This window comes from Dermacentor variabilis, chromosome 11, assembly GCF_050947875.1.
Source record: "Dermacentor variabilis isolate Ectoservices chromosome 11, ASM5094787v1, whole genome shotgun sequence".
In the NCBI taxonomy this organism is placed as follows: domain Eukaryota; kingdom Metazoa; phylum Arthropoda; class Arachnida; order Ixodida; family Ixodidae; genus Dermacentor; species Dermacentor variabilis.
Window position 1 is genome coordinate 124,669,110 of NC_134578.1, and position 72,089 is coordinate 124,741,198.

Genomic DNA, 72,089 nt, shown 5'->3' on the forward strand with positions numbered 1-72,089 from the left:
TCGAAGAAGTGCTGAAATTGTGTAAAATAGTCAACTCTCAGATGTCTGAAGATGACAAAGTGGGACATTTGTTGAAAGGAATAGCCGAAGACGTCTACAATTTTTTGATCGGCAAGGAAAGCTTGGACTCCGTGTCTGACGTCATTCGCCACTGCAGGACCTTTGAGACGTTGAAGATGCGACGGATAATACCGAAGTTTGGTCGCCTGGCTAATGTCACGACGGTGGCGAGTGTAGAACCGAGCTCGTGTGTTGACCTTCCATCCACTATACGGCAGATTGTTCGCGAAGAGTTGCTCCATCAGGAAGAGATGTACCGTTGCACACCCGGCATCACTGGCGCGTACTCACCACACGAGATGAGAAACACGGCCGTTTCGACCACATGGCAACCCACGGTTCACTCAGCGACCATGGAGTATAGGTCTACCCCACAAACGAGAGGGACCATGAGCTATCAAGGTCATGACTACGGCCAACACCCACACCGCACGCAGGCCTCCTGGCGGCCGATGCCTAGCCATGATGAATGTCACCCACCTGCTGTCTATGCAGTCAACAGCAACATGCGCGACTACATGGAAGAACATCGCAATTCGAGGCATCTGCCGGTGTGTTTCCAATGCGGTGTCGCGGGCCACATAGCGAGGTTTTGCAATCGTCGCCCAACAACGTGGAATGGTCGATCCGGATTTTCAACAAGGCCCACAGCTCCTACGAGGACAACTCAACAGCCGTACACCACCTCTTGGTCAGCTGGCGTCCCTCCTGGCAACGATTACTGGCAGAGAAGTTTCAGGAGCCGCTCGCCGGCATCTGACAGGAGTTTGACGCCACCGCCAACTTCTCGTGCACCGCGTTTACGTCAATCGCCATCGCCAGTGCGCCGCTCCTCCTCGCCTTCAAAACCGGAAAACTAGCTAGCGCGGCCGATGGGGGTGAGGTCGCTCGACACGTGCTATCGACAGAAATGCCCCCCGCAGTTGCTATGATTAAGAACAAAGTGCATGTACTTGTTGATGGTGTTCCTACAATGGCTTTAGTGGATACCGGAGCAACTGTATCCGTAATGAGTCTCGGTTTTAAAGGTCGGTTGGGGCGTAAAGTTGTATTTCGGTGGGACCAGGCTGCAACGTTTTGTGGAGTGAGCGGCGAGTCGTTGCGCCCTGTTTGTGTGTGCACTGCTGACGTATCCTTGGCTGGTGGAATTTTCGCGACGGAGTTTGTAGTTATTCCCCGATCGACGCACGAAGTGATTTTGGGCATCGACTTTTTGCGACAGTGTGGTGCGACCGTCGATTGTCGCACGGGGGAAGTCTGCGTCGATGGCCATGTTTCGTCCGGGCTCTTAGAGGAGACTTGCCGTCAAGGTGAACTTTGTGTGTCTGCAGATACTGTTGTGCCTGCGTCCACCTCTGTGTGCGTGCCGGTTGTGTGTTGCGGTGAAGTCCCAGACAGTTTTGATGCCTCCGTAGAGCCAATGCATCTCAACTGTATGAAGAAGAACGTTTTTGTCCCTCATTGTGTGGTATCCATCGGCAACGGGCGTGCTGGCTTGTGGACGGCCAACTGCTCGGCAGAACCCATCCTGCTTCCAGACGGCTTGAAACTCGCCTACTTTACAGAATACACGTCTTCGTCCGTAGCCGTACTAACAGATCGGCCGTGTGAACCTGCTGACCTTCGCCACGTCTCAGACAAAAAGCTTCTGTCTATGATAAACAAGTCACTCAGCACAAGGGAGCGCCATACCTTGGTGGATACGCTTTCTAAGCATCTGTCAGTGTTTGACTTTGCGCAGCCGGACAAAGCGTTCTCGATCCCCGAGTCACGAACACGCCATACTATCGATACGGGATCTGCGCGCCCGATCAGGCAAAAGCCTTATCGCGTGTCGCCTAACGAGCGGAAGATAATCGGGGAACAAGTGAATGACATGACGAAAAATGGAATATTACAAGAGTCCTCGAGTCCTTGGGCAGCTCCGGTCATACTTGTCAGAAAGAAAGACGGTAACTGGAGATTTTGCGTCGATTATCGAAGATTAAACGCCGTGACTAAGAAGGATGTCTACCCCCTGCCCCGGATTGATGATGCAATTGATTGCCTGCATTCGGCCTCTTATTTTTCTTCAGTGGACCTGCGCTCAGGATATTGGCAAATCCCGATACACCCGGCAGACAAGGAGAAAACAGCCTTCATAACCCCGGATGGATTATTCGAATTCAATGTGATGCCATTTGGGTTGTGCAACGCTCCAGCAACCTTTGAAAGGTTCATGGACACCATTCTACGTGGGTTAAAGTGGAACATCTGTATGTGCTATCTTGACGACGTTGTTATATTTGGGCGCACATTCAATGAGCACAATACGCGCCTGGATATTGTCCTCGACTGCATCAAAAACGCTGGCCTGGTTGTGAACTCCAAGAAATGTAACTTTGGTGACCGTCAAACACTTGTGCTGGGTCATCTTGTTGACAAAGACGGTATCCGGCCTGATCCCCTCAAGACGGCAGCTGTCGAGGCATTCAGTGCACCGCAGTCAGTGAAGCAACTTCGTAGTTTTCTCGGTCTTTGCTCTTACTTTCGCCGATTTATTCCTGGTTTTGCTGACGTCGCTTATCCTCTGACAAATCTGCTACATAAAGACGCACGGTTTGAGTGGACACCCGAGTGCGATTCTGCATTTCGTCAGCTGAAGTTCCTGTTAACCTCCCGACCTATCCTTCGCCACTTTAATCCTACTGCGCCAACAGAAATCCACACAGATGCTAGTGGCGTTGGTCTGGGTGCCGTCTTGGTCCAACGCTATGACGACCGTCAGCACGTGATTGCTTATGCAAGTCGCTCATTAAGCAAACCTGAACGCAACTACACGGTGACAGAACAAGAATGCCTCGCTGTAATCTTTGCGGTTCAGCGATTTCGCTCGTACTTGTAAGGACGCCCATTCCAAGTCGTCACAGACCACCATTCCCTGTGCTGGCTCGTGAACCTTCGCGACCCTTGTGGTCGCCTTGCGCGCTGGGCTTTGAGGTTGCAGGAATATAACTTCACTGTTTCCTACAAGAGTGGCCGAAAACACGCTGACGCAGACTGCCTTTCCCGTATGCTGCTTGCCACGATGGACTGCGACGCAGACGATTTTGATCATCTCGTCGCTTCTGTGACACCCGCTTTTCCAGATATCGATGCATTCAAAGCAGAACAACGGACAGACACTAAATTGGAGCCACTCTTTACTTCTGCCCATTCAAGTGCAACAAGCAGCTACTGTGTACGTGACGGGCTCCTGTGCAAAAAGAACTACTCAAGCACGGGTGCACGCTTCCTTCTAGTGGTGCCGGAGCGTCTCCGGCCAGCAATCCTTCAGGCTATGCACGATGACCCTACCTCCGGTCACTTAGGCACTGTGCGCACACTTTATCGCATTCAAGGACGCTTTTACTGGCCCCGGATGCGACATTCGGTTGAGTTTTATGTCGCCAGCTGCATACAGTGCCAACGTCGGAAACGCCCAACCACTGCCCCATCTGGTCTCCTTCAACCTGTGCCGCCTTCCAGCTCACCCTTTCGGCAAGTTGGAATTGATCTGTTAGGCCCTTTTCCAAAGTCATCTAAGGGGAACCGCTGGATCATTGTCTGCGCCGACTATTTCACACGCTATTGCGAGACGGCGGCTATAACATCAGCAACTGCCACCGAAGTGTCGCTTTTCTTACTTCACGCTATTGTTCTACGACATGGACCGCCTGGTGTTATCATAAGCGACCGGGGACGTCAATTCACGGCGGATATCGTGGAAGAGCTTGTGCGTTTATGTAACTCGCACCTCCGGCACTCGACGCCGTATCATCCGCAAACGTACGGCCTCACTGAGCGCACTAATCGAACAATCACCAATATGCTTTCCATGTATGTTGCGTCCGATCACAAGAATTGGGATGAAGTTTTACCGTTTATTACTTACGCCTACAACACCGCCAAGCACGAGACAACCGGCTACAGCCCCTTCTTCCTTCTATATGCTCGGCCGCCCCAGTATACGCTCGACACTGTCCTCCCCTCTTACCACCACGAAAATACGCTATGCCTCGCTGAAGAGGCTCGGCGACTTGCGCGTCTGCGGACTTTGGCATCACAAGAAAACTCCAAAGCCCGCTACGACGCACGACATCGGCCTGTTACATATCACCCTGGTGATCTCGTTTGGCTTTGGACTCCCACAAGGAAGCGCGGTTTGTGTCAAAAGCTGCTGGCAAACTACGATGGACCGTATGTTGTCATCGACAAAGTCAGCGAAGTGAACTATACTCTCTCGCGCCTCACGAACACTGGTAGACGTTCTGCTAGGACACAAGTCGCGCATGTCGCACGGTTGAAATCATGTACGCCACGACAAGCTAGTTGACTCGCCCAGGGGGCTTGTCTGCGAGGGGAGGTATGTTACGTCCAAGCGCGTCAAACGGACGCGGGGATCAAGAAGAGAGGGGAAGAGGAGAACGAAGACTGTGCAGCGGCCATTCCTGTTCTTCGTAGCCTGCCGTTCCTGCCCTCGCACGCCTAAATAAACCCCTTTTCTCCGTGCTTGTAACAATATATATATATATATATATATATATATATATATATATATATATATATATATATATATATATATATATATATATATTGTAACAGATACGAAATGCACGGAGAAGAAGAAAAGAAAGAGAATACGGAAAGGACGAGGAGTTTGAGAGGCCGGGCTGCGCTGCGATCACGCTACGATTATCGTCCAGCTCCTGTAAATAAAACCATTTCTTCGCAACTCTTCGTAATAGTTGTGGTGGAAGGTGCGGGGTAATCGATACCCGAAGACGCAGGCTGAACCACAAGTTCTTCGACGGAGCCGTCACCTTGCTGGACTCCCACCGAATCCACCGGAGTTTAATATGTCCCACTACGTAAACGAACAACGGCCCATTCCAACTACTGCGCCTTCCAGTTGCGTTCTACAACTGAGAGATGCGCGTCCCTTTGCCGGAAGATCGGTCGAAGACGTCGAGGAATGGCTCATCCATTAAAACCGGGTGAGTGCCGCCGACAAGTGGAACAGCGCTTCTCAGCTTTCGAACGTCGTGTTCTTGCTAAAGGATAATGCGTTGTTGTGGTTCGATATTCACGGGGAAACCTTCACAACATGGGGAGGATTTGTTTCAGAAATCAAAGAGCGACTCGGCGACTCCGAAACGAAAAAGAAAAGGGCAGAACAGACGCTACTGCAACGTGCGCAAGTGCCAGGTGAAACCTGCACGACCTACATTGAGGCAATAATAAAACTGCGTAGAATGGTGGACCCTGGAATGTCCGAGGAAGACAAAGTCGGGCACATCCTAAAAGGCATTGCCGGGATGTTTATAATTTCCTCATCGCGAAAGACAACCTGGCTTCCGTCGCTGACATCATTCGGCACTGCCGTACTTTCGAGCAACTGAAGACAAGGCGCCTCACGCCGAAGTTTGGCAGGCTAGCCAATGTGACGACAGTTGCAAGCGTGGACAGCAACCGGCCCCTCGATCTGGCATGAACGATCCGACAAATAATTCGGGAAGAGCTCAGCCTACACGCGCAAGTGACACATCCAGGCACTCATGGCTTCCGCCTATCACCAGATTTCGAGCCAAGCGTGGCATCCCTCTCCCCGTATCTAGCGGCGAGAGGCACTGACGATTATGAACTAGCGCCCCGACAGCAACCACGTCTCTACGATAGGCCCTCCTTATGACGCTCCGCCACAACGACAGCAGCCGAGTTTTCACCCTCGAGGCCCTGTGACTTCTGCCAGGCCGCGACAAGAACAGCAGCGACCCTCTTACAACGACGCGACTTACGAACGATATAACGGATTTCAGCAAGCAGCAGAGACATGTTATCCACATGACAACGAACTTTCTCGCCACCGCAGCCGCCTAACATTCGTTTCGAAGAAGACGCTGTGAACCGCGACCCTCCCGTGTGCTACAACTGCGGTTCCACAGGCCATATAGCTCGGTATTGTCGACAAGGCCGTCAATCACGTAGGACACCACCGATGTTCTCGCCACCCAGAACCCGTACTTCATATTACTTGCGGACGACCGATTTGCTCCCACTGGACCACTTCACACACGAGACCAGACGCAGCGATTCGCCAGCATGTGAGCGGAGTTTGACGCCACCAAATAACCGTCCCCGTCGCTCTCCGTCCCTTCGGCGCCGTTCTTCTTCACCGCCGCCGGGAAACTAGCATCCGCGGATAATGGAGGTGTGGTCGCCGGACGGTCTTTGCAAGAAATACCTCTACCTATTGTGATGTTCAAAAACAAAGTGAATGTCTCGATTGATGGAATACCGACCGTCGCGTTAGTTGATACTGGGGCGACTGTGTCTATGATGAGCCTCGCTTTCAAAAACCGGCTAGGCCACAAAGTTATGTTTTCTGGGAACGACGGTATTAGCTTTTTTGGAGTAGGCGGCGAGCGGCTTCATCCCCTTGGTGTTTGTGCTGTGAGAGTTCTGTTGGATGAGAAAGTGTTTGTGTCGCAATTCCTTGTTCTTTCTCGTTGATCGCACGACGTTATTCTTGGTATAGATTTTCTTGAACAGTGCGGCGCTTCCGTGCACTGTTTGATGTGGCGAAATATCATTGAACAAGTCATTTATATCAGCACATTCCGAACAAAGCTCGGGTGGTGAAGACAGGGACACAGACACACTCAGTGTTCTTGATGAAGTGATTGCACCATCGTGGTGTTTGAAGCCTGTTCGCGTTTCTGCAACTAGTGTTGATGCTGACTGTGTTGACCTTGTAGTTAGGCCTCTCCGCATAAACTGTCCTAAAAAAGATATACTTGTGCCCTGCTCTGTCGTGTTCATGACGAAAGGAGTCGCCATATTGTGGGCGCAGAACTGCTTCGCCACGCCGGTTGTCCTTCCTCGCGGTATGAAAATCGCTCTCTTCGATGAAGCCGCATGTAGCTCAATAGCGGCACTAACTACGCACGTCTCTACAGCTAGCTCTCTTTGCGATAATCGCCATTCTGAAGAGCTAATGCTTGGCAGGATCAGCAAGGCTTTCGGTACATCGGAACAGCAAGCACTGGTACAAGTCCTTGCCAGACTTGAGGCTACATTCGACTTCACGCATGGAGATGCACTCGTTCATTCACCGTAGTCCCGCGCTCGTCACAGAATAGAGGCCAGCTCAGCACACCCCATCCGCCAGAAGCCCTACCGAGTGTCATCGTACGAGCTCAAAGTTATTGCGGAGCAAGTCAAGGAGATGATGAACAAAGGTGTCGTTTAAGAGTCATCTTGTCCATGGGCAGCTCCACTAATCCTAGTGCGAAAAAAAGTTGGCTCCTGGAGATTCTCCGTGGATTACAGACACCTAAACGCAGTGACGAAGAAGGATGTCTATCCACTACTGCGAATCGATGACGTCATTGATTGCTTACACGCTGCTTCTTACTTCTCGACACTTGATTTGCGATCGGAGTATTGGCAAATACTTACGGACCCTGCCGACAAGGAAAAGACTGCTTTCGTGACTCCAGATTGCCTATTCGAATTTAATGTTATGCCTTTTGGCCTTTGCAATTCTCCTGCCACCTTTGAAAGATTCATGGACACAGTATTACGTGGTCTAAAGTGGGAGATATGCACGTGTTACCTCGATGATGTTGTAATCTTTGGCCGCACGTTTGAAGAACATAACGAACGCCTCAGTCTCGTTCTCGACTGCATTGAGAAAGCTGCACTGGTCCTAAACTCAAAAAAGTGTCGGTTCGGCGAACGTCAAACACTGGTCCTCAGACACTGAGTCGACAAGGAAGGCGTCAGACCCGATCCTCGCAAGATTGAAGCGGTGAGCTCCTTCAAGCCACCGCAGTCAGCACGAGAACTCCGCTCATTCATTGGCCTATGTTCGTATGTTCGTCGTTTTGTTCCCCGCCTTGCCGACATCGTTTACCCGTTGACAAGTATTTTGCGAGAACATGCATCCTTCAATTGGACGCCACAGTCTGACGCATCATTCTCTCTACTGAAGTTTATACTAACGTGAGCACCCCTCTTGCGTCACTTCGATTGATCTTGCCCGACTGACACTCACACTGATGCTAGTAGAATCGGGATAGGAGCGGTGCTTGTACAACGTCACAGTGGCGCAGAACATGTTGTCGCACATGCCAGCCGTTGCCTGAGCAAGTCTGAACGCAATTATACGGTTACGGAACAGGAATGCCTGGCAGCTGTTTTCGCCATACAAAAGTTTCGATGTTATCTTTACGGTAGACCAATCAAGATTATCACCGACCATCATTCTTTATGCTGGCTGGTCGGTTTTCTTGATCCCTCTGGTCGCCTGGCACATTGGGCGTTGCGCCTCCAGGAATACGACTTTGTGGTATCGTACAAGAGTGGCCGTCGTCACGCTGACGCATACTGCCTCTCTCGGATTCCTCTTGCGACTACCGACAGCGATGCTGAGAATTTTGACGATTGTCTCACTGCTGTTACTTCTACGTTTCCTGACGCGGCAGACTTTCAATGAGAACAACGGGATGATGTTACCGTCGATCCGCTTTTTGCCGCCGCCCGTACTTTACTGTCTGTGATAAATTGCTCTACAAAACTAATTACCACGGGCATGGAGCCCGTTTTCTGCTTGTTGTCCCCGAGAGTCTCCGCTCCGACGTTCTACGCGCCATGCATGACGATGTGACATCCGGTCATTTCAGCTTCGTACGAACGCTGCACCGCACGCAGGAGCGCTTTTACTGGCCCAAGATGTACCAAACAACAAAGCGCTATGCCGCTAGTTGTGCAACGTGCCAACGTCACAAGCGAACAACCACCCCAGCCCCGGGTCCCCTTCGGCCATTGACACCGCCCAGTACGCCGTTCGAGCAAGTAGGCATTGACCTTTTGGGTCCATTGCCGTTATCTAACAATAGCCGTTGGATAATTTACTGCGTAGACCATCTTACAGGGTTTGCAGAAACTGCAGCCATAGCGTCTTCCACCACTGCTTGCATGGCGGTCTTCCTGCTGCGTTCCGTGGTCCTTCGTCATGGCCCACCACGTGTCATCATCAGCGACCGTGGTCGCCAGTTCACGGCTGATGCCATTGAAGAGTTACTTCATTTGTACACTTTACAGTTCCGTCATTCCACGCCGATTGGTCCACAGACCAATGGCCTCGTTGAAAGGACAAACAGAACGCTGACCAAAATGCTTGCCATGTACGTCTCCTCCAATCATAAGAATTGGGACGACGTGCTGCCCTTCATCACTTACGCATACAACAGGGCGAAGCACGAAACCACAAACTATAGCCCATTTGATCTCCTGTATGCAAGGTTACCGCGAAGCCCTCTGGACACTTTCTAACCTTCGTTCTGCACAGTGATGATTCTGTATCGAAGACTTTGTGTCACGCTGAAGAAGCGCGTCGAATAGCTCGTCTTCGTACTCTGGCCTAGCAAAGTAGTTCGAAAGAGCGATACGAAGACCGTCACGTACAAGTATCGCTGGAAAAAGGTGACTTAGCCCTTCTTTGGACACCGCAATGCAAGCGTGGATTGTGCCAAAAGTTCTTATCACAATATTCAGGCCCATTTGTAGTTGTGGACCGCCTGAGCGAACTCACTTACGTCATAGCTCGCCTCCTGTACAATGGTCGGCGATCAAGCAGAACTCAGCTGACTCATATTGCTCGCCTGAAGCCTTTCTACACTGTTTGTCCATCCTGACTCGCCCCACGGGCTTCGTGTGCTTGCTGGAAAATGTAACAGATACGAAAGGCACGGAGAAGACGAATAGAACGAGGAGTTTGAGAGGCCGGGCTGCGCTGCGATCACGCTACGCTCATCGTCCATCTCCTGTGAATAAAACCATTGCTTCGCAACTTTTCCTAACAATATATATATATATATATTGCTACGGAACAGCCGCCACAGTCAGGCTGCACTGAGGAGGAAGAAGACGACGTGGGCCCGCTTGATATAGCGCCGCCATTTTGGCCTTCCGTTAGCTTCCCTGTAAATGAATTGTATATAGTATTGGGCTCCAGCTACACGTAACATTAATTTGGTGGAGGTGGACGTTGCCCGTACCCGTCATGCAGCTTCGCAGTGGTCGCAACGGCGACACTGTAACTTCGGCTCCGGCCGGCGGCACTTCATCTACGTAACCGTCTCCGCCTGCAGCCCCGACCCACGTCGCCATCTCCCCCCTTCGGGATCCTGGTGTTTTCAACGGAGTCAGCAGTCCTGATGTTCACGACTGGCTCCGCTTATACGAACGTGTCAGTACCAATCACAGGTGGGATCCGACCGTTATCCTTGCGAACGTTCTTTTCTACCTCGACGGAACTCCACTTGCATGGTTCGAGACTCACGAAGAGGAGATCTCGAGCTGGGATCTCTTCAAAGAGAAGCTCCGCGACCTCTTTGGCAATCAGTTCAGTCGCCAAGTCAATGCCAAGAAAGCCCTTGCCACACGTGTACAGACGTCGACCGAGTCCTACGTGTCGTACATTCTCGACGTCTTGGCCCTTTGTGCCGAGGCCACGGAGTAAGACATTTAGGAGGTGAAACTCCCGTTAGCGCGAGCGAGCGCGGGCGACTAGAAAAGGTCACTATTGTTGCATGCGCCGACGGGGCGGCATACAGTGGCGGCGCCATGCGGCGCGTCGTAGAAGCCGCAGAGAAAAAAAATGCAGTGCCCGGGCAGGCGGCTCCCTCGCGCTCTCAACGGCGGAAATTTCTTTCCAGGCCGCCAGGCGGCTCCCTCGCGCTCTCAACGGCGGAAATTTCTTTCCAGGCCGCCAGGCGCCGCCAGCACGATAACGGCTCCGCGGGCTTGTGACATTTTCTGGTCGCCGCAAACACGGAGTTTCCACTCCTAAATGTTTCTTGCTCTGTGGCCAAGGCTGACCCGACCATGTCTGAGGACGATAAGGTTAATGACGTCCTCAGAGGCATTGCTGACGACGCCTTCAATTTACTGGTGTTTACGAATGTCACCAGTATCGATGCGATCCTCAAGGAGTACCGCCGTCTCGAGCATGCTAAAAGCCACCGGGTATCCCAGCACATCACGCGACTTCCCAACACAGCTGCTACCTCATCCTCTGACGACCTCTTCCACCAGCCGTCACGATGTGACAACTTGACCCGCATCATTCGTCGTGAGGTCGAAGCGGCACAACCGGCGGCCCCTTCATTCACGTCGCCTGATCATTCTGTGGTGACAATCTCCTTGATGCAGGCCGTCGTCCGTGAAGAGTTGTCCAAGGTCGGCCTGCAATCCATTCGTTCCATATGCTCGGAACCTCATTCTCCGCGCACATCCCCACCGCGTTCTTCTTACTCCTCTTACGGCCAGCGCAACCCCTCCGAATGGCGAGCCATGGACGACAAGCCGATCTGTTTTAACTGCCGACGCATTGGACATGTCGCTCGCCACTGCCGCAGCCGCTGGACTTCTCCGATACGCTATTCTACTGATTACCACCCTCGCCCTTCTAGCGCGTCCTTTTCCTTCGCGCCTTATATGCACGCTCCATCATCTGACCCTGCGACACCTTTGACACGACCCCGCTACTCCCGCTCGCCTTCTCCATCCCGTCGTCAATCTGGTTCGGCCCCGTCACGCCGTGCTCCTTCTCCGACCTACTCGCCGCACCCCCGACCGGAAAAATAGACAGTGCAGCTTCTGGAGGTGAAGCTGCAAAGCCGACATTGGCTCAAAAACCTCGCTTCACCTTACCCACGAACAAGAATCTTTTGGACTTTCTCGTCGACAATGTTCCTGTGTTCGCGTTGATTGACACCGGGGCACATGTGTCAATTACGAGTGGTGCTCTTCGCCGTCGGCTCAAGAAAGTTCTCACGCCCGCCCCTAACCGATTTGTAGAAGTCGGCGACAGAGGGACTGTCGCTATTGTTGGCATGTGCTCTGCCCGACACACCATTGCTGAGAGACACACCGTCGTTCTCTTCACCGTCATCGAGCATTGCCCTCACGAACTCATTCTCGCTCTGGATTGACTTGCCAATCATTCGGCCCTGATTGACTGTTCGGCCGGCTCACTTCGCCTTGACTTGCCTCTTCTGGCCGACCTTGTGGACCCGCCTCCAAGCCGTGTGAGCTGCATGGATTTTCTTCGCCTACCGCCTCAATCTGTGACGCACGTCAACTTGTTGTCCTCACCAGCTGTACCTGACGGTAATTACGTGGTCCCACCAATTCCGGCAGTTATACTTACACATGATGTTACCGTGCCGCACACTGTGCTGACAATTACTGGCAACCGCAACTGCCTTCCCCTTGTCAATTTCGTGCTAACCGCGCAAGTTCTGCCTCAGGGGATTTCATTGCCTCTAATTAGCGCTTTGCAGGATGATGAGACCGAGCCATTCACAGTGGAAGATCGTCACGCCTGAGCCCATACCGTGACGTCATCACACAGTACTGACGTCAACATTGAGAAGATGGTTTCATCTGACCTTACATCTGAAGCCCTTTGCCGCGTTCTTGACGGCTATCGCGACATTTTTTACTTTGACAATCAGCCCTTAGATCAAACGTCCGTCGTGACCCATCGCATAAACACTGGCGATGCGAACCCTATTCACCCACGTCCATATCGAGTTTCTGCGTCCGAACGAGCTGTTATCCAACAGGAAGTCAAAAAGATGTTTGCATAGGACATTATCAAGCCTTCCTGTAGTCCCTGGGATTCTCCCGACGTACTTGTCAAAAAGAAGGATGGAACGTGGCGTTTTTGTGTAGATTATCGCCACCTGAGCAAAATCACAAAAAAGCACGTCTCCCTTTGGCCACGTATTGATGTCGCTCTAGACTGCTTGTACGGTGCCGCCGATTTTTCTTCTATCGACTTACGGTTCGGCTACTGGCAGATATCCGTCGACGACGTGGACCGAGAGAAGACTGCATTTATTACCCCTGACGGCCTTTATCAGTTCAAGGGGATGCCTTTCGGTCCCTGTAACACGCCCGCCACCTTCGAACGAATTTGCTCTTTGCTTCAGGGGTTCAAGTGGTCCACCTGTTTGTGCTATCTGGACGACCGTCATCGTTTATTCGACCACATTTGACACGCATCTAGACCGTCTTTCAGCGATTCTTGACGTGTTCCGCCGCGCCGGTCTCCAGTTGAATTCGTCAAAATGTCACTTCGCTCGCCGCCAGATCACCATCCTTGGACACCTCGTGGACGCCAGAGGTGTGCGACCTGATCCGGACAAAATTCGCGCCGTTACAAACTTTCCTGTTCCGAAATCTACCAAGGACGTTCGTAGTTTCATAGGGCTGTGCTCTTATTTTCGACGCTTTGTGAAGGATTTTGCGACCATCTCACGTCCTCTTACCGACCTCTTGAAGAAAGACACACCGTTTTCTTGGGGACCTGACCATGCCGCATCTTTTTTTGCTTCTCACTACTCTCCTTACCACGCCTCCAATTCTGGCCCACTTTGACCCGTCTGCCTCAACGGAAGTTCGAACTGATGCCAGTGGTCACGGCATAGGAGCAGTGTTAGCACAATGCTAGCGTGGACATGATCGCGCTATAGACTATGCCAGCCGACATCTATCACCCGCTGAGTGCAATTATTCAATCGCAGAGCGCGAGTGCCTCGTTCTTTTGTGGGATGTTGCGAAGTTTCGTCCATACTTGTACGTACGCCCCTTCTGTGTCATCATTGATCACCACGCGCTCTGCTGGCTATCCTCGCTCAAGGACCCCACGGGACGACTCGCTCGCTGGGCGTTACGCCTGCAAGAATATACCTTCTCCGTGGTATATGAGACGGGACGCTTGCAACAGGATGCCGATTGTTTGTCCCGCTAACCCGTCGACGAACCGGCTGATGCGGACGCCAACGCTTGCGTTTTCTGTGTATCCCAGTTGCTTTAAATCGGCAACGAGCAGCGCCGCGATCCTTCATTACGAGCCCTCATCGAGCATCTGGAGTCAACGCCTGGCGACGCCTTTCTCGGTATGTTTCTCTTTACGGAGGGGACATTGTACCGCCGCAATCTCCATCCACACGGCCATGACCTTTTGCTCGTTATTCCATCACACATACGTTTGACTGTCCTCGAACAACTTCACGACGCTCCCTTGGCTGGACACTTGGGCATCTCGCGCACATACGACCGTGTACGCCGTCGATTCTTTTGGCCGAGTCTCACCCGCTCTGTGCGACGCTACGTTGCCGCTTGTGAGCCCTCCAGCTGGATGTCTCCAGCCGATCGACATCCCACCGGGACCCTTTTCCCGTGTTGGTCTAGACCTTCTTGGACCATTTCCTCTCTCGGGCTCCGGAAATAAATGGGTCGCCGTCGCTACTGATTATTCTACGCGGTACGCAATCACCAAAGCCCTTCCGACAAGTTGTGCTACTGAAGTTGCTGACTTTCTCCTCTATGACACCATTTTAGTGGACGGTGCTCCGCGCCAATTACTCACTGACCGCGGCCGCAGCTTTCTGTCGGCACTCGTCGAGGACATCCTCCGCTCCTGCTCGACAAATCACAAGTTCAGCACGCCCTACCACCCACAGACCAACGGCTCCACGGAGCGCCTCAACCGGACCATCACCGACATGCTTTCAAAGTACGTTGCGACCAACCACCACGACTGGGATCTTCACTTACCATATATGTGACGTTCGCGTTTAATTCATCGCGTCACGACACCGCCTGTTATTCACCATTCTATCTCCTATATGGCCGAGAATCCGCGTTGCCCTTGGACACTTCGTTGCCCTCGGCCACACGTTCAACCACTGAATACGCACGCGACACGATCGCACACGCCGACCACGCGCGCCAGCTCGCCCGCACCCGTCTCGACGCTTCACTGGAGCATCAGAGACGCCTCTATGATTGCCACCATCGCGACGTGCACTTTACTCCGGGTTCTCTGGTGCTTCTCTGGTCACCCATTCGACGTGTGGGCCTTTCCGAAAAGCTGCTGTCGCGCTACACTGGCCCATACCGTGTGGTGCGACAAGTGACCGATGTCACGTATGAAGTCATCCCTGTCGAGCTGTCAGCTTCATCGTCGGCTGCAAGTGACATCGCTCACGTGGCGAGACTAAAGCCATACCAGACACCTTTCACCGCGGTTGTGTAGATTAAGCACCGGGACGTTGCTTCTACTGCCGGGAGTGATGCTACGGAACAGCCGCCACAGTGAGGCTGCACTGAGGAGGAAGAAGACGACGTGGGCCCGCTTGATATAGCGTCGCCATTTTGGCCTTCGTATAAATAAACTGTATATACCACTGGGCTACAGCTACACGTAACAATATACATCTATATATATATATATATATGTGCTTGGGGGGGGGGCACATGCGTTCAGGGATTTAATGATTTGAGGTGCCTGCAGTACTTAATTTATCCGAAGTTTAGACCAGGGTCCGCCTTCCATCAAAGAATATATATATATATATCTATATATATATATATATATATATATATATATATATATATATATATATATATATATATATATATATATATATATATTATGGGGTTTTGCGTGCCAAAAGCTCTTATTATAAGGCACGCCGTAGTGGAGGGCTCCGGTAATTTCGACCACCTGGAGTTCTTAAACGTGCACCTCAATCTAAGTACGCGGGTCTTTTCGCATTTCGCCCCCATCGAAATGCGTGTGCCTGCAGGGCAAAGGCCTCTCCCATAGTTCTCCAACTGCGCCGGTCATGTACTCATTGTGGCCAAGTTGTCCCTGCAAACTTCTTAATCTCATCCGCCCACCTAAGTTTCTGCCGCCCCCTGCTACGATTCCGTTCACTAGGAATCCAGTCCGTAACCCTTAGTGACCATCGGTTATCTTCCCTCCTCATTACATGTCCAGCCCATGCACATTTCTTTTTCGTGATTTCAGCTAAGATGTGACTAAGTCGCGTTCGTTCCCTCACCAAATCTGCCCTTTTCTTATCCCTTAACGTTACACCCATCATTCTTCTTTCCATAGCTCGCTGCGTCGTCCACATTTTAAGTGCGCACACACACACACACACACACACACACACACACACACACACACACACACATATATATATGTGTGTGTGTGTGTGTGTGTGTGTGTGTGTGTGTGTGTGTGTGTGTGTGTGTGTGTGTGTGTGTGTGTGTGTGTGTGTGTGTGTGTGTGTGTGTGTGTGTGTGTGTGTGTGTAATGTGTTTGTGCTGCAGCCGCCAGAAAAAGAACTTGTGGGGTTTCTAGGCCCTCTAGGAATCGGTTTATTTATTTTATTTATTACACTACCTTCAAGGCCCAGGGGGCGTTACAGAAATGATTGGAACAAAAATAAAAGAAAGGGCGGTCATGATTGAACAAAAAAAAAATATGGTATACAGCAACACTGGTGCACCAGTGTTGTTGAGTAAATTGTCGCTCGTGTTTGTGAAAAACGTTGTTCGTGCTCGTAAAATACATGCAACTAGACACCATATGAACCAGTTGGACATATTTCACCAGAAAACCGCCCCGCTAAATAAAACACGTCGAGTACGATCATGCAGTTACCACTGATGATGACGAAAGTATGACTGTCATAGAATGACGACAATGTCATGACGAGGCTGAAATCTCTATAACAATATTATTATGATGACATCGCCAAGATGACATGACGACGACATAATAAAGACAATGGCAGCACGACGACAGAATGAAGACTTCATAACGACGACGAAATTATCCAATGACGGAACTAGATTGACGACGAGGTTATGACGACAACGGGATCACGGTGGTAAAATAATTACAATAGTTTGACGACGATGGAATGACGACAGCGAATGACGAGGCTGCGTTGACAATGAGTTTAAAATATGACGGTGAGTCGGGGTCGGCATGACGACAATGGGGTGAGGAATACAGAATGATCACGCAATGGCGACGACAACATGAGGATAAACGCGCGACGGCAAAGGAATGACGACAGTGAATCACTACCCCACCATGACGACGATTGGGCAACCACAGCGGCATGGCCGCGACTCTCTGACAAAGGCGCAATGACGGTCATAGCACAAAACGATGGAATTACGATGACAGCACGGTGACATTTCGAACATACCGCCGCAATGACGCCGCAGGGGCGGCGACGGGGTGAAGACGGCGTTACGGTGGTCGGATTACGACAAAGGTATTACGGCTGTGCCGCTGCTCTAGCTGTAAGAGCTGGCTAAAGTTATGTCAATATACTGCATAGCCGTGTAATGAGGTACCAGTATCAACAAGCACAAGATATACGGTGCAATGCCGGGGGACCGTATTGTTGATGAAGAGAAAACACCACACCAGCTGTACGCTCACATATATTCTTTACCGCTGGTCCGCACAGAAAATCGCTCATAGGGACTCACTAAAAAGCATTCCTGTGCTTTTGCGAGAAAGACACGAAGACGGAAATGCAGGTGCGTTAACGGAAGGCGTGCCCAGTTGGCTACCGCACACTTGAGGAAAATTCATGTATTTAGAGTTGCATACAGGTAGAACTCGAGCATTTCTATTACACCGATTTCTACTCAGTGCCTGAGCAACGATTCCTTTATTCAAAATATGCCCTTTCTTGATTGCGTAGCTCGCTTATACACCAGGGGCCGTATAACGCAAAACTATTCCAATATGTTTTTATTCCAATCTCCTGACGTCAAAATTGCGTAAGCGCCAACGCAAGCATCGGGCGGTCACCCGCAGGGATGTCTGAACTAGCCAATCAAATACTCCCCTCGTTCATAGGAAGTCACTTTTCTTTGCTTGAGAAACGAATAACATTACCTGCACTGAGCGGCTTGTCTTATCTTATTGGCAGACTAGAGGCGAGGAGCACGCTCAAGTGGAGAGGGATTCGACAGGACCGAGCCGCTGCACTGAAAATCTATAATCGGATGACGAGGGTGGCGCCGGCGTCTGCGATCCGTCCGCTTTTCCTTACTTTGCTTGCGGTGGCTCGTCGACAATCGCGGCGGCAGGCAACGGAAACTTATGAACGACGCTATAACGGATCCTCAGCAAAGAAGAGTCGGCACAATGAGTTTGTAAACGTGTCGAAAGTTCTCGAAAACGTTGCACGGCTACGGAAAAATATTTATTACACGCAAATAACCCCATGCTCTAGGGCAGGGGCGAGTAGGCAGTGTCGGAGCGATCCGCGGCAGCCATCTTTTATTCCTTTCGGAACGGGGCAACCTGCGGCTATTCAGAAGAAAATTCAGTTTTGTTCGGCATATTAATGCATCTTTAATGTATAAACGTCACTTTGATGCGATGAGTTTTCGCGGTTTTGTGACGTCGCCTGCGAGGCAGGTGACGTTGGTGCAGCCCGAAAACGTTTGACCAATAGCCGGGGGCTAATGACGAAAAGGCATCGAATCAGAAATAACTGTGTTTTTTTTCTTTTTTCGGTCAAATCATGTATAATCAGTGTGCACACATATGGGGAGGTATCGCGGTTTTCGTGACGTGGCGTGAGAGACATGTGAAGTGGGAGTGGTCAAAAAAGTTTTTGACCGATCGCGGTGGGCTGATTGCAGAATTAGAATAGAAAAATTTTGAATAGTTTTACGATATAGCGCCCTAGAACACTTAAAGAATGTCAAATGCGCCAATGAGCCACACGGACTGAAAGATGCAAAGGTTACCCACGGCACTTCAACAAGCAGTCGGTTATTCAAGCTACCGGGTGTACACGAACAAGTTGTCAACAAGTTGCCAGATTTGGCTCATCCTAGCGTTCAGCGTACGCATTCGGGCAACATACGCAACCAGTTTTTCCCAACCATAGCCGTTTTAGGTTTTAAAACACACATTAGAAACACACGAGTTCTGAATATAGCACATAAAAGAGAAAAAAATGTACGAGGACTAACGAGGGAGTGCTGTGTAGCAGCCAAAAGTAAGTTGCAAGAACAGTGTCGCTGCTGAGAACGCCAATCCAAGCCACAGTTTCCGGTTCATGTGGGCAGAGTGAGGCGACGTCATTCCAAGAAATCTCCTCTGAAAATGATGCTCCTGCGCGACGAAGAGACCAAAAAAAATGTGCATCACTCAACTGCACTTGACGCCACCTGCAAACTTTGTCTGGCGCGAGCCAAACAATAAAACAATAAAAGATGGTTTATTGTGAAACGGCATAATTTCTGAAATAATGATTGTAATAACTTGTAGCCGCTAGAATGATATTTCAGTCGCTCGCTTAACCAGTTTGTTAGGACCTAAATGAAAAGTGCTGATGTATTCATTTTATAGAATCATCAGTTATGTGACAATGATGTAATTCATGTTTACAAATAAAACATTACGCAGCTCACACGCACTGTGGCAATCGTCAATATGCGGGGTACTTTCTAGGTTGCTGGCTATCTAACATTGCTTGTTACCGCAATGCGATACCAGGTGGACCAACGTGTTTCGGTAAATTGAGCAGTTGCGTGCGCGGGGGTCGCGAGCGTACCTGTATGTGATGAAAGCGTCACGACGACGACCACGATGAAAAATATCAAATGGCGGTAACGGCCTCATTTCTACGCTGGCCGTTCGACGCGATCCTACAGGGCATGGGAGGATTGTAGCAGCGGAACTTGTAGAACACGGACACAGAAGGAACGACTACACGCGGACATTGTCAACTGATTTCTTTATTGATATTCCCGGGCATTTTATTTCGTCGCCACATCTCGTCTTTTATGTGCCTGAAGCTTCTCTCAAAACGGTGACTTCTTGTCAAGGCCACTGACGGTGTGCCTACCCATTCCACTCCAGTTTGACTCATCTCAAACGCCTCAAGAATCTCCAGAGATGGCCTATCGTCGTCCCTTTTCAGGACCCACACATCATAAAATTTGGGGGTCCACGTGCGTACTTGGGAGTATTTTCCCTTGATCGTTTCGAAATGTTTGCAGTGCAAGGCTGCATTGCTGCCAGGAGTCCGTGAAAGTGATGATGCGTGCTGTCTTGTTTGGCCATTAAGGCATCCTCCTGTTTGCCCTACGCATTGTTTTCCAGAGGAGTAGTGTACACCATCCCCCTGTCCTGTTTTTAGAATGTTCCTTACAAGACAAGATAACAAGACCTACATCACACACACATAGACAAGTATATTTATGCATTTGAACTGTATTTTTGCAGTTCAAATTTGACAATGTAGAAGTGTACGTCCCCAGTGGTTACGTCAATAATAACATTACTAAATCAGGGATATCTGGGAGAAAGTTGGAGTAAATACAGCCCCACGGACTCAAATGTTCGTGCTACTCAGGAAATGTTACCTTGAAAGTCTGTAGCCCTGTTAAAAATTTGTTTCACGGGGATTTCTACAGCCCAATGCATCTCGTCCTACCTCATTTTTCTCTTTTTTTTAGCCGGCCTTAGGCATCGCTTCAAGACTTTATATGCAACTGATCGGCGATGTCCGGCTCACCATGGCACGCTTTCACTCCCACAAAGAGCATACGTCGCGCTGCGACGGCGTTATCGCCCTTGGACTTGATACAGAAGCACATGGCGACGCGGGTGCCTACGGAGAAAATACGCCTGGTGTGTCCATATAATTTCTATCGCAACAATTATATCAGCAAAAAAGATGGGCTTGTCACGTGTCTTGTTACTTAGTGGTATGAGTACAAGGAAGAGCTGAAAGAGCATCACGAAAGTGTAATGCGCAGTATGAAAATATTCACCAATGATTCCGATAATTCATAATGCGAAACTTGAGCGCAGCCCTATAGGTGTTTTCATTTTGTGATATAGTAAGGCAAAGAATTTGAGAGAGACATGTAGCAGAGTCCGCAGTCGTCAAAAATGTTATATGCAGGTCAAGCGCGTCGGCTTTTATACATAAATCATCGAATGTTCCAGTGTAATGGTTGGTGCTTCGGGGATTCCAGAAAGTTCTACAGAATTCTTGTCCCGCATACTATCAAAATACAAAACAATCGGAAGCCACGACAATCGAAACAAGCGCGAACGAGACCAAACCAAGCAAACCCAACAAGAGCCAGGGAGAGCTAAAGCGAACAGACGATAGTGTCAAACGAGCGGTCCGGTTGAGAACAGATACGAGTACGCAACGAGTGGTCGCGCAGATCCGCAAGACACCAGTTTCCCGCGCGCCCGTCACTGAAGGGGCCGCTCTCATTGGTCTCCGCCGTATGCGGCTCGCGTCTTTCATCGCTCGCTCCACGTTCCCTCTTTCATATTTTGCTTTGCTCGTTCGCTCGGTTACGCTGTCGACGCTCGCCGCAAGAACGGGCGCCTAAGAGCTGCGCTCTAAAAGCTTTCTTGAATAATCGGAATAGTATGGGGGACGTTGCCGCGCTTCGCTTGACGTGGGAGCTGTGCTCCAAATCTCTGACGCTTTATTTTTTTCTCAATACGCTTCTTGCGCTTTAGTATGGGACACAACTAAAGCTAACATAACTAGGGTTTTCGCTCTGCAGAATAAAAACTATATTTGCCCTATTCAAAATGTGCATTGACTATCCACAACAAGACGTCCCGGCGAATACCCACCAACTGAGCAGCCGCTGGATTGACCGCGCTGTACTGAGACGAACATCTCGCTGGGCGCCACGAAACGTCACACCGGCGAACTACACCGACACTCAAAACAGTAACATAGCATTGATCTGCAAGGGCACCAATGCACAGCGACACTCGCAGTTCAGCGCAACCGCCGCCGTCACAGGGCGTCCCACGACACCGACTTCGTTGTTGTAAGCGCCGTTCGCCTCAATGGCCTCTTCACTCTGTCAGCGGTAAGAACCGGTTAATAAGCCTTAATCCTGCTTGTCAAGTTGCGCCATTCTGGGCGGGCTGACGGCCGCACGGCAAGCCGAAGTACTCAGCCCAGAAACCAATGCGTCTCATTTACAGACTTCGTCAGCCTGCGGCCCTGTCCGGACGCCGGCGCGACGCTAAAAGATACATCTTCGTTCTTCCACAGCTACCATCCCGACGCAGCCTTCTGTCAAGCATTGGTATACATCTAACCTATGAGAGAGGAGGCCGTCTCCTTTCCGCTCGTTGTGGCACTTTTTCGAGCAACACTAGTCCCCTGCCACATTCCCAGCTACGACTACCAGAGTGCCCTTTGTCCCCTCCGTCTGAACGGGGACTTTGCCTGCACTTCTTAACTGACGCTATGAACTGCCGCTCATGCCTGTAATATCCCGTCTTTTTGTTTGCGCGCCTTTTGTATACCTTTCAGACGCGCTACTCTTTAAGAGCCGAGCCCTGCAGCGTTGCGTCTATGGCATCCAGAGCCGGTGAAGAAGACAGCTCACGTGCATGTGCCGCGAGAGTAGAACAAGCTGACGCGCTCTCAGAGCGGCCGCATCGCTCTCCCGGCCTCTAGAAACGTTGGTGACCTGGCTGGCCGGCATAAATAAGCCAAGGCCGCGGCTCCCACTTTTCGCGCCGCCTGCCTCAAAAGTTGACAGGAGCCACTTCGTGGGTGCTTTCAGATAATCTTTGTGCATATCATCATCATCATCATCATCATCATAATCAGCCTGGTTACGCCGCCCACTGCAGGGCACAGACCTCTCCCATACTTCTCCAACTACCCCGGCCATGTACTAAGTGTGGCCATGTCGTCCCTGCAAACGTCTTAATCTCATCCGCCCACCTAACTTGCTGCCGCCCCTGCTACGTTTCCCTTCTCTTGGAATCCACTCCGTTACCCTTAATGACCATTGGTTATCTTCCCTCCTTATTACATGTCCTGCCCATGCCCCTCCCCCCCATTTCTTTTCTTGATTTCAACTAAGATGGCATTAACTCGCGTTTGTTCCCTCACCCAATCTGCTCTTTTCTTATGCCTTAACGTTACACCCATCATTCTTCTTTCCATAACTCGTTGCGTCGTCCTCAACTTCAGTAGAACCCTTCTCGTAAGCCTCCAGGATTTTGCCCCATACGTGAGTACTTGTAAAACACAGCTGTTACACACTTTTCGCTTGAGGGATAATGGCAACCTGCTGTCCATGATCTGAGAATGCCTGCTAAACGCACCCCAGCCCATTCTTATTCTTCTGATTATTTCAGTCTCATGATCCGGATCCGCGGTCACTACCTGCCCTAAGTAGATGCATTCCCTTACGATTTCCAGTGCCTCGCTTCCTATCGTAAACTGCTGTTCTCTACCGAGACTGTTAAACATTACTTTAGTTTTCTGCAGATTAATTTTTGTACCCACGTTTTTGCTTTGCCTCTCCAGATCAGTGAGCACGCGTTGCAGTTGGTCCCCTGATTTACTAAGCAAGGCAATATCATCAGCGAATCGCAAGTTACTAAGGTATTCTCCATTAACTCTGATCCCCAATTCTTCCCAATCCAGGTCTCTGAATACCCCCTGTAAACACGCTGTGAATAGCAGTGGAGAGATCGTATCTCCCTGCCTGACTCTTTTCTTTATTGGGATTTTGTTGCTTTCTTTTTGGAGGACTACGGTGGCTGTGGAGCCGCTATATATATCTTTCAGTATTTTTACATACGGCTCGTCTACACCCTGATTCCGTAATGCCTCCATGACTGCTAAGGTTTCGACTGATTCAAACGCTTTCTCGTAATCAATGAAAGCTATATATAACGGTTGGTCATATTCCGCACATTTCTCTATCACCTGATTGATAGTGTGAATATGGTCTATTGTTGAGTAGCCTTTACGGAATCCTGCCTGGTCTTTTGGTTGAGAGAATTCGAAGGTGTTTCTGATTCTATTTGCGATTACCTTAGGAAATACTTTGTAGGCAACGGAGAGTAAGCTGATCGGTTTATAATTGTTCAGGTCCTTAGCGTCCCCTTTCTTATGGATTAAGATTATGTTAGCGTTCTTACAAGATTCCGGAAAGCTTGAGGTCATGAGGCATTGCGTATACAGGGTGGCCAGTTTTTCTAGAACAATCTGCCCACCATCCTTCAACAAATCTGCTGTTACCTGATCCTCCCCAGCTCCCTTGCCCCATTGCATAGCTCCCAAGGCTTTCATTACTTCTTCCGGCGATAGTTGTGGGATTTCAAATTCCTGTAGTCTATTCTCTCTTCCATTACCGTCGTGGGTGCCACCGCTACTGTATAAATGTCTATAGAACTCCTCAGCCACTTGGACTATCTCATCCATATTAGTAATTGTATTGCCGGATTTGTCTCTTAGCGGATACACCTGATTCTTGGCAATTCCTAGTTTCTTCTTTACTGCTTTCAGGCTTCTTCCGTTCCTGAGAGCATGTTCAATTCTATCCATATTATAGTTCCTTATGTCAGCTGTCTTACGCTTGTTGATTAACTTGGAAAGTTCTGCCAGTTCTATTCTAGCTGTAGGGTTAGAGGCTTTCATACATTGGCGTTTCTTGATCAGATATTCTCTCCTGGGATAGCTTACTGGTATCCTGTCTAACGGAGTTACCACCGACATATATAGCGCACTCCTTAATGAAGCCCATAATATTGTCGTTCATTGCTTTAACACTAAAGTCCTCTTCCTGAGTTAAGGCCGAATACCTGTTCTGTAGCTTGATCCGGAATTTTTCTGATTTCCCTCTTACCGCTAACTCATGATTGGCTTCTTATGTACCTGTTTATTCCGTTGCCTGCTCAAGTCTAGGCTAATTCGGCTTCTTACCCTCCTATGGTCACTGGAGCGCACCTTGCCGAGCACGTCCACATTTTGCATGATGCCAGGGTTAGCGCATACTATAAGATGTATTTAATTTCTAGTCTCGCCATTCGGGCTCCTCCACGTCCACTTTCTGCTATCCCGCTTGCGGAATAACGTATTCATTATCCGCATATTATTGCGTTCTGCAATGTCTACTAATAGCTCTCCCCTGCAATTCCTAGCGCCTATCCCATACTCCTCCACTGACTTGTCTCCAGCCTGCTTCTTGCCTACCTTGGCACTGATGTCGCCCATCAGTATAGTGTATTTTGTCTTCACTTTACCCATCGCCGATACCACGTCTTCATAGAAGCTTTCGACTTCCTGGTCATAATGACTGGATGCAGGGGCGTAGATCTGTCCGACCTTCAATTTGTACGTCTTATTAAGTTTCACAAAAGACCTGCCACCCTCTCGTTAATGCTATGGAATTCCTGTAAGTTACCCGCTATATTCTGATTAATCAGGAATCCGACTCTTAGTTATCGTCTCTCCTAAACCCCGGTAGCACAGGAGGTGCCCGCTTTTTAGCACTGTATATGCTTCTTTTGGGAATACATCTACTTAGGGCAGGTAGTGACGGCGGATCCGGATCATGAGACGGAAATAATCAGAAGAATAAGAATGGGCTGGAGTGCGTTTGGCAAGCATTCCCAAATCATGAACAGCAGGTTGCCGTTATCCCTGAAGAGAAAAGTATATAATAGCTGTGTCTTACCAGTACTCACCTACGGGGCAGAAACCTGGAGGCTTACGAAAAGGGTTCTACTCAAATTGAGGACGACACAACGAGCTACGGAAAGAAGAATGATAGGTGTAACGTTAAGGGATAAGAAAAGAGCAGATTGGGTGAGAGAACAAACGCGAGTTAATGACATCTTAGTTGAAATCAAGAAAAAGAAATGGGCATGGGCAGGACATGTAATGAGGAGGGAAGATAACCGATGGTCATTAAGGGTTACGGACTGGATCCCAAGGGAAGGGAAGCGTAGCTGGGGGCGGCAGAAAGTTAGGTGGGCGGATGAGATTAAGAAGTTTGCAGGGACGGCATGGCCACAATTAGTACATGACCGGGGTTGTTGGAGAAGTATGGGAGAGGCCTTTGCCCTGCATTGGGCGTAACCAGGCTGATGCTGATGATGCTTCTTTTGTCCTCCTAACTTCACTGAGCCCTATTATATCCCATTTACTGCCCTCTAATTCCTCCAACAGCACTGCTAGACTCGCCTCACTAGATAACGTTCTAGCGTTAAACGTTGCCAGGTTCAGATTCCTATGGCGGCCTGTCCGGATCCAAGGAGTCTTAGCACCCTCTGCTGCGTCGCAGGTCTGACCGCCGCCGTGGTCAATTGCTTCGCAGCTGCTGGGGACTGAGGACCCGCGTTTGATTGTTGTATTCATATAGAAGGTTGTGGCCAAGTACTGCACAAGGGTGGCGAATTTCGCTCCGGTGAGCGAGTGCCTTACCGGTTCTGGTCACTGGGATCAGGCCGCACTCCAGGCCTGTTTATGCAATTTTATCAACACGCGGATTTTTTTTAATACGGTGGAAAATTGCGCGGCACTGGGATTCGAACAACGGTCCTCTTGCACGCGAGCCGGATGCTCTACCTCTACGCCACCGCTGCACCTTTTTGTGCATATTTACACAAATATATTTGGCAGACAGCGGCCGCGGCAAGACAAATCTTTCAAGGTTTCACTAAGAAAGCTTCCATTCAATATGTTTAATCACTTTTTACCATAATGCGGTTCTGAGTAGAATCGATTAAAAAAAACTTAATAAAATATGGAAAAGACCTCTGAAGTTCACCAGAACACATACAAAATTATACAGAAAGCAGACAGAACAGAACTTCCGAAATGCGTTGTTGCACCTGTTTTACTCCTGTACCTTCCTGTACTGCAATTTCCTGTACTGTAATTCATGTACTGTAATTACCTGTACTGTAGATTTCGACGCACGGAAGCGCTATCCTATCCTGTGTTCTGTAAAATTCTGCATGCGTTCCAGTACACTGGAAGATGTGTTCAACGTGAACTTTAACCATCTAGCCGGACTCGCCAACTTCATCACTAAAATACTTGCGTAATTTATGGGGCCTTCAATGCTGGATCTTTTCACGGGCACATCAGTACTTGGAGGCACAATGATAATGTTTCTTGAGCCCTTCGCTGAGGACTAGTGCTTTTATGCACGCTGTTGCTGAGCCTACGGCCATTCGACAGCTTCTGTGAAAAATGGCTCGTTCATTTGCGCAGTATATGGCCATTCCCTGCGTTCTCTGACAAATGGAACGACTGTTTTTGCAGAGTTTGAAACATTGTAAGTCTCTTCATAGGGCCCTCTTATGGCCCAGCTTAAATAAATGCACGACGCTCATACTTTGGATCAAAGGAGCAGTGAACGGGGGTCTAGGCAATTTGTCACGCGCAACATTTCGACTTCCTGAAACAGAGGTGCGACCGTCAAATCTTGTTTGCCAAAGCAAGCAAGCGCGGAAGCTTGCTTTAAGCCACAGCCGCTGGGATACAGCGTGAGCGTGAGAATAATAGTGTCCCTCAGCACTTTTCTTTGCGCATGTGATGTCAACAAGTTCCATTTGAAAGCAAGAGCGCGACAGCTCACATCAACGCTCCCTGAAACAGCTAGCGCTTCTAGGCACTCTAGCATCATCATTCACATATGAGCATTTTAATGCCATCTGCAGGGCGACTGCTTCTCCCAGCGATCTCCAGTTACGCTTGCCTCTCTCCAGCTGTTTCCAAGTTGTGCCTACCAATTTACTTACTTCAGTTCCCCAACTAATTTCCTGCCGTAACAGAGTGCGCAGCCCTACCCTTGGTACCTATACTGTAAATATAATGGACCACCGGTTATCTTCCCTAGGCATCACAGGGCCTTCCCAGGTCCATTATTTACTCCCAATATGGAGAAGAGGAACAATATTATTCTTTTTTCACAATACAAAAGAAAGTGAAGCAAGAACAAAAGGCATATAGCCTCAGAAGGCCTCTTGCTGGACTCAGCATTTCAAGCGGAGAAGGCGCACATAGAAGAAATGAGGTGTGGTGAAATTACATTGAATATGTAGGCACAAATAACATAATTTTCAACAAACTAGCAATGTAAATAAAAGTGGCTAATTATTTTTCGCGAAAACATACAAATATAAAGCAACATGCATGTACGCGGCCCACACTGATACATAAGAATACTGGTGAAATTCATTTTCGCGCAAGACATCACAGACAATTATATGAAAGACAGTTTTTCAGTTATAATGCATTCACCCACACATTTAAAGTATTCAAAACGCACAAAAATCTATAAAACTAATATATACATGAAAGCAGAAGAAAACCTCCATTTTGCAGAGTACCATATTCTAGCACTAATCTAATAGTTTTTATTGATTCGGTAATTAAGCTTAATTTCCTGCCCTACTACATTAAATATGGCAATTTGATACCCTATATGCTGTTTACTATAATTAGTTCTAATTTGCGGTACCCTTATAATCTTTCTCCTCAAACAATACTGTGGTGAAGGTTTAATTAACGCAATTCTGTATGATCGGTTTTTATATGCTGTATTAGTTTATAAGTGAATACCTGGGTTACGTTTAGTACTTCATGCTTAAAAAACAGTTGATGAGTACGCAAGCCGTGCTGTCGTCCATGCAAGTTTTCAAAAGTTTGCAGAACCCGTTTCTGTAATACAGTTACTTCAGATAAATTATGATTAGATAAGTTATGATTGCTTGTGGCATTCCATACTCAGCAGCAATATGATAATCTGGAATTAAACAGCGTATAATAATGCACCTTCCTTAACCGCAATACCAGCCACTCACTAAGGTTATATAGTATGCCAACAGCCTTACATAGTTCTACCGTTAACTTTTCAACATGTGTATTCCAACCTAGGCCTTTCTCAAACCACCCTATTGAGACAAATGGGAACGACAATCTACGAGAAATGTTGTACGCTATTATTCCTCCATAGACTGTACGATTTCTCGCAGATTGAACGATTTCTCGCCGACTGAACGATTTATTACACGAGTATGAGATTGCGTTCTTGCCAATGAACGAGATTCTCATACATCATGGGCGAGATTGTACGAGCTGAATGTATACAAGATGAACGACCCTGTACGGCCTGCAAGAGTATGAACCCTAAAACATATTGGCACTTCCTTTACATATTTGCTATAATAATTAGAATAGAATTCTTGTAAGTGGTACTACATGCATGATCACTTGTGCTGACCTTACTGGAGTGTTGTCTTGCTCTAATGGTTTGTGCACAATTCTACGGTAAGGAGTAAATTTGAGGTGAAAATGCGAGATGCAGTAAAGGCTTGCATTCGTAAATAAAAAAGTATACTTTACGCAGGTTCTTTTGCACAGCCATTCAAGTTTTAATTAAGAGTGATGTCCTCTGAATTTAAGCAACAGCATGTCATACATCTCACTAGTGTTGTTTATTCGAGCTTCCAATGGTACTTTGATAAACCCTAGTCTGCTGACAGGTGACCATTGGAATGTGTTCCTTGAGTGAGAGCTTGCAGGGCACCTGAATAGGTAAAGAAAAGACAACAATTTATTTTCACTTACGCAATAAGATAGCGCATATACAAAAGCAGTTTTGCCTACATTTACATAGGCAAGTGCTTCAGCGTTCAGAACATATAGAATACTGAACAAAGTTTAGTAAAAAGAAGTGGTTTTCTGCAATGCTTATGACTTCTAAAGGAACATGCATTAGAATAACCTGTTGCAATAGCAGGCCACTGGAACAAGTTATCACCGTAAAAAAAAGAAAAACACTGATCAACAACAATTACTAGCGTTGAAGCAACAAAAGTACCAAGCCTAAAATGCAATCTTAAAAAGCAGCAAAAACAGGTCAAGCAAACTAAGTTACTTTGAAACTACCCCTCTGCCAGCAACGTAAAAACCATGGTGGCTTAACGTAGTAGCTTTCACATTGCACTGCTAAGCCAAATGGCACAGGATAAAATTCTGGTGATATTGCCCGCATTGCGGTGCTGGCAAAATGCAAAAACATGAGGTGCATTGGCTACACATTGAAGAACCCCCAGTGTTCCAATTGATCTGGAATCTCCCACTAAAGAATCCCTCAATGATATTGTCGTTTTGACAGATAAAACTCCAGAATTTATTTTACTTAGTGCAAATGGTATATGCATAAGGACAACTGCTTATGCAGAATCATCTCACTGCAGCTACCCTTTATTGAAATTTCATACTTTATAAAATGAGCAATTGTCGGATGATTTGAGCGAATATCTATTTATGCGAAAATTATTGCCGTTAGTTTTATATGGCCGATTTTGCCTTACTTTCGTTTTAACTAAATTACGTGCAGTTCAGGTGCTCACTACACCTAAAAAATTTGGCACCACTCCTTAATTGCATGGAATTGTTTCAAGAGGCAGCACAACTTTCCTTTACGATTGTTAATCTATTCAAATGATTTTCACACTTCTTTTAAGCACTTTTTTGCCCTTTATCAAGCTGTATCTTCGCATTTGTATATTCCGTTGTATCTTAGCATTTCTAATGCATGAGGGCGAGTAAAATGAAAGTGAGCCAACCCACCCCGCGCAATAATGGTTCGGTTCATTTTCTGCGAGGCATGCACATAGCACACAGGCATCGCTCCTTTACAAAAGTGACATGCAGGTGTGATGATAAACATTCTTTAATGCTCTCATGCAGTGGGTTCCACATGCTGGCGCGACATAATGGACGCTCCAGAAGTTGACCAGCATGGTGTCGTGTGGTGTTTGACAGCTGAAGGTCTTTCTCAAAAAGAAATTAGTCGACGTATGACTGCCGTGTACGTTGAACATTGCATTTCATTGGCCATTGTGAAGCACTGAAGCAAACTGTTCAAAGGACATGAAAGTTGCAAGATGATCCAAGACCGGGCCAAAGCCATCGTGCAGTCACCCTCAACACAATCGCATAAGTTAATTGATGAGCTGGTCAGAAAAGAATGAAGGATAAGCATCGGCGAACTGGCAGAACGTATAAATATCAATCATGGTTCGGTTCACCCCAAAATTCATGAACCTCTCAGTTATCGGTTCTTGTGTGCGCAATAGATGCCCAAGATTCTAAACCACCGCCAGTAGACGGAGAGTTTCGGCGCTGCCTTGACTCATCTGCTCTGGTATCACGAAGAGGGTGATGACCTTTTGTATGTAGTGGTGTCCGGGGCCGAATCATGCTGCCACTACTAGGAGCCTAAAGCAGGGTGGCACAGCTCACAGTGAAAGCATTTTAATTCACCACACCCAAAGAAAGCAAAGGACGTCATTTCCACCGGAAAGGTGCTATTGACTTTTTGCTACTGTTAGGGGCCATTACTGATTGAATCTGACAAACCAGGAGAGTCTATCTATCGTTTGTGAGGCGCCGGATCGGCTGCATGCCTCAATCAAAAACAAACAACGTGAAAAATTGACGAATGGGGTCATCTTGCTCCACGACAATGCCCGTCCCCACGTCGCTGATGTGGTTAGCACAAAACTGGAAGTTTAAGTGGCAAATGCTGCAACATCCACCATACTGTCCAAACCTGCTGCCTTGTGACGTCCACATTTTGGGACAATTGAAAGAACAGCTCAAGGGAACCAGATTCGTGACAGACGATGACGTGAAAAAGGAGTTTTATGAGACGAGAATCAGGCGACTCTATAATCAGGACAAATGACTGAAAGCTCATGGAGAATACGTTTAAACAAAGTACCTCATTTGTCATATATTCGCATTTGCTCACTTTCATTTGACTTGCCGTCGTATATTTTGCAGAACTGCTTTTTATATGTGCTCTCTGTTGCGACTAATTTCATTAAAATTACGATAGACGACCAGTGAAAGCAGCTCCTGCGCAATACATTGGCACAAAAATCAGCGCAACTGACATTTTTTCCCTGGCCGTTGCATATGTACAAAAATGTAAAAGGTTGTTGAATGACAAAGTTCATTCAAATCGAGTCTGTTTGAAGGAAAGGTGAACATAGCTTGTTTTTAATGTTTTTGAATGTCTAGCTCAGGAGAAAGCTTGCAAAAGATTCATCCCAGTGCTTTAAAACTTGCTGCACTGCATGCCTTGTCACGGAACTCTTTTCCAGCTGCAAAGCTAGCTTTTCTGCGTGGTACGGTGGCAGCATAACGGTGGTGCGAAAGATACGTACGCACTGGAGCTACATTTCTATTCTGTTCTGTTCCGCTATTCTGTTCTGTTTCTGTTCTGTTCCGCTATTCTGTTTTTGAACTCACGACGCATTCACGGACAACTTTTAAGAGGTAAAATGAGTTTAATAGTTATGTCGCCGAACGCTAGGGTGGTTTCCACTTTCAAAAGAGCGCGGAAGCAAACTTCACAACGTACACAATGAAACTGTTGTGGACTTTAGGAACTCTATAAACAATGTGACTTATAATAATCTGCAAGATCTCTGCGGTTTGCTACTGCCTCAAAAAGGCAACAGGAGCGGCCATTTAACGCTATTTTAGAGAGCAGCGGAGTGCACGCACCGACATTTTTCATGCCCGGGCCGTCAACTTTCGCAGCCAAGGGACTTATCAAAGCCTTGTGAGGTCACTGTCACTGTGTTCACAAGAATCATCAACTGGGCAAGGAGTTCGTCATAACACAGCGGTTCCCGTGCTTATTGCAACGCTGCAGCAGTGAACCGTAGAGTAGCAGATGGATGGATGGATGGATCGATGGATGGATGGATGTTATGAGCGTCCCCTTTGGAACGGGGCGGTGGGTTGCGCCACCAAGCTCTTGCTATTATAACGCCTAATGTACTACCTAGGTTAAAAAAGGAACAAGGAAAAAAACGCTATGTACTACCACAACCAAACTTTCTGACCACCTATTGCGAACTTTGCTATTGTACGTCTCCGTTTTCTGTCGTTTCCCTACTTTTCTTCCACCAATCTTCCAATCGCCTCTTACTAATCTCTGTAGCGGGCATGTTTACATTTTCTCTGCTCTCGCTGAACCCAAGAGCTTCAAGGAGGCCAGTGGTGCCTAAATCGACCGCTCGGCAGATGTCTTCACATTCTAATAAAACATGCTCCATCGTTTCTCTAGCTTTACCGCAGCGAGCACATGATTCTTCTTCCTTCTTATATCTCGTTTTATAGGTGCAAGTTCTAAGGCATCCCGATCTCGCTTCGAAAAGTAATAAGCTTCCTTTTAAATTATCACAAATTGTTTCTTTCCTGATTTCGTTTTTTCCTCTTAAGCACTTACTCATGGCCGATCTCTTTTCCATTGCCGCCACCCATGAGATTATTTCAGCCTCTCTGACTTTCCTATGGACTTTCTTTTGCTGTGTTGCCCACCCTACAGACCGCATACTTGCTGGTAAGTTTCCTCATTGTTTTCCTCCACTGTGAATCAATGTTTTTTCCTGTACAGATACCTTAGCTCTCTGTGCTTCATTATGGCTGTATTTCTCTTCCCCTTTACTGTAATTCTTTTTTCCTGTGTTTCCATATATCTATTGCCTTCGTTTATCCATATACTACCAAGGTATTTATGTTGTCTTACCCGAGGCATTTCCTGGCACTGTATTGCAGCTGTCTGCTCGCTGTTTTCATAGAATACCATGACACCTCATTTTCTACGCAGAATATTATGCCTAAATTCAAGCCTTCCTGTCCACAGATATTAACCAGACGATGCAAATCACTTTGCTTGTTAGCTAGCAACACAATGTCCGCCGCATAAAATAAACATGGAAGCTGCTGCTCTACTACTGTACCCGCCTGTTTGTATGAGAGATTATACGCGATATTACTTCCTTCTAGCACCCTCTCCATCCTCACCATGTACATCATAAACAGCAGTGGGGATAAAGGGCACCCCTGCCTCAGTCCCTTGTTGATATCAACTTTCTCCTCGCTCCTCATCCCTTCCCATTCAACGCAAACGGTATTTTCTAGGTAAATATCTCTCAAAAGCTCTAGACAATCGTCACCTAGGCCTTCCCCTTCCAATATATCCCCACAAAATGTTGCGGTTTACGTTGTCATGTGCTCCTGTAATGTCTAAAGAGGCTACATATAACGATCTGCTTTGTACTCTTGATATTTCAATACAATGAGTAAGAACAAATAACTTATAATCCATACGCCTACCTATTCTGAAGCCATTCTGAAGTTCTCCCAAAATGCCATTATTATCGGCCCATGCTTTAATGTTTAATTTAATTGCCTGAATCGCTAGCCTGTAGATTACCGACGTAATGGTCAACAGTCTATACGAGTGAATTCTATCTTTCTCCTCTTTACCTTTATAAATTAAATTCATTCTACTTTGTCACGAACTATCTGGTATTCGTGTATCTTTTAAAAATTTTCCACTGCTTTCACCAAAGCTTCCTTACTTTTTGGTCCTAGTTCATTAATCAGTCTAATGGGAACCTCGTCTAGCCCTGTGGATGTACACTTAGGACTTTTCTCTTCGGCTTTCTCCCAGTTAAAATTTGTCAGCCCAGCTCCTTTTCCATCTGGTTTTCTTTCGTGCACTTTTTTTGCTCATATACAACCTCGTCATTGCCTAGGAGAGATTCGGCTGTTACTTTTCGGATGTAATTTAATGCCGCTTCCCCTTCCAGTTTGTTTCCATCTTCGTCTAGGATATGTTGTTTTACTCTTATTGACTTCCTGCCTAATAATTTATGTGGTTCCGAAATATTCTACGTACGGCGTTCTTTTTCTCACGTATTTCTCACAACCAACGTTCACTTTCACCGTTTATCTTGGCTTGCACCAGCATAGCGAACAGGTTATAAAAGCGACCCCAACGGCGAACAGTTGAACGAGAGTAGGCGCAAGTGGCTCCCATAGATGCGGGATATCTGTGCAGGTCTGGAGTCCCAGCAGGTCGTGGTTCAGCCCATTCCATCTCTCGCGCTGTTGGAATTGTCCGCGCGAGTTAACCGGCTAATATCGACGCGCAGTCTTCGCCCAGACGGTGCATTCATGCTGTGCGCTCTAAGCATGATCTACCACCGTTTCAGTGCACGACGTTTAAACCACGAATAGTTCGTTGCCAAAACCAGAGAAGGTGAAACGCTGCCCTCGCCGGGCGGGTGGTGCTGCCCTCGCAAGGCGCGTCGCGAGTAACGATCGCATTTTCCTACGATTTCAAGCACAAAGGCGCGTTCCTGGCCGCTTACATTGTCGCGATCCTCGCTGCGTTTGAGTGTGCGGACATGCGGAGGCACATTTGAGCCCTTTCCAACCCCTCATCCTCCCTATTCCTATATCCACTTTCACTTACTTTCACTTCCTACTCCCTCTCCGCTGACGACGCTTCGCCGTGCTCCCTCGGGAGTTGAACAAAGAATCACCATTTCCTTCTCTAGATCACTATGTTAATTTTTAACTCGTGGGTGTTGGCGCGAATTCCTGCCATTCCAGGGGAGTGTACGCCGAAGCTGTTGCAAATGCTCAAAATCGTTATATGTGTCTTTTCACGGTGTTCTGTCTGAGGAGACGTATATAGAAAAAAAATTCCTGCAAAGCCCGTCTGACAATTATAGTATAATTTATTACTAAAGCACTGGGTCTCTACTCCTCCTTCCTGTTGTAGCCCGTAGTCACGTTCTTCAGCTGTTTGCCTTGGTCTCGTTGGCGATTTGCTTCTGGCATGTGCTGTAACGTGCACTCAGGTGCTTGAGAAAGAATAAACGTTTACTGTTGGTCCCAAATGTCTGGGCCCTGTGTCGTTACTGTTTTAATACTTTCCAGGATGAACTCGACCAAGGGTTGGGACAACTGTGGCTCGTAACCCCGCCAGACAGCGATCCACTCTTACAGGAAACTGGTTGTAGGGGTGCGGGTATTTTGTTGGTACAAGGTGTCCCAACTATCATGCACCAAGATTTAAAAATATGCAAATGCCACGTAACTGCATAGAATCAAGGTAATGTTTTTGCGATCGCTTGTAGATACTGAGATTATCTTTTGCATTCCGCCTGATTAGATAATTAGTTCCATTTAATGAACTTCTCAAATATTATAATTAGATCGAAAGTGTCAATGAGGAAATGGAGGGCCCCATGAAAAATTCTCGAGGCAGCTTTCCGTTGCTAAATACGTGCTACATAAAAGCCTTTTCCGAACCTGGAAGAATCCCGCAAATACACGCCTAGCGCCTTGAGCGATTAATTGCGCGGCAATATTGCGTAAATTCCACGGATTCTTTCATACTCGGAGGGAGAGTGAGTGAATAAAGACTTTATTGGAGAGCAAGGTTCTTACGGGTGACCTTGTGGCTCGGAAAAGGAGGAGGAGGAGGAATAAACATTTATTGATGAGGAAAAAAAATAAAAAAAAATGGCGGAAGGGAGCGGTGCAGGGTGGGTCCCTATTCCAAGACTCCAGTGGCCATCGCGACCCGCCCAGCTTGGTCCAAGAGGCCCTTCTGGGCCTCGAGGTCAGCAAGAGCGAGGATGGCCTCCCAGGGCTCCCTTAGCAAGGTGAGTACCAAAGGTGAATTAATGGTATGAGGTCTTTTGGCGCACTCCCATGTTACGTGAGGCAATGAAGGCCATGACCCGCACCACGGGCAAGAGTTAGTGTACAAGGTTGGGTTTATTTTATGGTATCTACCCAAATGTGGGTAGGTATCCGTCTGTATTCTTCTATATTTTTGCGCCTCCTCTACATTGAGTAGCCTGTGTGGTGGGGCGTACTGTTGCCGGGTTCTTCGCTGGTGCTCCAGTATATCGCGGACCAGTAGGTGATCGTCTTTTTCATCATTGTGCGTATCTCCAGCTCGGTTGGTAAAGCCTCGAGCTAGAGCGTGTGCCTGTTCGTTTCCCGAGATACCTTTGTGGCCAGGACACCATAAAATTGCATGATCTTCTTTCAATGTGTCGCCTATGATCTTAAGGGCGACTTGTGGTATGTTGCCTTGTAGATACATTCTGCATGCCACTTGTGAGTCGGACATTATTAAAGCTGAGCTGTTTTGTTTTTCCTTGTATGCGATAGCGAGAGCAATCGCCGCTGCTTCCGCTGTTGCAGTGCACCTAGTGCGTATCGAGGCTGATGTGTGAAGCGTTCCGTGGTGTGTGGGTTGAACTGCCACTATTACATGTCCTTTGCTAAATCTAGCTGCATCAGTATATATTACGTCTTGATTACTGCCGAAGGTTTTCTGAAGATGTTTAGCTCTCGCTTGTCTTCTCGCTGTGTGATAAGTTTTGTTCATGTTGCGTGGGATTGGGGAGACCACTATGCGCTCGCGTATTGGATCCGGCATTGCGCTCGTTTGTTCCTTAGAGTACTGCGGTCGCAATGGGTAGCCTAAACGCGACAGAACGTTTCTACCTGTGCTTGTGAGGTATAGTCGTTCTCTTTGTGTCATGAGAACGGCTGCTCTTAACTCTTCAAATGTGTTGTATATGCCTAGAGCTTGCACCCTCTCGTTTGCCGCATTCTTAGGAAGCCCAAGCGCTGCCTTATACGCGCCACGTATTAGTAGGTCGATTTCTTTGATTTCCGAAGGGGTTAGCTCTTGATATGGTAGTCCGTATGTTATTTTGCTAAGAATAAAAGCCTGGACTAGTGTTACGGTTTCGTTTTCGTGGAGCCCTTTACCTTTCTTAGTAATTCTGCTTATTAGTCTAGCGATGTTCCTCGTGCTTGATTTTAGAGTCGCAATGGTGTGAGTGGCTTTTTTGTTGCTTTGTAACCATAGTCCTAGTATTCTGACCATATTTCTTTCTTGTAACGTCTGGTCACCCATAGTTAGGTGGATGCTCGGTTTGTTTCTGTAGTTACGCCCGTGGATCCGGATAAACTCAGATTTTTCCGGAGCGCATTGCATACCGTTTTGTTCTGCGAAGTCCTTCACCGAGTCGATAGCCTCCTGGATAGTTTGTTCTTTTTGCCCTAACGAGCCTTTGCAGGCCCATAACGTGATGACGTCTGCGTAAAACGCGAAGTTGAGGTCGTTAATTTTCTCTAGTTGTCGTGCCAAGCAATTCATTGCGACATTAAATAGAAGTGGTGAGAGGATGGCCCCCTGTGGTGTGCCTCTGTTAGGCATTGGGAGTTTAGAAGATCGAATATTTTCCATACCTATTGTGGCGTTACGTTCAGTAAGGAAAGAGCGGATGTAATTGTGGATCTTAATTCCACAGCCCATTCTTTCGAGCTCTTCAAGTATGAGGGTATGGGAGATCGTATCAAAAGCGCTTTTTAAGTCAAGCGCTGCTATGATGTTCTCTCCCCCTGTAGGGACATTTTGCAGCACGTCATCTCGTAGCCTCACGAATATGTCTTGTGTAGAAAGATGTTGTCTGAAGCCGTACATGTTGTGCGAGAGAAGTTCGTGCCCTTCGATATAGCTGGTAAGCCTGATATGAAGGACCTTTTCGAAAAGTTTGCCCAAGCAGGAGGTTAGAGATACTGGCCTGAGATTCTGCAATGTTCTTGCTTTCCCCGAATTAGGTATTAATATGATGGTCGCTTCTTTCCATTGATTAGGAAGCTCTCCCGTTTCCCAGATTTTCTCATTGAAGTACCGGGTTAGGCGTTCCAGTTGCTGATCACTCATATTTCTTAACATAGCATTCGTGATGCCGTCCTCACCTGGGGCTGAGTTACGTTTTAATGCTAGAGCGGCGGCATATACTTCTTGTTTCGTTATGGGTGCATCAAGCTTGGGATTGTCCATGCCTTTGTACTCTCTCTTATCGATGTTATCTCCTGCTGTCCCGATATATCTATCTGCCAGGGTTTGGATCAAGGATGCGTCATCCCCCTTAAATTCTCCTACCAATGTGCGTAATGCTCTAGTAGTGACTGTTTTTGTATTGTATGGATCAAGCATGCTCCGTAAAATTGCCCATGTCTTGGTTGTTGAGAGCGTTCCTCGTAACGAGTCACAAAATTGTATCCAGTTGTTCGCTTGTAGTTGCCTAGCATACTCATTTGCTTGTTCTGTCAGTTGCTCTATTCTAGCTCTGAGCTTTCTGTTTAAGCGCTGTCTCTTCCATCGTTTAGTAAGGCTTCGCCTGCCTTCCCACATATGGACGAGGTGGGGATCCACTACCGGTGTTTTCTCGCTTAGTGCGACGTGCTTTGTGTTAGTTTGGTATGCCTGCATCATTTCGTCTACCCATTCTTCTATTGTATTTATTGGATGCTGAGGGATCGGGTAATGTCTATATGCAGTCCAGTCTGTAAGTTTCGCGTTTCTGAAAGGCTTCTTTAATTTGGGAGTCGTAGTGGAGTAACTAATAATATAATGGTCACTTCCCAGATTTTCATCCAGGCTCCTCCACTGTCCCTCTTTTACGTTAAATGTAAAGGTGAGGTCTGGGTACGTGTCTCCACAGACGCTATTTCCAAGTCTCGTGGGGGCGAGGGGTAAGGTCTCTAGTTGCATGTTATATTTCTCTACTGCTTATACTAGGTTTCTGCCCTTTTTTGTATTTGTCCTATAACCCCAATTGGTGTGGGGAGCATTAAAATCCCCGACTAAAATCAACCTGTCTTTTTTTTTCAGATGTCCAAGCGCCCATTCAAGCATCTCGGGAAACGCAGTCTGCCGTTCTTTCGGTGGGCTGTACACGTTGCCAATAAACGTTTTGGTTTTACTCCTTTCTGTAGTGTGTAATTCGATCAATTGGTGCTCCGTTGAGCATTGGGTATAGTGGTGTTCACTGGCCGCGATATTCTTGTGCACCAGCGTCGCCACTCTAGGATACATGGGATTTTGAAAGGTGTAGTAGTCTCTAAGCTTAACTACTCCCTTTCCAACTTCCTGAAGACAGATGACGTCCGGTTGAATAATGGCGGCGTCTAAATAAGCTTGTAACGCTGCCGCTCTTTTCTGAAAAGAGCGGCAGTTCCATTGCCATATCTCAGCGGTGTCCGTGGTTCGGGTTTTTTTACTGGCCATGGTTAGCTACGATTTGGGTATCCGTCGAATCGGAAACAGCCCCGTTTTTTACCTTTCTCGCCGTCGGTGTTCCGGGGTTACTGCTGGCTCTTTTGCGTGATGTTTGCTGCAGTTTAGACATTTGTTCGTCTACATAAACTTTGTGGTTCTGCACCTCAGCAAATAACTGCTGTTGAAACGTTTGCAGAGCCTGAATTTGTTCTACTACCTGATTCATCATTCTTTCAATGTTGCTAATTGTTGTCTGTTGGGCGGCAGGTTTATCCCCTTGTGCTGGTTTAGCTTGCCCAATTTTGGTAGTCTGAAACTCTGCCTTCAGCGCTGCCATCTCTATTTTAAGTTCTTCTACTGTTTTTTTAAGCTGACGATTTTCAGAAAGGATTCTTTGGTACTCAGGGTTTGCGGTTATTGGAGCCCCTTTACGTGCCATCCCCGCCCAGCTCACCTCATGTTGGGTCGAGTCTCCCACTGCCACTGAAGTCCTGGATGGGGTAGGGGATCTGGAGGACATTCGGTGGTGTCTGGAGGCGGAGTGGTCAGATAGCCCTTGGTCTCGATTGTTGTGTCGTTCTTGTGATCTTGATTTTCGAATTTGGGGTTGCGACGTTGGAATGTCCCCTTGAGTCCGCAGTGGAGGCCAATCGTCATTGTCCGTATCGTCTGTGTCAGACCATCTCCGTTTTGGCGACGATGACTTGATCGTATTGCCCGGCGTTTTGATGGCCATCCGGTTTGGTGATTTTGGCTGCGGTCGCTGTGGTGGCAGCTTGAAACGACGTTTACACTCCTTGGATCCCGTGAGATGCTTTTCTCCGCAGGTGGCGCAAACAGGGTTGCAGTCGTGGTCTGGTTGTGGCTCCCGAGTGCCGCAGTTGTGACATACCGGCAGGTGGGGGTTCGGGCAGACGTCCGTTCTGTGACCCGTTTGCTTGCAAGTCTTGCAGAATTGTATGGTATTCTTGTATGGGAAGCAGGGAAGCTCCCCTCCGATATAATAGACGTATCGCGGTATGATGGGGCCAAAGAAGGTAATTACCGCTGTTTTCGTTTCACCCAACATCCTAGCTCTTAGTATATCGACGCCTTGCGTACGAAGACGTAGGTTGGCTAGCAGGGTTTCAGGGCTTGTGTGAGGAGCGATGCCATGTATCACTCCTTTCTTTGTGTCTTCGCCTACTGCTGCGTACGCACTCACTGCGTGCAGTCGACCGTTTAAGGTGAGGCCTGTAATTCTTCTTGCAATATCCGCCACCTCTTCTGTAGGGGTTGAGATAATAAAAATGTTTGATCCTGGTTTCAATCTCAGCAGGAACTGGTTTCCATTCACTTTTCCTTGGCAGGCGTTTATGACTACTTCTGCGATCTGTGGCGCCGTGAGTTCCCTGATAGGGAGACCTTGGTGAGGGCGCACGATCACTTTAAAGTCGTCCTTAGGCAGTGGTGGAAGCCGCCTTGTCTTGAATTTCTTTTTATTCGCTGGTTGTACGGGGGCTTGAACGATGGGCCCGATGATTCGTAGCCACCCTCGGAAAAAGTGGCCTTTTTGCCCGCTCGTGCGAGCGCCTTCTTTTGGCGCACGGTCAAAACCGTTTGCCAATCTCCGTCGTCGTCTTGGCGTCCATGGGGTCCGCCAGTTTCTTCGGTACTCTGGAGGACGATGCAATCATCATTAACGGTTTCTTGGTATTCCATCTCATCTCGGTCCACGTCCGAGGAGGTCAGTTGCGCGCTGGGTGTTTTCTCGTGGCCTGCTGCCTCATTAAGCGTTGTCGTCGGCGTTCTCGGCCTTCCGTAGCTGGAGTCGGCGTAAGCGTCGCCATCTATCGCGGCCGCGTCGCCGACGCGTTCCGCGTACCAGCGGCCGCCGCCTCACCGCCGCCGTTAGCGTTCACACTTCACACACGTTTTGGCCCGTCACAAAGGTTTGGCGAGGTGCTCACCGGAAAGTTTGATGTCCACAGTGTCCTCACAGCTTGCCGAACCTCGTGAAGTCCTCGAAACTCTTTTGTGTATCACGTACTGAGCTATGGGAAGTTGTATCGCTAGTTGTTCATGTTCCCCTGCAATTTTCTCATTGACACTTTTCATTTATGTAATTACAACATCTTAGAAGTTGATTATTTATTCAATATAATTCTGTAATTAGGCAGAATGCAAAAAAGTCTCACTATCTCCAAGTGGCAGCAAACAACACTGCCTTGGTTCTGCCCACATATGTAGCATTTGGATATTTTTAAATCTTGGTGCATGATAGTTGGGATACCCTGTATATTGTCCCTAAGTATTGCACGGCTGGGTATTTCCAAAGAGTGTGTTTGTTAATGGCGTATGCTCGACATTTTGAGCATTTGGAACCTTGTAATCTATGAAAATAGTGTTTGTATATTTTTAGGGTCTCTTTCCTTATGATTACTGATTACTGCTTGGTGTCTGATTTGTTTTCATGGATAGACTTTGCAGCCGAGGTGTAATTTTATGCATAACTGCGGGTCCTATGTGGTTACGCCCAGGCAATCAAAGGACCCGGGTAATTGTATTTCACGGGATAGGGCGTTTGCTTTGGCATTTCCCTCGATTCTGTGGTGGCCAAGCACCCATTTGAGCTGAACCATTACCTACTGCGTTGTTTGAAGTCATGTGGTCCTTGGCGATGATTTTAATTTGTGCCTGTAGTGCATTGTTTGTCAGTTTTGGTATGGCGTCAGCGTTATCAGTATATGGATGTGGCTAGGTTATTGTGCTGCATTTTTCCGCTAGTGGTTGCTCATATTTCGAGCGCTGTTGCTCCTAGGGCGTTGTGGTATCCGTGCACGAGTTATCACGGCTCCTTGGACCATCTTTGTAACTCTATCAAAGCTGGCATTCGTGTCGTAAATCATGCCTGTTGCGGGTATGCATTCCAAGTGTGTTCGCGTTCGCTTTTTTGGCCTCCCCGCATACTGCGCGTCAGAATTCATGTTCTTAAATTTAGGTGGCGTAGATTCTAGGAAGCACGTGTAATTGAAGGTGGCGGTCAGATATACCCAGGAAATGCCACGTTTAATATCCGAGTCACGCAATAACTTTTATTTCTGGTTCGGATTTTTAGAGTCGCTGCTGTTGAGCAAGGCGGTGCACATTGATCCTGTCTTCGAATGGGGTTTAAATACTGGCTTCTTTGATTTCTGTAAAGAGTCGACAGCGGGTACTCCCAGTGCCAGATTCGTGGCTTTCCATTGTTGAATGTTGACTTTTTCCCTCTTGCTTTGGTGTGAATGTCATGTAGGGGCAGGTTAGTGCACATGGTGTTATGTGGGAGTTCTGTTATTTTTCTCACTTCGTGCTCTTTGAGTCCTACGTTTTTTTCCTTGTTATTCTGCTAATGATGTGAGTGATTTGGTTTATTTGTGTACAGCTTTTTTCAATTCATTGGTTTGCTTTCCCATCTTGGACAGTAAAACCTAGGATCTTGATGAATGTTTTCTGGCTATGGCTATGTCAAGGTTTAATTGCATGAGGTTTCTCGACACACCCGTTTCTTTCCGTCTTCCGTTGTGTGCCATTGTAATTATGTTTTGCTATCAGAACACCGGAGACCGATACCTCTAACGTATTCTATTACTGCGTCAAAACCATGTTTCAAAAAGTATACCATAATGTTATGGGGTCAGTGCATCAAATGTAATTTAAATGTTCGTTAGTATATTTCCTAGGCAAATCTTTAAGTGTTAAATTGAAGAGTGCACGAGGTAATGTATAACCTTGGGGAACACCTTTGCTCAATGGAAAAGGCGGGGACTTGTATCAGTAAGACAGCTTTAATGTAGTTACAGATCTTGGCACCGTAGTTTACGTCATGTAGATTGTTGAGCACGGCTTGATGGTTTACATTATCAAACGTTTTGTCGATATCAACGCCTACAGTTGTTCTACTGCGCGTAGTACTGCTAGAGTGGCAAATTCTCGGATTCTGAGCATTCAGGGTTGCGTAGAAACATGTTTTGATATTCTACCAGTGCTCTGTATAGTGCACTGGTATTCTTGAAGTGTCATTCAAGACGTCTTTGGGCCATCTTTTTCTGAACAGTCTACCCACACAAGTTGTCAGAAACATCGCTCTGAGTTTCCGATATTGTTCTGTGGCTTGTTTGGCTTAGCTATGGGAATCAGTGTTGCTTCTTTCCATTCCTCTCGTACGCAGTTTCCCATACACGGTTAATGAAGTTGAGTAGGGTTCCCAGGAATTTTTCGGGCAGGTTTTGTAGCATAGTGCACGTGATATTCCCCCTTTCAGTCAGTCATCCTGTTTTCAATCATAAGTTCTGCACATCGCGTGTAGCGTGGGCGTCTGCAGGATATAATGCCGTTGTCAGGTTCAGGGCAGTATCATTCGCAGGTTCGTTCGTGACTAATTGAAGCTTGCGTAAATCCTCCCGTGGTCTTTCTCCAAAAAGCGATCGAAAGACTTCCCAGACCACTGCGGTGTGTTTCCGCCCATTGTACAAACTGCAAGTCTACACAATTTTATGTAACCGGATTTTCTGCGCAATTCTGAGCGTCCTCTGCAATGTTGTCGATTGGGTGCCTGATATTTTTGTCAAATATATTGGCCTTGTAGCCCACAATGTGCCACAATGGTCCGGCCACAAACAACGACGATGACACGCCCAGAACGCTCATGGTGCGGGAGCAGTGGAATCGGCGGAATCAGGCTTCCGCCTGATTGAGCGGGCTCGGGCAAAAAATATATTCTCCAGAAAAATCCAAAATCCACAAAAAATCTACAAGCAAACAATCGGACTCTAAAGTAATGTCCAAAGTAAAGTAAAGTAATGAACTAAAGTAATGTTTAACAGTCTCGGAAGAGAAAAGCAGTTTACGATAGGTAGCGAAGCATTAGAAGTGGTAAGGGAATACATCTACTTAGGGCAGGTAGTGACCGCGGATACGGATCCCTAGACTGAACTAATCAGAAGAATAAGAAAGGGCTGGGGTGTGTTTGGAAGGCATTCTCAGATCATGAACAGGGGTTGCGATTATCCCTCAAGAGAAAAGTGTATAAAAGCTGTGTATTACCAGTACTCACGTACGGGACAGAAAGCTGGAGGCTTACGAAAAGGGTTCTACTTAATTTGAAGACGACGCTACAAGCTATGAAAAGAATGATGGGTGCAACGTTAAGGGATAAGAAAAGAGCAGATGGGGTGATGGAACAAACGCGAGGTAATGACATCTTAGTTGAAATCAAGAAAAAGAAATGGGGGGGGGGCGCATGGGCACGACATGTAATGAGGAGGCAAGATAACCGATGGTCTTTAAGGGTTACGGACTGGATTCCAAGGGAAGGAAAGCGTAGCAGGGCGCGGCAGAAAGTTAGGTGGGCGGATGAGATTAAAAAGTTTGCAGGGACGACATGGCCACAATTAGTACATGACCGGGGTAGTTGGAGAAGTATGGGAGAGGCCTTTGCCCTGCAGTGGGCGTAACCAGGCTGATGATGACGATGATTTATTTATTTATTTATTTATTTATTTATTGTCATAATCTCAAGGCCCGTAGGCATTACAGAGAGGAGTGGTGATTATTACAAACATATTCGTTAACAATATTCTTGAAGTTTGTGGCGTCAGAAATGGCAGTGATGGAGGCAGGGAGGTGGTTCCAGTCATTCGTCGTTCTTGGTATAAAGGAATCAAAATAAACGTTGGTGCGACAAGTTGGAACTTCAACCTTAAAACGATGATCCGTGCGTGACGATATGTATGATGGCGGGGAGATTAGTTCATCCTTAAGTGTTTCGTTAGAGTAATAAATCTTGTGAAAAAGGCATAGGCGAAAGTATTTACGACGTAACTCTAGGTTAGGGAAGTCAAGGGGTAGTTTCATTGATGAGACACTTGCATGACGAGAATTATTCGAAAGAATAAAACGAGCAGCTGGGTTTTGAATGGATTCGATAGTGTCTTTTAGCTTTAGAGTGGAAGGGTCGAAAATGGAGCATGCATATTCAAGTTTAGGCCTCACTAAGGATTTGTACAGAAATAACTTGACAGCTTCAGTTGCCGATGAAAAATTACGCCGTAAAACCCAAGCATGCGATTAGCGTTACCGTAAATGTATTTTATATGAATGTTCCATGTAAGATTGTGCGTAATGTAGATACCAAGATATTTATATGATGATACATTTTCTACAGGTATGTTATTATTGTACGTAGGAAGGGTGGTATTTATTACAACACGGGACACAGGCATTGCCTTACATTTATTAGAATTGAGCTTCATTTGAGATCTAGCACACCATGATGTTACTATGCCAATGTCTGATTGAAGAGTATCGCAGTCGCCAGAGTTAGAAATGACACGATAGGGAACACAGTCATCGGCGAATAACTTAATTGATGATTTAATTTGGTCTGCGAGGTCAATAATATAAGTTAAATATAATAATGGTCCTAGAACCAAGCCTTGCGGTACACCGGAGGTTACTCGACCAGTGGAAGAGCAATATTCGTTAGCATAAACAAATTGGGAACGGTTAGAAAAAAAACACTTGATCCAAGCTAGCACGTTAGGATCAATGTTGAGGTTACTTAATTTAGTTAAAAGTAATTTGTGTGAAACAGTATCGAATGCTTTGGCGAAGTGTAAAAAAATGCAGTCAATAATAACGTTAGCATCCATCGCCTGGAATAAATCATTAGTGAATGACAAAAGCTGTGTTTCGCAGGAATAGTGTTTTCTAAATCCATGTTGGTAGGGGGTGAAAAATAAGTTTGACTCGAGAAATGAAAGCAGGTGTGAGTAAATTATGTGCTCCATTAATTTGCAGGGAACGCTGGTTAGGGATATAGGTCTGTAAATAAGTGGGGAGTACCGACTGCCAGACTTAAGTACGCGAATCACCATCCCTGCCTTCCAATCATTCGGAAGGATGGTGGTTTGAAGTGACTGAGCAAAGATTTCGCTCAGAATTATAGATGAATAAGTAATAGTTCCCTTAAGAAATTTCGTGTTGATACCACCTACTCCACTGTATGCAGAAACTTTTGAGGTCTGTATCAACTTTACAACGCCATCAAGGTCAATGGTAATAGGAGCATTGGAAAATAATGCACATCAGAAAAAACAGCGCTTGCGCGCAGCACAGAATCCGAAAATACAGAGATGAACGCGTCATTCAATAGTTCACAACAGACACTCCGATCGACAGGTTCGTTGTTAAGATCACACAGCCAGTTCAATGGCATTAGATTTTTTACCGTTGACCACACTCCGAAATTTTCTGTGGGTTGTCTTTCAAAAAAGAAGGCAACGTGTGCTCATAAAATGTTGTTTTGGACTCTGCGACAGCATTCTTGTAGTCGCTCAGTGCTATTGTGTAAGCATTCCAACGATCATGATTGCCAGTTAATTTTGCTCGTCGGAAAAGCCTTTTCTTTTTGTTCAGTAAACGTTTAAGACGCGAGTTGAACCAGGGTGCGCGAGAATTAGAATAAATACGTTTTTGCGGGATGTACCGGTTAATTAAGGAGTTGGCGTTTTCTTTGAATATTGACCAGTTTTCTTCAACCGATCGAGTGTGGAAACTTCGAATGTAGTCAGTGATGAAAGTTTCTAGTTCGTTATTAATTGCGGCAAAATCAGCATTTTTGTAATCACGTATAACTTTCGACGAGGTAACAGATGGGATGGTTAACTGCAAATTACGCTGGATTATACAATGGTCGCTAACACCCGGTAGGTAAGTTAGGGGCGAAACAAATTCCGGGGATGTAGTAAGGATTAAATCTAGGATATTAGCCGAGTGTGCAGAACATCGAGTAGGCTTCAGAACAAGTTGGTGCAGGTTAAAATCGAGGCAAAGGCTGATGAATTCGGCATATTCAGAACAGCACTCTTGGGTTGAAGGGGGATCAGTATGCCAGTTAATGCCAGGAAAGTTAAAGTCCCCAAGGAGTATTAGTGGCGTGGAAGGGAACTGTAAAATTAGACTATTTAAGGCATCGTGAAGGTCTGAACAAAATGTGTTAGGTGAGGAAGCGGGCCTGTAAACGACGCAAATGATAAAATTTTTTGCGTTCCAAGCCTACGCGCGTGCACACTAGCTCTAATGGTGACGCAAGCTCAATTGCAGCAGCGCTAATCGAATCACGAACACCGATAAGTACACCGCCACCACACCGCACATCACGGTCATGTCGATAGAAACGGTAAACACCCTCGCATTCCAAAATTTCACGGTCTTCAATTTTGCTAGAAAGCCATGTCTCTGTCAGGATAATAATATCTGCACTGCACGTGTCGACGACAGAAGATAAAGCATCCCGCTTGTTGCATACGCCGCGAATATTTGAATACAGAAGAGAAATCTTTTTTGGCACCGGACCATGACTCCGCTATGTTTGTGAATTGCTTGGGCTATCAGAAGGTGCATTTGGGACAGAATTTGTTGAACGAAGCTCGTTTGTGTGGATTTCGCAGACCCGATCAGTTACCGGACAGTAAACGTAAGTTTTTTTGTCGATTTGTAGACGGTTAAGCCGTAGCACATATTTCTGTACGCTAGCCTTTCCGAATTCAATCAATTTTTTTCTGTGACAAGCGTGTGGCGCGGCAGAAGTCTTCGCTAACAGAAATGCCAGAACCTTTGATTTTTTTTCGCTCAGTGAAAACATTTTGCTTAAGTTTTGAGGACAAGAATTTTACGATTATGGGCCGGTGTTTATTTACTGCATAGGTACCCAGCCTGTGCGCGCGGGAAATGGCTTCGTCTATTAAAGTTATCTGTAGTAAATTGGTAAGGCAGTTCTGAATTTTAGTTTCAGATACGGAGCAGTTCTCAGCTGGGACGTCAGGAATCCCGTAGAATATAAGGTTGTCACGGCGAGAGCGGTCTTCCATCTCGTCCAACCGAGAAGTTATTGCTGCAGTTTGGTCTCGCACAGCTTCATCGACTACTCTCAGTAGATCAACACCATTCTGATTTACTTCATATGATTACACCAGGGATTCAACTGTTGCGAGGCTACTGGCTAAGCTGGAAACATTTTCCTCAAGTTTTTTGCTGATTAGCTCGGATCTCTGATAGCATCCCTATTAACTCGGTATGGCGTGCGTCACGTTTAGCCGACAAGGCCGCAATTACGTCTACAATCTCCTTTTGAGGACCAGGCTTCTGTTCCACATCCCCAGCTAACATAAGCAATTTAACAACATATATACATTCAAAAAAATCACAAAGAATCACCAGTGGGCCTGGGAAGAGCAGCAGACAGATATTACTGGATCGCTTAGCGTGCAACGACGGGTGTTTACCAACCTGTACAACAAACAAGAACGGGTTTTGAAGCGGTTGCATGGCTGCCGCTCCGTGCAGCCCACTGAAGTGGCCCGATGAAAGCGTCGCTCTTAATCCGGCTGACTGGTGTCGTAGGCGATGGGAATGGCCAGCCAAGTCGGGGCACGATGTACGCCGCGTCAAGGGTTGATGATGTGGCGTTTCCGCCATAGTGTTGACCTCTGACGTAACATGGTGATAGAGGCACGACGATAGCTTCGCAAAAGGAATCCAAGGGTTGCCACGTGCCGAGGAACGCCAGAATCTGTACAACAAACAAGAACGGGTTTTGAAGCGGTTGCATGGCTGCCGCTCCATCCAGCCCATCACTGATGATGATGATGAACACCATTATGAAAGTAAATGGATAATGAGACCTAACCAAATGAACTACAGTTTGTGTTGCGTAACCAAATGTACATTTGGAGGGGAAAAATACTTATCTATGCGGTTGCAGATGATAAAATGTGGTCTTTTAGTTGTCGTTTAAATTGAAATGATTTACATGACTTGATAGTAGGAGGTAGTGTGTTCCAGAAGGAAACGGACGAAAAGTGTATACTCTGCTTACCATAGTTTGTGCCTACCATGGGAAGAATAAAGGTATTGTTTTGTGGAAATCGCGTAAGATTAGTATTCATTAGACAAGACTTAGGTATCAGACTGTTGCGGTAAGCGATATCTAGTTCTCCATATCAAAACGTACCGAGACTAAAGTTAATAAGCTCGTCCACAGCAAGAATATTATAGTTATGTAATAAGTATTTGGAATTGAAATGGTTAGGACTAAATGTTTTTATTCTAACAGCCTGGTTTTGTAGTACTTTTAATAATTGTAAGTGGGTACGATACGTATTGCCCCAGTATCAAATGCAATATTTTATATGAGAATGGATAAATGAGTACTATAAAGACAGTAGTGTTTCCTGGTTAAACACATACCGAGCTTTTAAAAGTGTCCTTATTCCATATGTTGAACTCCGCCTAACGTTGGCTATGTGTTGATGAAATTTAAGGTTAGAATCAAGTTCTACACCCAAGTAGTTACAGGAAGTACTACGCGCGATAAGATTATTACCAAGGTAGAGCGAAGGAATAAATGCAGATGAGCGTTGGTGGGACGTGAATAAAACAAATTTAGTTTTAGACGAGTTTATATTGAGCTGGTTAATATTGCACCAATTCAACAAGTTGTTTAAGTCGGTATTAAGTTTAGAAACTAGGCTCCCTACACAAATGTCAAAGTTAAAGATAGTTGTGTCGTCTCCTTAAGGAATGCAGTTAGAAGAAAGCAGGCAATTAGGCAGGTCGTTAACATATATTGAGAACAAGAGTGGGCCAAGTATGGATCCTTGAGGTACACCCATGTTTGTTTTCACTGATTTAGAAAGAAAACCATTAATTCTAACTCTTTGTGTTCTATCTTTTAAGTAATTTTGTATCAAAGTTAATGCAGGACCTGTTATTCCGATAGATTCAAGTTTAAAGGATAAAATGTGATGGTTAGTTTTATGAAAGGCTTTACTTAGATCCACGAACACTGATCCAGCATACATTCCCTTATCGATTGCCCTTTTTAATTGTTCAGTGAGGGCGATAAGAGTAAGTTCGGTTGAATAGCCCTGTGTTAGGGTTGGCGTCTGACACCACGTGGCGAGCGGTCATTCACCCTACCCACTGAGCCGGAGCCCACGAGCGCCGGAGAGGTCATTCGCCCTACCCCCTGAGCCGAAGCCCAAGGGCGACCTCTTCCACTCCTCTCATGGTCGTAGCATCGTGTGTGCTTACCTCATCCCCCTCACCTTCTCTTGGCCGGGCCCCACGACGCCGGATAGGTCATTCACCCGATCTTCTCCCCGGATTCGTCGATGAGAGGATCGACTCCTCCTACCCGTGCTTGGTATTGCAGGAGGAGGGGCCTTCTCTCCGTGCCTGTCACGTGTCCTTCGACGGAAGCAAGATCCCGCCAACACTTGTAGAGAGCCTATTTAAGGGGCTCTAAAATGTACTTTGAGACTTCATACTTGAGACTTCATACTTCATGCTTTTCTTATTTTCTTTCAACTACCTTTGAATAAACAGTGCAAGTTTCGCACTAGCAAATCGTCTCGCCCCTGCTTGGTCGCCATGATCTACCGGATGCCTGCAGCCCGCCTACAATGCCACGCTACCCAATAAGTAATGTCGGTCGAGCTTCGATAGGCAGGCGCCGCTACTTCACGGCAGCAGTACGGTACGCTACCCTGGAGTACGCAACACCTTGCGGAAGCCGAATTGGAGTGGTTAAAGAATACTAAATTTACATATGTAATTAACTAGACGCTTTTCTACCAGCCGTTCAATAACTTTGCTAAACAAGGGTAGAATGCAAATAGGCCTATAATTTGCAATCAAGGCACGGTCGCCCTTTTTATATACAGGAGTAATTCTACCTTACTTTAGTTCTTGTGGAAAAGTTCCAGCCTTAAATAACACGTTAATAATACTCGCGAAAACATCTGCGATTAGGTGGGCAATTAGCTTGATGTGATTTTAATGCATATTATCAAGACCTGCACTTGTTGTTTTTACATTTCTTATAGTGTTTTCTATTTCCTGTGGTGTGGTTGGAAAAAGAAAGAATGAGTGAGGTAGGCGTCGCAATAAATTGTTATATTGCGTTGGTGTAACCCGCCGTAGTTGCTCAGTGGCTATGGTGTTGGGCTGCTGAGCACGAGGTCGCGGGATCGAACCCCGGCCACGGCGGCCGCATTTCGATGGGGGCGAAATGCGAAAACACCCGTGTGCTTAGATTTAGGTGCACGTTAAAGAACCCCAGGTGGTCAAAATTTCCGGAGTCCTCCACTACGGCGTGCCTCATAATCAGAAAGTGGTTTTGGCACGTAAAACCCCAAATATTATTATTATTGCGTTGGTGTATGCGAATCGCTGCTAAGGGAAAATTCTGCAAAATCATCAGCAATGTCTTGTGAGGAGGTGTAAGCTTTGTCGCTATGAATAATTTTCTTGAAATTATCGCGATTGTTTCGCCTATTTAAAAGATCATTTACTATCTCTGATTTCTTACTACTGTCTCTACCGGATTCTAATAATTTTTTCTCGTAATAAAGCTTTTAGCTTTTTTAGTTCGATAGCAAGAAAGTTGGAAAAATTTTGTAGCTCTTAGTCATATTGCTGGTAAATGGCATTAATTTTGTTTTCTTGTACATATTGTCTTTTTTCTACACGAAGGCTAGAAGCTTTTCTGATAGTTAAGGATTCTGTGGGGACGCAAACTTCTTTTTGCATTTAACTTTGCGGGTGTGGCAGTCAAAATGGTATTTTAGTACCGATATAGAGAACGAGAAGGCCGTTTGTGGATCTTTCATATCGGCTATAGAAGGCCACTCCGCTTGGCCTAGTGAATAAATGAAATCTTTGTTAAGTGTCAGCTTTGTGTAAGTGGCTTTGACAGAGTCTACATTATTCTGAAAGCTTAAAAATATCGGGTAGTGGTCAGTCAGATTTTGTAACAGGACGCCTACGTCTGGTGGAGACAGCAAATTGGAACGCTGATGATCGATTATTGTACCATCTGTCTACTAGTGCACTGCGTAGGCACTTTTATTAAAGGGAAGCTGAAGACTCTGTCGAATTCAATAAGCCGCTCATATACGGATGCGGGAACCTTATGAACCATGAAGGTAAAATTTGGGGGGGGGGGGATTTTTTACTTAGGAGCGACGCAATCGTCGGTTAAAATTGTGCTGTCGCTCCACCCCCCGTCGAGCGCCGCGCGCTGCTGCTGACGCTGACGATGCGAGCGGAGACCGGAAACCGCGACTTAGTGACGTCAACACTGGTGTTCCGCTCCTTCGCAGTCTCCGCGACCGTGCCTGACCGGGCTTATTTCTGCGTGCGTGCCGTCCTAATCTGCTTCGCTCGACCCTACATTCCTTTATTTGTGTGTATATAGGAGTGGTAGTTGACGTGCGCTGCATCAATTAAACTTGTAGGCCGATCATGTCGGCGTTCTGTGCAGCCTACGCTTGCACGAACACCAGCGGCCGCGACGATGTTCCGATGTTCCGTTAGTTCCTGCAAGACAAGAAGCTTTCAGCTATGTGCGAGGCTGCTGTGAAGCGATACAACTTCAAGCGCTCAAGAACAACAGTGTTGTGCTCTAACCACTTCCGTAACGATTACTACCGGAGTTTATCAATAATGCGTGCTTTGGGTTCTCCTAAAAAAATAGTTAGCACGCTGAACGGAAGGTGCATGTTTATCGCCCACCCTTGACGCAGGTTTCATCGCCAAGCGCCGCGAATTTTCTATTCGCACGTATGTTGTGAAACAGCCTGCATGCAGCTACCTTAACGCAGTGCAAGCGTAAAGTTTGCATGTGTTGGAAAGCCTGCTCACGCCAAGACGCTACGCTCCCCCTTCTCTCGCACACATAAAAAACCGACCATCTCACGTAGCCGACGGAATTCACCGGTTACGAGTAGCGTGCGGATGGCGCGCTGATGAAGGTTCTATGCTACACGTGCTACAACAGCCGGTAAACTTTTCCCGCGTTTAAGCCGTCTCTGTAGATTGCCGACAGCTTTGGGGCAGCGCACAAATGCTAAAGATCGCATCACTGCTTGCGTTCTACGAAGAGGCATGCAGGAACATAACACTACAGTTGTTTTCCCGGAAACGTACTCACTGGAACGCTGAATGCAGCTTAGCAAAAAACATACTCGCCAAAGAACATTTCCGACACAAAGAGATGCTAACACTTCGCTTTCGTTCGCGTGGAAAGCAGTGCTTGCACCAGCATTTTTGCTTCTTGGAGAGGCCGGCTCTTCGCAATCGGCTCGTACATGTAGTATGGGCAAGTATGTGCGTACGTGTAGTATGTACAAGTATAAACCCCTTACAAGTGATCTTGCACGGACAGCGAAGCGCTACAAGCGAGGCGATGGCTGTCGCGATGGCTCGCGTGAAGCTGAACTCCACGCGAGCGACGACTTCCCAGTATGAGGGCAGCAATATACGCGCCGAAACTAGCGTGACGCATGCTTTATCAATTTAAGTTGATGTATTTTACTGAAGAAGGAGCATAAAATATTTCTGAAGGTCTTGCACTAGGTTCTTATTCTTGCACGTCTAAAATTCAATAGTTTGCTCGTTCCGTGCGACAAGCAGTAGTATTTGAGTTATGTACATCCAGTTTCGGCTTCGCACAATGGGCTAGTCACTCATGGCATTTCCGCGCGACGAGCGATGAGTTTCAGATTTCCAGAAACGAGCGATCGAGCGACAACACTGAGCGATCTGTTCAAGCGACGGCCCGTTTTGTCGCTCGAAGCCGTCGCCCGTCACCGTCGCGCGCAAAGTCGCTCTCGTAGAGTTTGGACTTAACGCCAACTCCTCAGAGAAACGCAAGCTCTCGAAAATTTCCATGACCGTCTCAGCAAAACACCACCAAACTACTTTTCACCGTGCTTCGTGTGTAGCGGCAGCAGTCGGTCCGGACGAACACCATTGTTAACGTCACGAGGCGCCCGACCAATCACAGGCGGAAACGAGGCGCGCGAGCTGGGCGTGTCTTCTGCTGCACTTTTCGTCGAAATAAAATATGTTTGCGCTTTCTTTCGCTCAATTTCGATGCGATATTCGAATTCAGACGGTTGAAAACCACGGCGTACTGCTCTTCACTCATTTTTTCTGGAAAAGCTTTCAGCTTCCCTTTAATTATTCGTAACCGAAGCTATTGAAACAATTTGAATATTGTAAGGCGTATGCAGACGAGGTGTCTGCGAGGTTAATGTTAATATCGCCTATAACTGTAACATTTTTATTCTCGTCTGTAACGATATTTAGCACGTCATGAATCATTCATAGACGATGAAGGCGAGCGATATACACAACCTATTCTTATATTTTTGTTGTCCGCCTTAATAAAGTCGCTTTTAAGTTCGACCCACACTATTTCACACTCACGTACGCCGTGAAGAAGGTCGTGCCTTCTTTTGTACGTAACAGCACTTAAAATATAGATTGCGGCACCTCCATGACAGCTATACGGACGATTTGAGTATTCTGCTTCATAGTTAGGAAAACAAAAGAGGTTCTGGTCGTGGTCACTTAGCCAAGTTTCCGAGATTCCAAGTGAGCATGAGAATTGAGGTGTCGCAATCAGATTTTAAAAGTCATCATCGTGTCTGCGTATGCTTCGTGCGGTAAAATGAATGATAGATCATTGATTATTGGACATATAATAATTTAGCTCGTCAGTTGTAAAATATGATGATACTGTGAATTTGTGTGGTGATGCGTTTTGTCAAAGGCGAAGGTAGCTAAGTGATCACAAAAAGGTCTGCCTCCGTGACGATACGAAAAATGCGCCTACCAGTTGTTTTGCGAGCCTTTATTTGGCAGTTGTCACTCCATAAGAATTACCATTTCTTAGATTTCTTTAGGGTTAAGGCCTTAGAAAAGAGGGCCTTATTTTCAGGTGTTAGGTGGTCATTTACATACAGCGGCGTTTCTTTGCTTACCGATAAGCCAATGTCACCTAGAGTTAGGCGCGCTTTCTTTGCTTTTGTCACGAAGTCGGACTTTTTCGTTCGCGAGATAAAACGGGCAATGATGTTTTTGTTGTTGTTAGATTTGGTAGGCACACGGTGAACCACGTCGAGATCATCTGGTGATACTGGGCAACCAATTTTGTCGCCAATGGTTTGCATTGCCACCAGGCAGTCTTCTCCTTGCTTACAAGGAACACCTTTCACCTCGGCGTTGTTCAGCCTCGAATGCTGTTCTAGATCGCCCACTTTTTATGTGAGCATACTGTTGCTAGCTTTTAGAGCGTTATTTTCAGCTACCCGTGTAGCCTCTTCATCCTTCATTTCCTCTACCAGATTGGTGAGGAATTCCACACTCGCCACCAAATTATCCGTTTTTTTTTCATTTCAACAACATCTAATCCGGAAGTGCTAATGTTTAGTAAGAATTTTCCATAGACGTCGTCAAGAAACACGGAAGTCAAATTTTCAAGCTTGCATTCAAGTCGTTCCACTCGTTTTGCGAGTTCTGCGTTTGAGGGCATTGCGTTCGAGACAACAGACCAATGTTTAGGCGGCAGAAGCAAAAAGTTCCTCTAAATAATAAAACTAAATTGAATGGGTTCTTGCGCAGATGAATACGCTCCGCAGAATTCTGGCAGCAGCTGCTGTAGCCCGACTGACAACTCAGGTCGGTGCCATCCGAGCACGCCGACCGCGTTCCTCGTCCTGACCTAGCCGACTCAGTCGGCTAGGTCAGGTGTTCTCTGTTCTCCTCCACCCGTTACGCTTTCCTGGTGCCAGCGTCGATATGGCTCTCGCCCAAACCAGTGCCGCCATCACCGCTTCTAAGAGGGAAACGGTTGGGCCGAACATTGAGGGTGACCACTGTTCCCGGCCCCTTTTCCAGGTCACTGACCGCGTCACCAAAGTCCGCTATCTCGTACACACTGGCGCCGAAATTTGCGTGCTTCCACCTACGTTGGCTGAGCGCCGCCATCCTCCTGACACGCCTCCTCACAGCGGTCAACGGATCGACCACCGGACCTACCAAGAAAAGTCGGCGACTTTTGACATCGGCCTCAGACGTACCTTTCGCTGGATCGTTGCATGAATGTGTGGTATTTAGTGGAACAAGGGCCAGGTATGGCCATAGAGCGCCATGCCAATGTTAATGATTTTGCAGTGGAGTTATGATTTCTATGAAGTGGATGTGGCGTGGCTGTAAAGGGGCCTTAAAAATAGTCACTATAAAGTATGTAAAATCTAGGTGTAATAAGATTATGGCGATGACAAGTAATAGGTACTATGAACATTAAGATGCATTGCGAAAGAATGATACGATATACAAAATGTACCTGATGCTAAAATTGGCTAGAGCACTACAGCCTCATTAGAGCTATGGAAGCACAAGGGCCTGGACACATATATACAAAACAACTATCATAACTGCACCCTCTGGAAAGAGGATGCGCTACGAATTTATTTATTTATTTGTTTATTTATATATGGTACCCTCAAGGCCCGAAGGCATTACAGAGGGGAGTGGGAAAACGGGAAGTATAGCAATAAAGTGCGGAAAATAAACAATGCAGTGTGTTAGTAATCACTAATTATACAATACTGTGTAATATCTTGCCCAATATTTGTAAGTACGACAGACAATGTAAACAAAGTAGCATCTTGATAATTCCTGCTAGTACAATGTTAACCAGTGTCGTCCTTAGTCGCTTGTAAGTACGTCAAGTAAATGAAATAACATGTTAATAATTCCTAATTATACAATGTTAGCTAAAGCCTTACGAAACAGTTTGTTGTCGACAATAGATACAATTTCACAGGGAAGGTGGTTCCACTGTCGTGATGATCTGGGAAAGAAAGACTGACTGAAAGTGTTAGTGTTGCCTGTTTGAAGTCCGACCTTATGGCGATGATCGATGCGGCTCGATAGGTAATGAGGCTGAGAAATGATGTTACTGTGAAGGGAGGAATGGTAATAAAATTTGTGAAACAGTGTCAAACGTGCTATTGTTCTGCGAGATGCAAGTGATGGAAGAGATAGATTGTCCTTCATTGATGTTACGCTAGCGGTACGGTTATAATTTGAAAATATTAATCGGACTGAGTTATTTTGGGCAAGCTCGAGTGAAGAAATAAGGTTTTCATGGTATAGGTACCACACAGCTGCAGCGTATTCTAATTTAGGACGCACTAATGACAGGTAAAGTAGTAATTTTAAGGATGATGGTGCCTTGGAAAACTTGTGGCGTAAGTAACCGTAAGCATGCTATTAGCTTTACTTAGTATGCACTCACTGTGAATGTTCCAGGTTAGTTTTGCTGTTATATGAACTCCTAAGTATTTGTACGAGTTAACGGGTTCTAGAGGAATTTTATTTAGATAGTAAGTAGGAAGAGTACTTGGGGTGTTCCTCTGCACGCGCATAACTTTACATTTAATAATATTAAGTTCTATAAGCCAAGAGTTACACCAATCAATCACGTAGTCCAAGTCAAACTGAAGAGCATTAGTGTCGTCGTTAGTAATTATTTCACGATATATCACGCAATCGTCAGCAAACAAGTGAATTTAATGGACTTATAACATGTAGGGCAACATCATTCAGGAAACCGATGACTGCTTTGGTGTTAAAGACTAGCTCTTTGCCAACAACGTGGGCGCGATAACGTAAAACTATTCCAAATATGTCTATTCCAATTCTGAAATCAGCCCTCCGCGATTGGTCGAAAACGTTTTAGGCCACCTCCACTTCACCTGTCTGCCACGCGACGTCATAAAACGGCAAAAAATGCCGAACAAAACTGAATTTTCTTCTGAATAGCCGCAAGCAGGCCCGTTCCGAAAGGAACAAGAGATGGCTACGGCCAATTGCTCAGGCACTCGGTACTCACACCTGCCAGAGAGCATGGGTTTATTTGCGTGTAATAAAACATTTTGCATGGCCGTGTAACGTTTTCGAGCACTTACTGCACGTTACGACCTTGTCCTGCCAACTCTTCTTTGCTGAGGATCTGTTTTAGCATCATTCTTAAGCTTCCGTTGCATGCCGCTGCGATTTTCGGCCAGCCACCGCAAGCTAAGTAAGTGAAAGCGGACCAATCGCAGACGCCGGCACTACCTTCTTCATCCAGTTATCGATATTCAGTGCAGTGGCTCGTCCCCATCGAATCCCTCTCCACATGAGCGTGCTGCTTGCCTCTTGTGAGCCAATTAGATAAGACAACCCGCTCAGTGTAGGCAATGCTACTTGTTTTTCAAGCAAACAAAGGTGACCTTTTATGAAGAAAGAGAGCGTTTAATTGGTTGGTTGAGACAACCCTTCGGGTGACCGCCTGATGCTTGCGTCGGCGGTTACGCAAATTTGACGTCAGGAGATTGGAACAAAAACATATTGGAATAGTTTTACGTTATAGGGTCCATAGCCGGATGAAGAGGCACACAATAGCAGTATGCAAGAGGAAAATGTTTCTCCCAGCTAGGGCTTCCCGGTGCTTCAGGAGCACGTGGAGGACGATCAGCCTCTCACCACATCTACCACAGATTGGAGGTTTATTTCCACTAAGTAGAAAATTATGGTGGCGAAATGTTTGCCCAATACTGAGAGGACAGAATAGGATATCTGTTCGGCATGATTTTGTTGTTGAGAACCAAAAAACCTAACGGTGGCTCGATCCCACGCACCTTATTATTTGTTTCTGCGTCCCACATGCGATGCCAATGGTTTCGCAGTTTCTTTCGTAAGATAGGCTTCAGATTTGTGACAGGGACAGCAGCGGTAGAATTAACAGCATGCGATGCATTTGACGTGACCATCTGGTCCGATAGAACGTTACCCTCGATTCCAATATGGTCAAACAACCAGCATACAGCGACATCCTGGTGAGACGGATACACTTTACATAGGTAGGAATAGAGTTGATTCAGTACTGAATTTTTGTGCTTACAGAGTGACATCTAGGCATTCACGACGCTCAGGGAGTCTGTATATATAACTGCTTTTTGCAACTTTGATTTCCTTATATGCTTCACAGCCGACAATAGCGCATGGGCCTTTGCTGTAGATACCTGTTTTCGGATGCAGAGCATCGGGTTCCAGTAAGGATGGAACGACTGGTGCATTGGACACCCCGGTATGTGACTTGGGAGGGTCAGTGTAGAACTCTGTGCAGTAGTGCTAGTACTGGAGTTGTAGAATATACATTCGGATTTCGACCTCTGGAGCGGCTTTTGTAACTTCTAGAAAAGATAGCACGCATTGTACCACCTGCCACTCCCAAGGAGGTAGCACCTTGCTTCGATGCAGTAAGTGACGCTCGAGGAGTGGGATATGCCTTTCATCGCTAAGCTCCGTCATACCTGGCGAGAAAGGCTGTCTTACAGAGGGACGATTACGGAAAAGTTTAGCACACGTCATATTGTTAACGGCAGTAAAACATGGATGTTGATGATAGGAGTGTACGTTGAGAAAATATGTGAGGCTTATGCATGTTCTCTCAAGATGTAGTGACTATTCATTTGATTCTTCCTATAAGCTTTCAACAGAGCTTGTCCTAAATGCGCCAGTGGCTTAGCGGATACCTAGATGGTGGACAGTACCTAGCATATTTAGCGCGCTCTGGGTGGCAGAGTTATATACGACGTCCAATGTGATCGAATAAGGCTCTTATAAATATTAATCAAACACTTTCTGTCGCTACCCCATGATGTGGCGGATACGATATTCAGTGAATATATTATTTTTAGACCATTTTCATTAAGATGTCTCTTGTGTGGAATAAAGTAAGCCTGGAGTCAAGTATAATACCTAGAAATGTGTGCTCTTTGTTGACTCGTATTTGTCGTCCACAAAGTTCTACACAAGCATCTGGATCCAGGCCTTTGTATCTGGTAAAAATAATACAAGTGCTTTTGTAGCGGTTTATTTTGAATATGTTGTCTGTCCACTAGTTTCTTAAGCAATAGAACGGCAACGATCAAAATTGGAGAGGATAAGTCGAAACCGACAGCCCTGGGAGACAGAGGCACCCCACAAGGATCGGTTCTTTTGCCGCTTCTCTTCAACCTGGCACTCCACCTTCTCCCGGCTTTGCTTCAATATATACAGGGCATAGATCACACTCTCTATGCAGACGATATCACTGTGTGGACGTCGAGGGCAGGGTCTGAGAGTTGGATGGAGGAGACCCTTCATAGAATGGCAAAGACCGTGCACGAGTTCGCTAAACCGTGCGACCTCAGTTGCTCGCCACAGAAGTCAGAGTTACTCGTAAGCCAAGAAGAAACAAAGTATACCAAGAGAACGTACGCATCACCATCGACAGGACGACCATAACACCAGTCACGCAAGCACGTATCCTGGGTGTTATCTTCCATAACAATAGCAAGGCGGGGGCGTCGTTCGATAATATCAAGGTTTCAACGGAACAAATTTCGAACATTATCAGAAGAGTCACAAACAGACAAAGGGGATTGAAGGAGGATGATGCACTGACGCTCGTCCAGTCATTCGTGACGTCGCGCATCGTTTACGGTGCGCCGTACCTCAAGTTACTGAAGAAAGACAGGGACCAGCTGAACGTCACTATACGCAAGGCAACCAAGATGGCGCTGGGCATTCCGAAGCCTTCTTCGACCGACAAGCTTCTCGGCATGGCCAAGAACAACGTCGTCGAAGAGTTAATAGAAGCTCATCTGTCTAGTCAAAGAGTTCGACTCAGTCAGATGTCGGGGGGACGTCGCGTTCTTGCCAATTTGGGCTCGCAAGAGGCAGAGCGGAGGGAAACGGGGCCGTTACCCAGGTCGTGGGCACATAAAATCCACAGTAAGCCACTTCCTAGAAACATGAGGTCGGGTCGTAACGACGGCCGCAGAGCGGCTCGTATAGCGGCCTTGACGAAGCTTTTGGGTCAAATAGCAGAAGAGGAAGAGGGGGTCACTCTCTTCACACACGCTTCGTTACCGAAGTTTTCATCGAAAGCCTCGCCGGCATTTACGACGCGGGATGTGCTCGTAACCTCCGCCTAAATCAAGACGATTTTTCCGGAGGTGGCAGAAGAGGCCGCGATAGCGCTAGCACTCGCGCAGCCCAAGGTGGGAAGAATTGTCATCGACTCACAAAAGGCGTGTAAAACTACAAAAAGGAGTGGGTGTCTCTTGCGGCACTAGATATTCTCAAAAGTAAACGCGACGTACCGGAAAGGAAAGTTGAATTAATATCGACACCGGCTCTCTCTGGGCTGGAGGGCAACGAACTTGCCCACCAGTTCGCCCGAGAGACGGAACACCGGGTAGAGGAAGGTGAGCCACAGTCCATAATTAGTTATAGAGATATTACGAACCATTATAAGACGGAGAGGCGCCGTTACCCCGATCCTTACAAATCCCTTAGCAGAGAGAAGCAAGCGATCTACAGGCAGATACAGGCAGGATCCTTCCCGCACCCTTACCTTCAAAACAAGATGTACCCGAAAAGGTACGAGGAGGATTGTAACTTCTGAAAAACTCAGTTAGGCACGCTCCAACACATTAATGGAGCATGTGATTTCATCAAGGCAATCCCCCCACCTCTTACCTGCCCAACTACCCTACCCCATCCTTCATCCAGCCTTACCGAGCGATGGGAGACTTTGCTAACCAGCACTGCCCTGGAAGACCAGCTCGTCCTGATCTCCAGGGGCCAGGCGGCTAGGGAAGCATATGGGTCCCGTGAAGAGGGAACCACTTCCATCGACGGCGTCTAAGATGTCCAGCTCGGCTCAATAAAGTTGTTTCTCTCTCTCTCTCTGTCCACTAGGACACCTCGTTCAAGCCATGCCAGACTTTTCTCTCGCGCACTGCGAGGTTACATGATTTGAAACCTATTGGAAAGTCGTCGACGTAGACTGAATAAAAAATGCCCGGTGGTAATGAAGGACGAAGTGCTTCATTGCCACCGCAATAAAGAGTCATAAAGACCGATAAAGAGTGTGCAGCTTAGTACGCCTCCATGGGGTACGCCAATTTCCTGCATAAATTGACGTGGGAATAATTTCCCGGTTTTTCCCGGACAGAGACATTTCTAATAAGTTTAGCATATTGCCACCGATGCCCATTCCGCACATGCCTCTCAAGATTCTGTAGCGCCATGTAGTCTCGTACGCCTTTTCCATATCGAGGAATATGTGTAAGAAAATGTTTTTCTGCACAAATGCCTCACGGATATTTCCTTCAATGAGCAGAAGATGAGCAGTTGTGGACGACCCTTCTCTGAAGCAACACTGATAGGGATCAAGTATATTGCTGAGTTCAAGGAAATTTATGAATCTGATAAATCCTATTATCGAATAACTTACAAAGGCAACTTGTGAGAGCTACGGGCGGTAACTTCCCACAAATGAATTATCATTGCCCTGTTTCACAACAGCGATCACAATGGCTTTTTTTCATGCCAATGGAATGTATCCGGCCGCCCAAATAGTGTTGAGAAAAGTGCCAGTGGTGTGACTTGTCTGTCACTGTGCATGTTTTTGATCATGTCATACATGACTCGGTCAGGTCCTGCGGCAGAGTACTTTCATGCGATCTAGGCACCTCTGAACTCGGCAATACTTAAAGGACGGTTATTAGCGTCGAGAATTGAAGTGGCGCCCTCAAGTGAGTGACGTCACGGCCATGACGTCGTTTGCTCCGGCTCGCTCGGCTGACGCGTGCACTCGTTCCGTTCGTGTGTGCTTGGGGTGATATGGTTCGAGCCCTACTTCTTGAAGGATATGTCGGCAGGGGGAGGCCTTCGTCCTGCAGTGGACATAAAACAGGCGGCTGCTGCTGCTGATGATGATGTCGGCTTCTTACTGCTGTCATGCCTGAACCAGTGTTACTTCAAAAGCGCGGGAGTCGAGAATATTTGCGGCTTCGATATCGCAAGCTATGTAGCGTTAAAAGGGTCTATTGGTTTTGCAACGCATATAGGCGCCATGTCTGTCCATCAGTTTTGCGTAAACGGAATGTCGGCAAATTGAACACGCGAAGTTGTGTATGTTGCTTTTGCTAAACAGTTAACATTCCTTTAGTACTTAGCTATCATAGATATTGCATTTTACACGGAATAAGAATCTTGGTATTAGGTGTCAACATGTTATCCGTGTTAGAAAGACACTGCCCAGCGAAGCTGTCATAATTATTGTTATTACTCTGCTGAGTTCTTCTAGTCAAATATGGCAACTTAATTAATGCGTAAAAAAATTGTTAGGCACGCATTTCGTAAGAAAAGGTTAGCTGCTACGTTCACCGCTTTCTGAAAAAGGCCCCCATAAAACGTATTGCTCGTGGCTGCTAACACGACGGCGCGTCGTATAGAGAGTATCTACATGTAGCGTTCCTAGTTAATGGACACAGTAGACGTAAAGCATTGCTGTGGAACTGGCGTCCATCTCGTCTACATTTATTTTGCACTTCTCTCTTCTCTTCCTCTGTCCCCCCGGTTCCCGCGCTTCTTCATCTTCTATTCGAAGGCTGATACCGCTTCACCCTTCCAGGTTTCTTTTGCTAACCCCTACTGAGGTAATACTTGAAAACGTTTCCAATCGAAGCACATTCAACAGAGCCCCGTTCACCAATGTACCACACAGTCTTCAATATTCCTTTCTGAGTGGCTGTCTTTGTCACAGAGTAAGGACCATAAAATTTGGCACTGGATTCTCTTACTCCTTTCCTAACTAGAATGAGGTCGGTGACTAGAATGTCTGGGATATCTGAGCAATGTCTCTTGTCAAAATTTTTTTCATTCGTTTACGGTACCTCTCCTGCTGTGATTTTTGTTTCCTCTCCTCGACGATCTTGAGATTTTCTAACAGCCCCAGTTCACGGTCGGCCTGAAGAATAGGGGTCTCTCCTGAAGAAGCGAACTGCGGGCTGCATCCCAAGCCACTGGTGTAGGAGCAATTGTGATGTCTTACAGCTGCTTCTGAAGAGCATTTCCATCCACCAGGGAAACTATCGCACATCCTGATGTATTGTTTCACATGACATATAGCACGCTCTGCAAGCACATTCGCCGCGGGATGGTATGGCGCACAGGATTTGATTGATATATTGTGGTCTCGAGCCCATCTTGCTAGTTTTTCACTCTTGAACGCTGGACCGTTGTCACATACGATCTTTCTGGTTGTGCTAAACATATCCCGTTCGAGGAGGGCGATGACACTATTCGCATCTTCTTTTCCTGCCCGTGCCATGACCATCCTGGTGCACTTATCTATGGCCAGAAGAAAAGCTTACGTTTTTCAGACTCCTTCTCGTTTCTTATTTAGCTCGGAAAATCCAGGTGTATAACTTCAAAAGGCACGTTCGAGTGACAAGGTATTTTCATGGCGTCCGTAGGCTGCTTATATTTCACTTTGTTGACTTGACAAATGTGGCATGAACGAACGTATTGATTGACGTCTTCTTTCATGTGAGGCCACGTAAATCTCTTGACTAGTTTGTTGTAGGTGCGCCAAAATCCGTCGTGTCCTCCAGATTCTGGGCTATCGTGGTACAAATAAAGCACCCTGGGAACCAGCGTTGGCGGGACTTGCTAGCGACCTGCCATAAAAATTGATTGTTCAGTGCCTTCCCACAATTTTACGTCATTGATTTCTTCCGATTGTTCTTTGTTGGCCTGTATCATCAGTCTAGACAATGCATCAGCATCAGTCAAAAGGGGTCCAGGTCTGTGGGAGATTGTGAAATCAAACTGCTGCAAGTAGTTCATCCATCTGGCGATACGTCCCTTAGGTTGGGTCATATTCAAGAGATGAGTGAGTGCCTGGTGATCCGTGAACAAAGTAAACTTCGCACCTTCTAGGTACGTACGGAAGTACTGCATTGCTTTAAGGACAGCAAGAGCTTCCTTTTCAGTAGTGGTGTAGTTGACTTCAGGTAGCTTGAGGGTGTAGCTCGCATTGCGCGGCGTCGCACCTTTGCACTGGGTTGCTTCGGAATGTCGCCAAGAATTTTTCTTTCCACTGACTCCAAGAGTTTCCAGCCTCTTCAATAATGTGCAAATCATACCACTTCCGTGGAATACCGCTTAAGTAACTACGCATGTTAGTAATCTTGTCCTCATTAGAGTGCCAATTGTTCTTCCCAGCGGCATATTCATAGAATTCAAATCAACCTTCTGGACTTGAAGACACGCCATCGAACGCATCGGGTTCTACAAATTTAGTCACCGGCTTCTCAGCGTTTAAAGAGTTTATAAGCGATGTCACCAGCTGGTTTTGTTGCGAAATCTGTTCTTCTTGTAGCCGAAGAGCTTTCAAAACGAGGCTCACCTCTTCCGTCGACGACTGTCGGCTGCGCCAAAATATTGTAGCGTTGCTAGTTAAAGGACACAGTAGACGTAAAGCATTGCTGTGGAACTGGCGTCCATTTCGTCTACATTTATTTCTCACTTCTCTCTTCTCTTCCTCTGTCCCCTCGGCTTCCGCGCTTCTTCATCTTCTTTCGAAGGCTCATACCGCTTCACCCTTCCAGTTTTCTTTTGCTAACCCCTCCTGGGGTAATACTTGAAAACGTTTCCAATCGAAGCACATTCAACTCAGCCCCGTTCACCAATGTACCACACAGTCTTCAATATTCCTTTCTGAATGGCTGTCTTTGCTCAGTGGCTATGGTGTTGGGCTGCTGAGCACGAGGTCGCGGGATCGAATCCCGGCCACGGCGGCCGCATTTCGATGGGGGCGAAATGCGAAAACACCCGTGTGCTTAGATTTAGGTGCACGTTAAAGAACCCCAGGTGGTCAAAATTTCCGGAGTCCTCCACTACGGCGTGCCTCATAATCAGAAAGTGGTTTTGGCACGTAAAACCCCAAATATTATTATTATTATTAATGGCTGTCTTTGTCACAGACTAAGGACCTTAAAATTTGGCACTGGATTCTCTTGCTCCTTTCCTAACTAGAATGAGGTCGGTGACTTGAGTGTCTGGGATATCTGAGCAATGTCTCTTGTCAACCACCTGTCTCATCTATAATCGTGTCTATCTTCGGCATGGGAAATGGTATAAGTTCTGTCTGGCGATTGAGAACCCTGTAATCTGTGCACAGTCTGAAAGTCCCATCTTGCTTCGGCGCAATAGTTATGGGAGAAGCGAAGAGTGACACCGAAGGCCGGATTATATCGGCGTCTAGCATCTCCTGCAATTCTTTCTTTAACCATATCTTGCGTTCTCTTGACATGTTATAAGGTGATTTTCGGATGACGGTCTTCTCAGTTAGTTCGAAAGGCACCTTGCGCGACTTCATCGCTTGTGAATAGCTTCCTTTGCATACCAGCACAGGGTAGGTCGTTGCAATATCCTCCGCGTACTTGACAATTCGCAGGTTATCTTTTCTATCTTGCTGTGTCTCTTCCCTTGATAGTCCTTCCACTAAAACTGCATCGTCCCAGTATACGTTGATTTTTAGTTTCTTTATATCTGGTCTGGATGGCAGAAAGTCATACGTCACCCTCGTTATCACCAGTACTTCACTCTCTATTTCATGACCTTGGAACTCGATGTTTACTTAGGCCCACTGATTATGCATTGTCATTTTTCCATCGTACCCTTGCACCCGTAGTACTCTTCCACTATGCAGGTGACTTGAATCTACCAGCTTGGCATTTATTATAGACACAGAAGCACCGCTGTCAACCAAAGCCATCATATGTCTATTTCCCACTTTGACAGGAATGTGAAGTAGGCTAGAGCAAGTTAAATAAACAGTCTCAGTTGTGGTCATCGGGTCGGACTGATCACTCTTGTTTATTAGTTTTTTGTCGTCGGATACTCTTGAGCGTCTGAAAGTAGGGGGAGTCCTTGTCGACGCTATTCAATCAACCTCTGGGAGCACGCCAACCCAAGTTCTCTGTACCGCCTGCAAGGCGGCTCGGTTCTCGCGGATTACGGCTTGACCAATCCGCGCCGGTCCGTCTGAAGCGACTGCTTGAGCCAGCGGTTATATTTTCTTCTGAAGTAGATGGTATGTCGTGAACGCACTCCAGGAGCCCGTGTGTAGTTTTAGGTGATCGTGCTTGCACTAGCTTCAGGACTTCCGCGGGCAATCCGTGCATTATTAGTGCTACTATGGCAGAAGGAGGAAGCATAGGCTCGGCCAGCTTTAAAAGGCGGCGTTTTTCAAAGAAATACTCGACGGGGGAGCCCTGCTTGAACTTGAAATTAAGCACGGCCTCCCATCTTTGCGCTGGGTTGCTTCGGAATGTCGTCAAGAATTTTTTCTTCCACTGGTCCCCAGAGTTGCCAACATCTTCAATAATGTGCACATCGTACCACTTCCGTGCAACACCTCTTAAATAACTACGCATGTTGGCAATCTTGTCCTCATTAGAGTGCCATTTGTTCTTCCCCACGGCATATTCATAGAATTCAAGCCAACTTCTGGGCTTGAAGACATGCCGTCAAACGCATCGAGTTCTACAAAATTAATCGCCGGCTTCTCAGCGTTTAGAGAGCTTATAAGTGACGTCACCAGTTGGTTTTCTTGCGCCATCTGTTCTTGTTGTAGCTGAAGAGCTTTCAAAACGAGGCTCACCTCTTCTGTCGAAGACCGTGGTGCAGAGTCCTTTCGACGGATCGGTTGAAGAGCTAATTCGTCGAAGATCGCACAACGCAAGTTCACTTTCACCGCACCCTTCCGATGTAGTTCAGCAATGTCTATGGAAGCCTTCTCTAAAACCAGGTTCACGAGTTCTGCCGAGTTGAGTTCGCGAGGTGGTTCCACCGCTGGTTCGTCTTGAGCTTGGTATCTCGAAAAGATTATCTTCTCTGCGGAGGTCTCCTCGAGGAAAAATGTCATTCACATGTTGGAGTCAGTTGCCGGCTGCGCCAAAATATTGTAGCGTTCCTAGTTAATGGACACAGTAGACGTAAAGCATTGCTGTGGAACTGGCGTCCATCTCGTCTACATTTATTTCTCACTTCTTTCTTCTCTTCCTCTGTCCCCCCGGTTCCCGCGCTTCTTCATCTTCTATTCGAAGACTCATACCGCTTCACCACCATATATAGTTAATTTACAAATACTATAGTAGCAATCACCTGAAAGAAAAGTTTCGGGGTTAAGATCGATATCCCATCAATTGCAAGCGATGAAATCTTTCATGGTGGCCCTCAGTAGGCTTTATCGAAAATATGCCGCACCCCTCCCGCAACGGTAGCGACCGTCTGTCGTTATGGCGAGGCACGCATTGTTGGCGAAACCCATCAGTTCAGTACAACTTCGAATTGAAACCATGAAACAGTTTTTTGAAGCGCCAATTGCAACGCCCAACGTATACTCGAGGTACCACAGCGCAGCTTAGGGTGCCTAGAAAAGCAAAATTCAAGCACTTTCGTCCTCGCCATTTCTCGATGCAGCGTTGTTTAATTATAAACGGATAACTATTCGCTTCATCAGTTCTGAAAAAAGAACCTCGCGAACCTTCAGACACTGCAAGCCTTGTATATTTCTCTTGTTGTTGGATCGTCCAGCAGCGAATTATATCTTCAATATTTTCCGTACTACTAATGAATGACGCCTCGGCTTCTTTCTCGCTGCAGCCATAGGCCCATATTTCACTGAAAAACTTTGGCCGAGCAGCCTGTGTCAGTTCGCCAAACAGATTTGTCATGTATACTCCTCAAGCAACAACACCAGTTAATTGCTCAGGTGAGTTGAGCGTGTAGCACGGAAAAGGGAATTTGGGGTCAAGATATTATCCGTGTTAGAAAGACACTGCCCAGCGAAGCTGTCATCAATATTTTTGTTACTCTGGCGCATTCCTTTTCGTATTCTACAAACAGCCTGAAATAGCTTTACTTCGAATTACCGCCACTTAATATAAACACGGGAAGAACCGCCTAATTTTAAGAAGCAGTTAAAGAAGCAAGTGGTGCTGGTAGAATCTAAACTGCAGTGTTAAGTGCTTTAGTAACTGCCGAGTGTTTCTGTAAAGAATGGCAAAAGGTCTATATTATATCATGAACTACCCGTCGTCGTCAGCAAACCTCTTTTAGCGGATCAAGCTAACTGTTGTTGAAGACATGTATAGCCAGCATTTGTGACATACTTGTCGCACCGCGGCACGTATGGTATCATAACTAGATTCTTACATGCTATATTTTTGCGGTTGTTCCGCTCATGAAAATCCGCTCCTTCGGCTGGCGCTGTAGCGTTGCAATTGATAACTGCATCATCGTCTAAGAAAAAAGCTCTTTGAATAAATTTTCGCGAACGAAGACGTCTCCAAAATTTATTTGAGACGATCGCCATAACTGTATAAGCAGAGGGAACGAGAGCGAACGGACGAAAACACTGCAAAAGGCGCCCAGACACTGCCCGAACTGCAGCAGACGACAGGCGCGAGTTCGTGCCCTGACGTCACGCGAGCGGCGCTCGCAGCGCCCCTCTAGTTCGTTCTCGGGGCTAATAGGGTTCATTCTGTGGGTATTTACGTATGAATCGCTGACATTCTTCTATTTTTTAGTACCCGAGAAATGATTGTGAACGATGGATTCAGCTTGACACACGCTCAAAGTGCTTCCAAATCAGCCTGCTTGGTCTGGCAAGGTATTGCCTGCGTCGTTCACCAGCGGCAACGGATCAATTTGCTGCCCTTTTAGCTTTCTTATGCCAATCCACACTTTTGCCTCATGTGTGTAGGAATATATGCCCGAGAGAACCCTCACCCAGGTTTCCTTCTTTTCCTGATGCCGTATCCGCCTTGCCTGTGATTTAACATTTTTAAATTGAATGGGGTTTTCTGTATTTGGTGGTCTACGCAGTGCGCCCGATGCCTTATTCTGCCTTTTTCGCCCCTCTCTATAGTCCTCGTTTCACCAGGGAACACGCCTTTTAAGTGAACCACTATTTGTTTGTAGGATCAACTTTCCAGAAGCAGATATAATAAAATCGGTAAAATGTGCGACAGCATCATCTATACAAAGATCGTTATAAAATCTCGTGGTAAACAAGTTGATTATTTAAAATGCTCCCAATCAGCCGATGCTAACTTCAAAATAGCAACACGGAGAGGATTGTCGTACTGCTTCATTAAGCTTAAAGCTAAAGGGAAGTGGTCACTTCCAAAAGGATTATTGATGATATTCCATTCAAGATGAGGTAGAAGAGAAGCAGAGCCGATTGCGAGATCTATCGATGAATACGAATTGTGTTGTATTCTACAATAGGTCGGCTCTTTCTTATTAAACAGGAAGGCACCAGTAGTAAGAATAAAATTTTCAATGAGTCACCCTCTTGCATCGCGCATATCCCCACAACCTGCTGTAGGCAGTAAAATCACCCACGAGTATGTAGGGGTACGCAAGTTGATCAATGAGGTCAAGGAAATTGCTTTTTCTGAGGTGATAGTTAGAAGGTGTGTATAAAGCACACACAGTGACCAGTTTATTAAAAAGGATAGCCCAAACTGACACCGGCTCGAGGGGCGTCTGAACGGCGACGTGTCGGCAAGCTACAGATCCTCGGCTACAATGGTTACACCACCGTAGGTGTTAGCCTCGTCCCGGCCTTTTCGGAAGATGCTGTAATTACAAAGACAATTTGTGTTCGTAGGTTTTAGATGTGTCTCTTGAACACACATCAGCTTTGGATTGTGTTTGTGTAGTACTATATTGTTGTTGATGTTATGAAGAAGTCCTTTGACATTCTGTCGTAGTATTTGTTTCCATTGTGATAAATGTGTTTGGTGCTGCGTGCTTAAGAGACGGAGATTAGCTCACGGGCCCTTTCCAGACGCCCTAACCTGATGTTTGTCTTTTTGGAGCGATCGCGAGAATCTCGCTGCTCCTTAGGCGCTGCTGGCGCCGTCTGGCTAGTGGTGTGCATCTCCTCTTGCGAGCGGTGTGTTGGCGTGAAGGCCTCGAGGCCATCGGCCCGGAGGTTGATGGATCCGCCTGCTGGGGCGGCGGAGCGGCGCCAGCTGAAGCCGCTGCCGGGGCGGATGTCGTGACGGCCACCTCACTGCGTGTGGGTCTGACAGCCGCCGGGGGCTGTTGTGTCGCTGCCCCCTGACGGGCCACATCGGCAAAGCTCTTCTTGGGCAGGAAGGATGCCCGTCTGCATGCCTCTCTCAAAGTTATGTTTTCGGTTCATTTATTTGTTACTATTTCCTTTTCTGTTTTCCGTGGTGGGCATGACCGCGAGTATGCGGCGTGCTCCCCATCACAGTTTACACAATGGAGAGAGTTCTCGCAAGATTCAGAGGTGTGTTCATGAGCACTGCATTTCGCACAGGTATCGCGCCCTTGGCAGTTTTGTCAACTGTGGCCGAAACTTTGGCATTTAAAGCATCTGAAGGGATTTGACACGTATGACCTAACACGACGTAGCCAGCCTCTATAGACTCGGGCAGAGCACTTGAACCGAATGTGAGTATCAGGTGCTCGGTTTGCATTTCTTTGCTGCGATGCCTAATCTTCATTCGTTCAACGCTGATGACATACTGTCCACTGAAGCACTCCAG

The 72,089-nt window shown here is 46.8% G+C and overlaps 1 long non-coding RNA gene across 1 annotated transcript; it reads left to right on the plus strand.

Annotated features, from left to right (window-relative positions):
* The first annotated feature begins 36,146 nt into the window (after positions 1-36,146).
* Positions 36,147-39,433, plus strand: LOC142563626 (uncharacterized). The gene is made up of 2 exons (XR_012824362.1): positions 36,147-36,301; positions 39,343-39,433. It is a non-coding gene; the product is annotated as an uncharacterized LOC142563626 (long non-coding RNA).
* The last annotated feature ends 32,656 nt before the right edge of the window (positions 39,434-72,089 follow it).